This window comes from Pogona vitticeps, chromosome 1 (genome assembly GCF_051106095.1).
Source record: "Pogona vitticeps strain Pit_001003342236 chromosome 1, PviZW2.1, whole genome shotgun sequence".
Taxonomy (NCBI): domain Eukaryota; kingdom Metazoa; phylum Chordata; class Lepidosauria; order Squamata; family Agamidae; genus Pogona; species Pogona vitticeps.
Genome location: NC_135783.1, coordinates 91451124 through 91523212, shown reverse-complemented (window position 1 = coordinate 91523212; position 72089 = coordinate 91451124). Strand labels below are relative to the sequence as shown.

The 72089-nt window shown below is 42.3% G+C and overlaps 1 protein-coding gene across 1 annotated transcript; it reads left to right on the top strand.

Moving 5' to 3' along the window:
* The first annotated feature begins 26305 nt into the window (after positions 1-26305).
* On the top strand, positions 26306-61644 carry DCBLD1 (discoidin, CUB and LCCL domain containing 1). Its single transcript, XM_020802186.3, has 15 exons — positions 26306-26672; positions 39154-39366; positions 44290-44424; positions 45783-45834; positions 46528-46600; positions 47508-47641; positions 49082-49122; positions 50764-50979; positions 52454-52578; positions 55253-55400; positions 55530-55646; positions 56839-56929; positions 58271-58320; positions 58435-58554; positions 60106-61644. Exons 1-15 carry the CDS (start codon positions 26588-26590, stop codon positions 60609-60611), a joined length of 2106 nt encoding a protein of 701 aa, XP_020657845.3. The 5' UTR covers positions 26306-26587; the 3' UTR covers positions 60612-61644.
* Positions 61645-72089: the final 10445 nt, after the last annotated feature.

Genomic DNA, 72089 nt, shown 5'->3' with positions numbered 1-72089 from the left:
GCTAGTCCCAGTTAGTGAAGGCTCTTTGAACTGAAGAGATTTTAAATAGCCATTGACTCAACATTCAGCAATTGATTCAATGGGTCTACTCTGTTTGGCCCTAAAAATTGCATTTGGCCATTTTATTTATTTATTTATTTATTTATTTATTTATTTATTTATTTATTTATTTATTTATTTATTTATTTATTTATTTATTTATTTATTTATTTATTTATTTAATATCCCACCTATCTAGACAACTCAGGACCACTCTAGGCAGCTAACATCAGGTAATAAAAGAATACATACATACAACAGCGTAAATAATAAAAACTTTACAAAAATAGAAACCAAGTGCAGCGGAAAAGAAAAGAAACATCAGGAATTGTCTGGAGGAAAGGCCTGCCGAAACATCCATGTCTTCAATTGCTTCTTAAAGATACCCAGTGAGGGAGCCCCGCGAATCCCAGGAGGTAGATTGTTCCAGAGGCGAGGAGCCACCACCGAGAAGGCCCGATTTCTTGTCTTCTCCTTCCAGGCCTCCCTCGGCGTTAGGCTCCTCAGCCTCACCTCCTGGCTCGCTCGAGTGACATGGGTAGAACTTGGTGGGAGTAGGCATTCTGCCAGATATCGAGGCCCTAAACCGTTTAGGGCTTTATACGTAAGCATCAACACTTTGAAGTTGATGCAGAATCGGATGGGCAGCCAATGCAATGCGGCCAGAGTGGGTGAAATATGTTGGAATTTTCTCACTCCACTGAGTAATCTGGCCGCCGCATTCTGCACCACCTGTAGTTTCCGCAGCAGCCTCAAAGGAAGCCCCACGTAGAGCGCATTACAGTGGTCTAATCTTGAGATTACGAGCGCATGCACCAAGGTGGTGAGCACCCCCACATCTAGATAGGGCCACAGCTGGGCTATCCGCCTGAGATGAAGAAAGGCGGTTCGGACCACGGACGCCACCTGGGATTCCATAGTGAGCGCCGGGTCCAGATGGATCCCCAAACTGCGAACCCCTTCCTTGGCAGGGAGGGTCACCCCCCCAAAAGAGAGGGAGTTTCCCAAACCCCCCACTGTGGGGACTCCCACCCTCAGTACCTCCATCTTGTCCAGGTTCAGCCTCAGCCCATTCTCCTGCATCCATTGCAGTACGGCCTCCAGGCAGCGCTGAAGGCACAGAACGGCATCTCCTGCGGTTGGCAAAAAGGAGATGTAGAGATGAGTGTCATTTCCTCTAGTAACTCCCATAATGTTAGATCAAGGACAAACTAGACCTAACAGTATGTTTAAATAAAAGCTTTAGACTGCTGTCATTCTGGGAAGGTGAACAATATCAGGACAATATTGCATGGACAGGATCTTTCAAAAACACCACTCTCTTCACATGCATTCTGGAAGAACACGGCCTCTTTGAAGTAAGGATTTGAACCCTACACCGTCTACTACCCTACACTGGCTCTACCTACATTACTCTAATGTTAGTAAAGAATGTAGATAAAATGTACTACTGTTAGTCTGACTCTTCTCTCATTGTATTCTGTACTTGATCATTCCAACACCTTTTCACCACTGAATTTGCACCATACATCTGATCTCCACAGCCATATATGTCCCTAGGTTTAGTTTGCAATCATCCCCTTTACCCAAACTGTCAGGAGTGCGATCAGGGAGTACTGTACACAGGAGACAGCTTTCTTAGTTACATCATCTGAATGGTGGAAGGTTTCTTCCTCATCCGGCTCATTTGGCCTGCTTGTGACATTTAGTCCCAGCAATGTCATTTTGCTAGTTTGTGGAGTAACATATTAGGTGATGTTATTCTCCTTTGTTATCTTGAAATCTGATCCCATATACTATTTTTAAGCCACTGTTGCTTTAAGTTGTTGCTTGCTTCTTTGTTTCAATTTTAGCATTATTAAGTTGTGCCTTTTTAAAATCAAGACACTGTAAAATTCTAAGCCTAAAATCAACTAGTTTTCTACTTATTTCAAAGTGATTTGCAGTTCCTCACCAATTTATCTTTTGTTTTTCAGTTCCTCCCCACTGCTGTCAAGTCTCTCACACATGCAAACAAATATACACACAAAGCTGTGTTTTTGGTTTAATGACAAAAAATGATATCCACAGAACGGAGCACTTCTATATCCTACAGAATTACACAGAACACAGTTGTGTCCACAAACTTGAGCACATCTGTTAGAACAAAGGTAGACAGCTTGTGGCCCTATAGAAGTTACAGATGTGTAGCTGCCATCATTCCTTAATACCGACTATGCTGCCTACGGTTGGTGGAAGCTGAAGTCCAGCAACATTTGAAGAACCCATGTTGCCCATGCTTTCATTAAAGAGTGTTTGCCACAGAATTCAGTAGGATTTCCTTTTAAACATGCCTTGCACCACACTGGATATTTTGAGTTTTAAAATCAATGGCCTAGGATTGTTCCTGCAATTTTCTAACCACCTCAGTCTCATACATATTTAAAGAATATCACTTTGGTCTGCTAAGCAATCTTCACCAGTGTCCTCTTGTGATGAACTGAAGCAATATCTGTTGAAGAACTAAAGGGAAAAAAATCTTCCAGAATTCTGACCTGAATTTGTGGGTTATGGAAGATATCATAGGTTGGATGTGATGGAATTTCTTACCCTTCAGTTCTAAAGAACCCTTGCCAAAAATTGTTCTAACTTTGATTCTGAGATGGTTTTGCCTTTCCTTTTGAAGCTGAAGTCACTGATTTCTCTGTGCATATAAAAATATGTCCTTTGTTTATGTGCCAAAGTGAAAGCTGAACTCTTGAAAACCTAGGCTGGCATGTAAGCAAACGATGAGTCATATTTTCCACACATCAGACCCAAGTCTATACAACACTGGACACTCTTACCTTTTATTAATTTCAAATGATATTATAAGTAATCAGCATCTTAATAGAAAAATCATCTTGATGAATGACCATGTATATACAAAATACATATGGATGTCATAAACTAAACAGCACCAAAAGTGATCCAAATAGTAAGCTATTCTGCAGTGCAGACATGCTCTTACATGTTGCACATCATAAAGAGCTGTCAGCTAGTCCAACTCGACATGAAATAGCACCTATACAAGTGCTAACTACTTGCCTTGAATGAAAAAAGTGTTCAACCTACCATGGGTAGAGATGCATGATTTCCCCTTGCCCTTGCTCTGGAAAGTGCTTTGACTGGATCTTGCCCTTAGTAAAATAAAGACATGACAATAAATCATGAAACCACAACCCACGATTCCCTGTAACTGGTTTGAGTTACAGGCTCTATGCACACACCATGTAGAGATATACCGCCTAGTGAAGTGTGTGTTATTTACAGCCTCTCTCATACATCATGTCAGTTCCATGCTCTACCCTCGAAATCTCCAGTTGCACAGACAGCCTTATTCACATCTGTAAGAATGACTGGCTGCAGAACATGGTGATCATTCTGGCAAGGAAGGGGATTATGCATCTTTAGGCAGTCATAGAAATTAAAATGCCAGCATATTCTAAATCCAGAGGAATAGAGAATCTTTCTGTTCTTTGAATTTTGCCTTTCAGTGCCAGTTTTTAACGGCCTGATGTTTTCATTAGAGCAAAGCAAAGCATTGTGATGATTTAATCTGAGTGGAAATAAGTTGGGTTTCCAAGTTCCATCTGGATGTGACCAGTTCTTCTTTTGACCATGGTTTAAGCTAAAGGAAGAAAGCATGACATGGCCTTGGCTGGAAAATACATTTTGCAAGTTTCTCATACTTCTCAGTTGGCTGACCAGTATATTGCTCTTCCTTGTCTACATTGGTCTCATTTTGAACTCACAATAAATTCTGAGCAATGATGCAGTCTTCAAGTTAAAAAAGAAGATGAAGATGGCAATTGGAGAAAAGCAAGACCTAAAAAGCCATAACGGGTCCATTAATCTAGGATAACTGCTGCAGCCTTATTTTGTTGTCAGGATTGTCAGGAGGGTTAAGATTTCCCAGAGAAACATGCCAAAAAAACATAATCAGGTTAGTTCAATTACACCAAGTGGGAGCTGACTCACGCTGAGCAATTTGACCCACTCGTGGCAACAAGACAAGGAGCAGAGTCTTTTGGGGTATGGCCTCTCCCCCTGCTTGAAGCATGAGCCACCTTGGCAATGATCACCCTAGGAAAGCATGAATTGTTTGGCAAAGAGAGATGAAGAGATATTTCTATCCGACCTCAAATATGATTCCGAGTTGTTCTGAGTCCAACATATGACTCAGCAAGCTCAAAACAGATCACCAGCCATGTATTGCAATGGCTGCATCTCTTCCCCCCTTTATGCTAGCCTTGCTGTTGATATGTGTGCCATCAAGTCAGCACTAACCCTAATAGGGTTTTCAAGGTAATAAAGGTATTTATGAAAAAGTTGTACCAATTCCATTCCGCAGTGAGTTTCCACGGCAGAGTGGGATTCAAACCCAGGTCTCCTGAGTCCTAGTCCATTACTCTGTCCACTACACCACATTGGGTACCCTATGCTAGCCTAGCAAAAATAGGGCACCAAGGGAGGGGGCTGGTAAGTGAAGAAGAGCTAAATCAGAGGTGCACAGCCATGGTCTACAAGGTGTGTTCTTTATCAGTGGATTGTGGGGGCTCTCCTTCCCTGCAGCCTAAGTTAAAGGAAGCCAGATTTCTGTTGAATATCAGGAAAAATGTCCTAACTGTTAAAGCAGTACAACGGTGGAACCAGTTACGTTGGGAGTTGGTGAGTGCTCCGACACTGGAGGCATTCAAGAAAAACTTAGATAATCACCTGGCAGATATGCTTTGATTGTATTCCTGCACTGAGCAGGGGGTTGGACTTGATGGCCTCGTGGGCCCCTTCCAACTTCACTTTTCTATGATTCTATGATAATCAGGTGGAAAGGCTGCTTCTGCAGAGAAACCCGTACTTGCTCAGAATTAGAGACAAGAATGATTTAAAAGCATTTAAACTACAAATACTGTGCTCTTTAAATATTAAAAGTACTTAATATGGGGTCAGCAGATTCCAGACTTGCAGGATCTACTTAGCTTTCAACTAAAATCCTGATATTCACCAATTGAGGCAGCCATGAAAGCATGACTTAGACAGGCAGCTGTGTATTTAAAATTAAGAAGCAGGGTGTGGCAACCCCAGACCTACTGGAGTATCCCACCCTGTAGTTATGCTGCCACCAACCATTCCCTATAAGGAGTCACACAGACCAGGAATGGATTTTAATAAACAAAAGAACAAGGTTTATTGAAACAACAAACAGGGTAAATAAAAGGATCAGGTAAATAGGAAACTGGAACTTAGTATAGTCCCAAACATACACATACAACAGATTGGTTCCCACTGAACACTTTAAGGTAACGCACAGACCCTGAACCTATCAGTTCTGGCTACCTAGATAGAAACCTGAACCTATCAGGTATGTACTATCTGACTAACAGTTGTACCCAGTCTGACACACAGACTCCAACTCCTACTTCTCCACACCAGCTCCAAATATATATACAGTACAGCTCCTCCCCCCTGATGTCCCGCCTTCCACTCCCCATAGGATGGAACTTTCCCTCCAAACCCATGACAGACAGGTACCATCAGTGCTGTATGTGACACCTCCCCTCTTTATAAGTTGTTTTGCGGGGGAAAAGCTAAAGTGCTTTTCTCCAAAAAAACAACCAGGATCAAAACACATAAACAGTTATACATTATAACACAATACCATACTTACTCACTCTAGGTCAAACATATCACTTATGCATTTAAACATTAATATTTGCAATACATTAAGTTACCTTTATTAATACAAACCAAGCCTGTTCAATAAACAGGTACATTTAACTTTTGGTCACCAAAATATACACAGTCCATGGTTTCTTCGCCGTCTTCACTCGTCGGGTCTTCTTGACAAGGCGTCAGCAACACAGTTCATTGACCCTCTGACCACCTTCACTTCAAAGTCAAAATCTTGCAGGTTTAAAGCCCACCTCATAAGTTTACTATTATGGGTTTTCATTGTCTTTAACCACTGCAGTGGTGAGTGGTCAGTGCACAGAACAAAATGTCTTCCCCAGATGTAAGGTTTGGCCTTCTGAATCGCGTATACTATGGCCAGGCACTCCTTTTCCACGGTTGCCAAATGTCTCTCACCTTTCTGGAGTTTCCTACTCAGGTAGGACACTGGATGCTGGTCACCATTTTCATCCTCCTGGCAAAGAACTGCTCCTACCCCGCTGTTAGACGCATCGGTGTAGATGATGAACTCCTGGTCGAAGTTGGGAGCACGCAGCACTGGATAATGGATGAGCGCCTCCTTCAACCTCTGGAACGCCTCCTCACAGTCGCTGGTCCACGGGATGCGGTCATCAGTCTTCTTCCGCGTCAAATCGGTCAGCGGAGTCGCCATCTCGCTAAACCTCGGGATGAACTTTCTGTAGTAGCCCACCAACCCAAGAAATGATTTGACTTTTTTCTTGGTGTTGGGTCTGGGCCAATCACGAACGGCTTCTATCTTGGCCTCTAGGGGTTTGATCACTCCTCCCCCTACTATGTGACCCAAGTATTTTATTTCTGGGCTACCCAGCTGACACTTGCTTGCCTTTACCGTTAGCCCTGCTGCACTTAACCTCTGCAGCACTATCTCCAGGTGTTTCAGGTGATCTTCCCAGGTATTGCTGAAGATCCCTATATCGTCAATGTAGGCCACAGTAAAGTCACTGAGCCCTGCTAAGGTCTGGTCCATCAGCCTTTGGAATGTGGCTGGTGCATTTCTGAGACCAAAACTAAGGACTCTATACTCATATAGACCGAAAGGGCTGCAAAATGCGGTCTTTTCCTGATCCCTGGGATCAATCCTTAATTGCCAGTAACCCTTTACTAGGTCCAACGATGAAATGACCCGACAACCCCCTATGGTCTCAATCAGGTTGTCTAGCCTGGGCATTGGGTAGGCATCAGGAGTGGTTACGCGGTTTAATTTCTGGTAATCTACACAAAATCTAATGCTCCCATCAGGCTTGTCCACCAGGACTATCGGAGAGGACCAAGGACTAGAAGAGGGGACGATTATGTTCTCCCTAAGCATCTCGTCCAGCTCCTTCCGCACCTTGTCCCTATAGGGTCCCGTCACTCGGTATGGGGATACTGCTTGCGGGGTTGCATCCCCTGTGTGGATCCGATGCATCACTCCCTTCACTATCCCCGGCTTATTTGAAAAAACCTTATAATATTTAGTGAGCAGCACTTTTAGTTCTTGCTGCTGGTCTTGGGTGAGTGCAGGACTGATCTTCACCGCATCTGGGTTGTATTTCACTTCCCCTCTACCCTCCCAGAAGGGTAATTCAGCTTCCTCACTCTCAGCTGCTTTTATGGCAAATAAAACCCTCTGTTCCCCTCTGTAGTAGGGTTTCAGGGCATTCACATGTACCACCCTCCGTGCTTGGTGTTCCTCCTGTTCTATAAGGTAGTTCAGATCCGACATCTTTGAAATGACCCTGTATGGTCCTGCCCATTTGAGCTGCAGTTTGTTCTCTTTGCAGGGCCTAAGCCAAAGCACTTCCTCCCCTGGGTTAAAGTGCCTCTCCCTGGCTTTCTGGTCATACCAGGTTTTCTGTCTGACCTTCTGAGCTTGCAGGTTTTCTGCTGCTAGCTCTAGGTTTCTCTTCAGGTCATTCATTAAAGTGTCTATATACATCACAACATCTTGTGGGTCATCCTGGGTGATCCGCTCCCAATTTTGTTTGATTAAATCAAGTGGACCTTTTACTTTTCTCCCAAACAAAAGTTCAAACGGACTGAACCCGGTACTGGCTTGGGGCACTGATCGATAAGCAAACAAAAGGGATTGCAGCTTCTGGTCCCAATTGTTTGGATTTTCTGCCAAGTAAGCCCTAATCATGCGCATCAGAGTCCCATTGAACTTCTCCGTTAACCCATTACTTTCGGGGTGATAGGCAGTGGTTTCCTTGTGTTTAATTCCACAGATTTGCCACAACCGTTTCATGAGCTTCGATGTAAACGATGTGCCCAAATCTGTGATTATTTCTGAGGCAAATCCCATCCTGGACATATACCCCACCAAGGCATCTGCCACTGTGTTAGTTTCGATGTTAGTCAAGGGTATGGCTTCGGGGTACCTCGTGGCATGGTCCACAATGGTGAGAATGAACCGGTTCCCCCTCTTTGTGGCCTTGGGCAAAGGTCCCACAATATCCACTCCTATACATTTGAACGGGGTGTCAATCACAGGCAAAGGGCACAACTTCGCTTGGGTCCTGTCACGGTTATTCCCCTGCCTCTGACACACATCACATTGTTTACAGAACTCCTTGATCTGCTTCCCTATTTCAGGCCAGTAAAAATTTTGTGTGATTCTCTGCTGTGTTTTGTTCACCCCTAAGTGTGCAGCAAACATGTCAGAGTGCCCCCTCTGTAAGATCATGGGGCGATACTTTTCAGGTACCACTAGCTGACTTCTGATCCCATCTCCCCCTTTTGAGATATTCATCAGGGTCTCTCTATATAAAATTCCCTTTTTCTCGCAAAATCTCGCTGGGGTTTCAGGTGTTAGCTGGGTGTCTGTCACCTTTTCAAAACACTTTCGGAGAGTGGCGTCTGCCTTTTGCTCTTGGCCAAATTTGCTGTCTGTGGTTAAGGTTTCTGCCATAGCTTCGGGACTACCCTCATCTGCTTCAGCCTCGGGCTCTTCAGTACCCCCCTGAACTGTCCCCGTGGTAGCTTGTGAGCGTGTAATCACTAGCACCCGTTTCACATGTTCAGCCAGGTCATTTCCCACGAGCACGGCTGCTGGCAGAGTCGATGAAATCGCTAGCCGCCAAACTCCCCTCCAGCCTTGAAAGCTCACAGGTACCTCAGCTACTGGCAGTGAGATCACCTGCCCCTCAATCCCTGCCACCTTCAGGCTCTCATTTGGGATTATATACTTCCTAGGAATAATGTCTGGATGGCACAGGGTCACCTGGGAACAAGTATCCCTTAGCCCCCTATACTGATGGTCAAGTATTCCTACGTCCACACCTGCGGTCTCAAACAATTGCAAATCTGTCCTAACTAGTAAGCAGCGCTTGACCTCCACAAGAGGACCATTTTCCCCAGCCTGATCAGCAGATGTAACTGGTCCAGAGTGAGTAGCCATGGCAACAGGCTCCCTCAGTGGCAAGGAGCTTTGCTCTGTCTGGACACAGAACACAGCTTTTGGCTTGGTTCCACTCAAATCATGAGGCAAATTTCCCTTTAGCTGCTTTAATTTCTCACACTCTGAGATTAGATGGCCCTTTCCTTGACAGAAATAACATTTTCTGCTGTACTTGGAGTCTTTCTCATCTGGTTTTGGTTTTCCCTCCAAAATCTGAGGTCTTGGTGGTTTCATGTCTGAGGGCTTCCCTTCAACATGGGCCCCTCCCCCTTGCTGGTTTTTCCCTGGTCCCTGAGAGTACCTGCTGTAGGTTTCTTTGGGCTTACCCACAGATTTCCCCTCAGCACCTAAGGGCTTCCTTATTTGGGAAATAAAATCTGCGATCTCTGCTGCTTCTGTCACCGATTTAGGTTTCCTCTCCCTCACATGGAACTTTAGTTCCCCATGCAGGACTGAATAAATTTGTTCCAGCGCTATCAGGTCTTTGAGCTGCTGGAAGGTCTCTGTCCCCTCCTGAGACAGCCATTTCTCTAGCAACCTCACCAGTTGGGCCCCCACTTGGGTAAAAGTCTGCTCTGGTTTTTTTGTGAGTGACCTGAATTTTTGCCTCAGCTGTTCAGCATTTATCCCATGCCGGGCAAACACCAGTTTTTTAAACTCAGCGAAGTCCTTCAGCAGTTCCACTGGCATCTCTGCATAGACTTCTGCCAGGCTGCCACTGATTAAAGATCGCATAATGGTCATCTTCTCAGTTTCCCTTACTGAGAAGTCCACAAACGCTCTTTCCACTAGGGAAAAGAACACCTCAGGGCAATCTCCCTTGTGGTACACAGGGAATTTCTTCAGGTCAGTTTTAGACAGGCTGCCTTCCCCATTCCCTGGGTTCCCCTCATTATTATTGTTATTTCTATTTCTACTCATTATCTCCAGCTTCTTCAGCTCAAACGCCATTTTTTCTAACTCCAACTGTCTCTGTTTCTCTTCCCTTTCCATTTCAAATTGTCTTTGTTTCTCCCTTTCCCTTTCCTGTTTCTCTTCCCTTTCCATTTCTAATTGTTTCATCCTAAATTCATGCTGTTGGGCTAGGAGCATTTTTCTGAGTTCTGAGGTCAGTTCTCCCGCGCTCTCATCCTGCACTGAGCCAAATTCCTCCTCAGACCCTTGTTCTCCCTGTGGTTCTCTCACTTCCCCCACTTCTGCCATTTGGCTTCGAGTTAAGGGCATAATCCCCCCAGAACAGGCTGCCTTCAAAAGTCACGCCTCAAAATAAAACAACGACTTTTTTCCTTTTGCCTCAGAAACAGCCTTCTATAGACTGCTGCTGTTCCTTCAGCACCAACTTGCAACTGTTGCCAGGTAGAATCCACCCCCTCTGCTAGGCCTCTCAGCAGACAGGCTAGATCACTGTTACTTCACGCAGCTTTGCCTCAGCCCTTTCCCGCCAAAACGGGTTGCCTCAGAGCTCCCTAATCTAGTCCCCCAATCTGAGTTTGCACGTTCTTCCACTAGCCTACCTCCCCGTGAGGTAAGCCTAGAAGATTACCTACGCGCCCTCAGATTTTCCCTGACTAGACCCCCCTTGCTCTGGGCACACTTGCCAAGGCTTTGCTGGACCACTGGACAACTGGACCAGTCGTATCCCACACGCTGGACACCAATCAATGTGACAACCCCAGACCTACTGGAGTATCCCACCCTGTAGTTATGCTGCCACCAACCATTCCCTATAAGGAGTCACACAGACCAGGAATGGATTTTAATAAACAAAAGAACAAGGTTTATTGAAACAACAAACAGGGTAAATAAAAGGATCAGGTAAATAGGAAACTGGAACTTAGTATAGTCCCAAACATACACATACAACAGATTGGTTCCCACTGAACACTTTAAGGTAACGCACAGACCCTGAACCTATCAGTTCTGGCTACCTAGATAGAAACCTGAACCTATCAGGTATGTACTATCTGACTAACAGTTGTACCCAGTCTGACACACAGACTCCAACTTCTACTTCTCCACACCAGCTCCAAATATATATACAGTACAGCTCCTCCCCCCTGATGTCCCGCCTTCCACTCCCCATAGGATGGAACTTTCCCTCCAAACCCATGACAGACAGGTACCATCAGTGCTGTATGTGACACAGGGTGACCTTGCCTACGCACTTGTGATCATAACAGAACTCCCCACTCTCAGGTTCTTAACACAAAAAATTATTCCTGGTTTTCCTCACACTTTTTTTGGTAACTAACCTGGAAGAGGGTGTGCTAATTCTTGCTGTTGGCAGAGGTAAATCATTGTGGATCTATTGCAAAGTATCTAATAGAACATGAGTGACCTTCTCTCCTCCAACCCCCTGGATATGAAAAACAGGAGAATGTAAAATTTAAATGCAAATCACTGACTTGTGTTTTGCATGTCTGAAACCTGTTGCACCATGTTTTACTTCTCAATAGAAATGCAGAGAATTGAGCTCCACTCTGCAATCCTGAAACCTATTATGCTGGGACTTGCTGCCGGACACGGTCTGCGCAGAACTTTACAGAACCGAATTGAGCTTTGTACGGTTGGCATGAAAATGTCCAAAGAAGTCAGAACTGCATTTGTGTGTAGTTGTGGTGATAGCCCAAAATGTGATGTATTCTTGAGCTCGACAGCTGATATCATGCAACAGTAATGTGAAATCCACCAAGCCAGCCCAAAAGAAAGTGTTACATGTTTCAAGAGCTTTTGAGTGCCTGTCCACACTACCCTAATCTGCCAAGTGTGGCAGTTTCTGATACCTCAGATTAAAGGGGTGGAGGAGAGATCACTTTATGGAGATATGTTTATCTAAGGCATATAGTATGTGAGAAAAGAGAGGCTTTGTACATCCTCACATTGCCAACAGAATAATCTTGAGCTTCTCAACTTTATTGTAGGCAGGTCAATACTTCCATATATTCACAGGACTCTTTGCTGGTAGCTTACAGCACCAGGAAAGTATGCCTGAGTGAAAGCTTATACAGCGTCAAGTATGCCTAACCATGCTGCTGCTGTCAGCCCTTCACATTTTACAAGCATGATATTGCTGGGGTAGCAAGGGACTGGGAGGGACGGAGAGAACTCATTGATGTTTCATTGCTGTTTCAGTCCAAACTTTGGTAGAGCAGAAAAGCTTTCACAGACAGTGCTGCACTTCCCTGAAATGAGAACGCACTGCTATAAATGAAAATGCCCAGGGAATGAGGAGGAAAAAGAAAACAACGAAGACTGAATTCCCTAATTATCCGGATATAGTCATTCCTATGGCTGTGCTGTATTGTAGCTGTGTGCACACAATTAGAATCCTTTACATCAATATTAATTAAATATTTTTTCAATAATACCCTTCCAGAGATTCAGTGTCAAAAGATGATAATAAGGCATCTAGAAGCATTGGCTATTGGTCTAGAAACTATAACACCCTAATTTATCACTGACATGGAGCTAGTTGTTTGAACAATATTAATGCTATCATTAGCATCACAATTAACCTTGGAGTGTGATCAAATTATTTCAAGATGAATTTTTTCACATAATTTTATCTGACTCGTTTTCATAGGAAAATACTTTTTTCATTCTTTTCTGGGTGAGTGTATGACAATCACCTGCTTATATGGAATGAGGGTGACACTCGGTGGTCAGAATAAGGCATGACTTCCCTTAATCCCATGTTGCTGGATCTCACTCGCATTCTATCTCTGGGAAGGGCTGCTGCCATCGAGAGCAGTAAATCTGTGGGAGTCTTTGAACTGGCTTCAGTGTTATGTCGTTTGGCACCATCCATCAGGAAACCCTTCTATGCAAGCCACACTAAAATATTTGGAAGGGGCAAGAATAAATAGTCTTGAGGTGTGGGAGCTGATGTAATGGCTGGGCCCCAAATGCATAAATGGAAAGTCACAATTTACCCTAATGCAATTCCTAGAGAAAGTTGTCATCTTTAGAATTATCTCATTTATGATGGTTTCACCTTTCATGGACCATATCCTGTTTCTAGGCAGAAGAAGGTCTGATGTGCATATATTGCGGTAAAGGGAGGGGTGTCCCTCAGCTGAAAGATTGCACTTCCCAAAACACAAATTATTACTTTCTTCCATCTTTCAACAATTATTTCTCCCACACATGTGAACAAAATGGTTACAGGAGGCAAAGATGGGCAGGCAGGCGTTTGGCTAGATTTGCAGGAATAGGAAACATTTGTTTCAGAAAGCTACTTGTTTGTAACTTTTTCCAAGTTGTTTTGTGTGCAACGACATCTCCGACTGCCACTTTCGCCTGGCATTGTGCCCCTTTTATTCTCTCCTTGTCCTCTACTCAACTAATGTTCCTTGGCCCTTTTTGACACTGCTCCCCACCCCAACAATGCCACCGCTCACTCTCCTGTGTCTGCAGGCTGTTCCTCTCTTCTTCTCAGCAATCCCTTAGTGACACATTAAGGCACAGAAAAAATGTGTAGTATTCGTATTCAGAGGTCACTGAGTAATTTAACACCCTTCCTTCCACAGGTCACAAAAATAGACAGACAGATTTTTTCCATGATATGACAACATATTAATCTTTGAGGGTGATATACAGCCGGTAATCTGCAATGCAACCCTACATCATAAGATGTAACATAAATTTAGCTCTTGAAATGCTCTTTGGCTTATTATGGCATCTCACTAGGCAGCACTCGGTGGGGATTGTAACCATGTCTGCCACCCTGTAATCAACTGCTGAACTCAAAATAACTGAGGCAGGTAAATTAGTGAAGCACATGGGGGTTACAAAAATGTTGAAAATATTTTCCCACAGCAGAAACACATTCTGGGCATCAGCCATGTAAACCCTCTATACCAGTCTGAGCCAATGTTGCATTATATTCACTTAAATTTTATGAAATTATTAAGAGTCCCAAGCCATATTTTGCTAATTAAGCTTTGGCATAGTCTGGGCTCATCTCAAGAAAATGGTTTGAATGCAAAATGCATCCATTAAAGCAGTGGTCTCCAACCTTGGGCCTCCAGATGTTCTTGGACTTCAACTCCCAGAAATCCTGGCCAGCAGAGGTGCTGGTGAAGGCTTCTGGGAATTGTAGTCCAAGAACATCTGGAGGCCCAAGGTTGGGGACCACTGCATTAAAGAACTTGCCTTCCCCTCCCTCCCCTCCCCATTCTTTGCCCCTTATGTGCCGTTCCTTAAATGTGATTGGTGAGGACTATTATGCTATTTAGTTTCATTGAATTGCTCTGGAGTTGTTGTTTTTTTAAGCTAAATGACAAGACATAAAATATGCATGAATTCTGCATTCCCACTTAAAGAAAAACCAACACCCAAAGCTACTGGCAAGTAAAAGGAAATCAAACAAGTATGATCATCACAATGATTGATAATCAATTAACTGACCAACCAATCAGATGTGAAAAAATAAAGAAGAAATATTGTAGCACAGAGGGCCCTTTCAGTGGTGGTGCCTCAGCTATGCAATGTTGTGCTCAAAGAAGTTCACCTACTGTGAGATTCATTTCCCCTGCAAGTATTTCTGTGTCATGGGGTTTGAAGCTTTGGGCAAAGAGCCCGAAGGTGAGGAAGAGCACAGTACTGCTCATAATGTATATCTAATGGTTTAAGATCTGTCAGTAAATGCTTACTATGGGTAAACATTTGTTGAGTGAAATAAGAGACTTCGTCATCTTTATGAGAACACCTGGGCATCTTGTTTAGCTGAAACACTTCCAACAGACAGAAAAAAATACACAGTAAATCTGAAACAGATTTGTCCCGTCAGGTAGATTGTTAGAACAGCTTCCTCACTATCAATTGCTCTTATCTATGCAACAGGTAGAGGACAATCTAGCAAACCTGAGAATAATCTTTAGTCTTCCCCATGCATCAATATGCATCTCTTGCTCACTTGTATCCAGTCACTTCCAACAACTATATGTGTTTCATGCTATACATCAGAAAAGTAATACCACTATTTTAGAGTAAAGACCTTCCTGTATTCAAGAATGGGACAAATCAGGTTCAACCCCACAGTTCTTCTATATGACATAAATAGGGATGGCTCTTAGTATTATAATTAATGAATTTATCTGGAGATCATTAATCATAAGAAATAAATCCAACACTGAAAAATTCTGATAATATATTTTGAATGTATTTTCTTCAAATTGCATTATATTAATTGGGTATTGTTAATTGGGTATTGTTGAGTCTTCTAAAAAAATTCCATCCATTTTTGTTTATTATTGAATCTTGGACATTCAGTTTCTCATTGTGACTCAAGGGAGAGCAGCCTGCCTGTATAGCCTTGAGCAATCTGCCCAGTTCCAAAGTGCCCCCAAGATAAAGAGAATGGTACTCTCTGAGTACTGCCTACCTAGACAACCCTGGGACAGGTCATCATGGAATCAACTTGATTCCACGATACATTGTTAGACACTGTAGCCACAAGAGGGCTCACTTCCAACTGAGAATTGAAATGCAAGATTAGAACAATGTATTTAAATAGACTTTCAGCATTCTTAGTTCTACAACCTCCCTCAGAAATGCTTTGCCTCAAACATTTTTTTCATTTATTAGAGATTCTTCATAAGATTGAGTTCACAGAATGTGATGCATTTTCAGAAATATGTTCAACCAAATATGATGTTACAAAATTTAATGAATATTTGTATTTACAGAACGAAAGGGTGAAATGTCAGACTTCTTGAGGCTAACCAAAAGTCCAGCTGCCTAATATGGCCTTCAGGGTCCCCCTGCTATAGCATATGTGACAATTCATGATTTTGCTCTGACATATATAAGGTGTCCTTGAGCCAGACCTATGACTCATAGTCTGACCTTCATGACTGATGCTTGACCGTTGCTTTTACATCACTTTTTTTGTCCTCTGCACCTAGCATTCAGAAGAATACTTTCTTTGAAGTATTTATTTGCTTTCCTGTCCAGTGGTCAGCAGCACAGCTTCACAGGAAGCTGCCTTATATCAAATGAAAGCACTAGATCATCAAGTTGCTTATTGTGACTGAATGTTGAGCCATTTATCTTCCATATGGGTAACAAAGCAACAGGATTTGAGCCACTGTCTGTAATGGCATTCTCCATGGTTTGTGAAACCTTTCCCTTCCTACTGGAGATGCCAAAGACTGCATCTGGGACTTCTGCATAGGTTCTAACTCTGGCAAAAGCCCTTCCCAGTAAAAGTAGCAATGTCTTATTTTATGACTATTATGCCTGTTCCTCAAACATATACACCTCTGGCTTCATCAGAAATATACTTTGCCCAATTCATTAAAGATGAACCAAACTGGAGTGTGAATATGTGAATTCCTGTAATCTATAAAATTCCAATACAAACCTCTGTGGTAATGGAAGCTGCTCTTAGGGCACAATAACTTGTAATGTTGCTCTATAGAATGTGAGCTTGAGGAGAGTCCCTGCATATTAAAAACCTGCCCTAAGTAAACCAGCCAACCAGTCCTTGACAGCCAGGGAAACTCAATGGGGATCTCCTGTCTGCCACAGATGGGAAAAAAGCCAAAACTCACTAAGGACCACATACTCAAATGATATATCCAGGAAAAGTGTATAGCAATGTGTGAGTGGCTCCAGCCACTGTGTCCATGATGAGGCAGCAGGTACTGGTGATTAGTTAAGCTTTATTGGACTCAGCATACAAAGAAAAGAAAAGCACTGTCTCTGTAGTCCTTTGCAGGGTGGGTCCTCTAGCCCCCAAGCAGCAGGGATAGAATTGGTAGCTTTCTATCCTTCCAGTCCTTCTAGGGCTGATAGAATATTCTGTCCCAGCCCCCAGCTCCAAGGGAGCTACTTCACTCCCATGTCAGCTCATCTCAGCTGAAAGGTCCAGGCTGTTAAACAATCTTTGCCAGCCGAGTCCCCCAGCACGGCATCCAGCAAGCAGAGGAGGCTGTGCAGCACCGGCTGTCCCTGGGAGCTTCTGTCGTTCAGCTTTCAACTTGTCTTCAGATAAGCCAGCCCTCTTCTGAAGATGCAGGCCTCTTAGAAGCTCCTTTCAGCGTCTCCCCGGCCAACTATTTTCTTTCTTCTCCACAGGTGACAGAAACTCCTATGTGTCCTCCAAAATGTCCACTTCCTCCTCCCCCACTCCTTGCTCACTTGCCTCTATATCTACCTCAGCTACAGCTACAACTGTTTCTCCGGGGGGAGGGTTTAGGGCCTCCACCCTCATCTGCCTCAGGTGTTTCCTTCAGGGCCAGCAACCCTTCTGCCCTTGCTGAGGGAGTCTGCCCACCCTGTCACTTAGCTCCTTCCCCACAGCCAGCTGTAGCTGGCTCACACAACGTCAAAAATTTTATGGTAATGGAATAAAATACTGGTGACCAAATAATTCTATAATTAATTAATAATTAATCAGTAATATTACTATTATAAAAAGTGTGACATATGTTATCAATAATGGCAACAGGAAGCAGAGCTTGGAAATAATATGTTAATATTAAAACAGTTGCATTAACATTTGTATTATACAGAAGGGCAAACAAACTCATGCATTTAATCCAAAAATAATATTTTATAAATTTTAATGTTGCTTTCAAAATATTATTTTTAGAAGATTTTGTACATCAGTCTGCTTGTCCTCCTGTTTAACACAAAAGTAAAAATTTACTGCTGATGTGTTAACATAAATGTGTTATTTCCATTATTTCCATTTCATATTGTGTGAAACTATATTCTCTTATGGGTCCTGCTGAGTTATTGATTTACTTTTTGTCTTCTCTTACAAGACCACCCAGATCCTAGAGGGTAATATAAAAACACCAGCTGTCTTCTGCAACAAGGAACAGTTACAGTGTTTCCCCAAAAATAAGACAGGGTCTTATATTAATTTTTGCTCCAAAAAATGCATTAGGGCTTATTTTCAGAGGATGTTTTATTTTTTTCATGTGCAACAATCAACATTTATTCAGATACAGTCATGTCATCTTCTGGTTGCTGCACAATGGTGGAGGATGGGGTTTCACTTAACTGGGGCTTATTTTTGGAGTAGGGCTGATATTACAAGCATCCTGAAAAATCATACTAGGGCTTATTTCCAGGTTAGGCCTTATTTTCGGGGAAACAGGGTATATAATTATTAACCTTTGACTGTCAGATCCAATGTTATCTCAGGCACAATTATTGTTCTTGGTTGTTTAACAGGACAGATTCCAAACATGATAACTGCAGTTTCCTTGCTACCACACACACTTCATTGTACTTCACAGAAACTGCTAAGACCAAATTGTGTCAGGTTACTTAAACAGGAAAAAGCAGGGTAGGGGAGACAAAAGGATATCTAATGAGTTATAAAGCAATGTGTTACAAACTTTCTTTCACAGAATACACAGCATATTTAGTAAAATTGGATTGCGTGAACAAAAACAAATTGTTCATAAAATTTAGGGGGGGAAATAAACAGGCACATGAAGCTTTATGTAAAACCTCATTTCTTGGTTGGACAAAAGGAAATGGTTTATGATGCTGGCTTTCATTGTGAGGGTTCGAGTTGGATCTTGAGTTGTCTCCCCTCCTCTCATATTCCCACATTTCCAAACACGGAAACCAATCATGGTTGCACTGGTTGAACATTTATTTTAGAACTATCAAATAAACCATTTAGTTCAACTAGCACATAGTCTTTCTCTTTTCCTTCCAACTGGGCTGGAAAGGGTTTCTACTCTTCTTGAACGAAAGGGTTCCCAAAACTCAGATTCCAGGGGCCTGGTTGCTCAGCCAGTATCCAGTCCTTGATTGTCATCCCCATCGATACAGGTAACAAGAGGCAAGGACGATTCTCCCAAAAATCCCTCCCACTTTGTCCTCTCTCTGGGTTCCATGATTTCCCAGGTTCTCCTGCTCCTGGCCTCCTCCTCATCTCCCATGCTTGCCATTTGATCCTCTCGGTCTTTCCTGTTCTACTTTCTCTCTCTCTTCTCTTAACCTCCTTCTCCACTCCCTCGCCTCGGTTTCTCCCCAGTACGAAGGTTTTGGGGGAATCACCACTCTCCTCCTATGGTCTGTGTCTTCCCGAGGTACTTTTAATCTCTTCCACCTGTGAGTCCAGGGATCTTCTAACCAGATTCATTCCCACCTTGGTGGTAGTATCTCTTCCTCTTTTACCTCTACTCCTTCTCCTGCTTCCAGTACTACTGTTGTTTCTCCTCCCCCCCCCTCTTCTTATTGCCTTCATCTCTTTTTCCTGCCTTTTTAAACTGTTCTCTTAGCATTCCCATTCGCCCCTTAGCCCCCCCCCCCCGACATTTCTTCTCTCTTGGCCCTCTTCAGGGAATCCTCCAAAGTATTCTTTGAGGAAGCTGACAGTCCATAATCCCCTTCTCTCTCTCTCTTTCCTTTGTGGGAATGGACGCTGCTCTGGCAAGAGGTGCCTCCCCATCACCTCCTGGCTCACAGTCATAAATAGTTTTGTCCTTGGCAAAAGGGGACACAGAGTAGATCTCTTCCAAGCTGTCATGTGGGGACTTACTTGATGTCTTAACCACTTGTAGTCAAGAGACTCTAGCCTGGGAGATAGAACATGCCTTGATACACACAAGCTTCCTGCCTTTTTTATACAGAGAAAGCAAAATGAATTGTTAACATAAGATTCACTTTCATAATTCTTTTTCCACATTCCACGAATGTAGCATGCCTTCTCTCCGTTACTGTTAATACAGGTTGATATGTCTTTCATTACTGCTTCTTGTTTAGGTAATTAGTGAGGCTCTTTCTTATTCAGGGCCAGGAGTGATGCAGATGTAGTATTGTCTGTCTCTCCTATCCCACTGAAGAAACTATGGGACAGCATTGGGAATACAGTTTGTTCCCATCCACCTCTACCCTTTGAAAATAAAGTATTCTATCCCATTTTAATCACTGTTAAAATAATGTCAGTGTTACATGTAAGTAACACTAATACTAAGGAGGGGCCCAGTTCATTCAAGATCTGATGCTGATATGAAATGATAGATGGTAGCAGAAAAGTGTTCCGAAATGGGGACAAAGAAACATGCATTTCTTTGGCAGATGGTCATAGCTGACTTTTTCAAGCCTCATTAAGAAAGACTGAACCATGTTACACCTGCAGCAGTTCCCAACAAAACAGGTTTTTGTGCAGTCAATGGCAACAATTTTGCTTCCTCTGTACACACAGGCAGAACTTAATACTTTCATGCCCAGGAAGCAAAAAATTACACCAGCACCGTAGCAATACCAAAATAATTCCCAATGCAGCAAGTTCAGCACATTGTCACAAAGGAGCTGCTCGTGGCATAATCTCTGTTAAATTGCCCTGTTCTTTTCAAACAAAAACACAAGTCCAACTTTCTGGATAAACACGCAGGGAAAACACTGATCACCGTTTACCAATGTGACTGCTGCACATGGGACAGTATTCTACCTTTTCCTTTCTTTTCCTTTAAGGACACCACGAAGAGTTGTAGATAGGACTGGCCCTAACACAAGACAGAGTGGGTCAGCTGCTTCAAGCAGTCAGTTTTCTGATGGGCAGGCGAGGCAACCCAGTCTGATATACAGTGTTTTCCACTAGATGGCACTCTGACATACCATAAATTAAAGTTAAAGAATCCTGGTTAATTTTTAATCTTTTGGGGTTTTTTTTAAAATCTAATATAGAATACACAAATTCACTGCCCCCAGAACCCTATCTGGACAGACCACCAAAAATGTAAAATACAGAAACAGGAAGTGGCTTGACATTCATTTCCAGGTTTGAAAAATGGGTATGGGAAGGTCCAGATGGCGCCTCTGACCTATCTAAAAGATGAATTGCCACTCCTTATTAGCGTTCACCTTTTCTTGCTGGGGAAAAAAGTTGTGAAAAGGCTGGGAGGCATTTTAAAAAGCCTTGGGTGCCACATGCAGCTCCAGAGCTGTATTTTGCTTGTCCCGATCTAGAGCTACACATCCATGATGAAAAATGTTCCCTTGAATCAGCGAAGTGGAAAGGAGAATTATAACTCAACAGTGCCAGGGGGAAGGGGGAAAAGAAACACAGATGATTAGCAGGCTATTTCATATCATGTGGCACAGATGATTAAAGCACATTGGCTTAATCTGTATAATTTAGGGTTATGTCTGCATTCATCTCGCTATACCCCTGCATTTTTACCTGAGGCACAAAAACTGATATATACTACTGCATTTCTAGTAAAATAGGAACTATTTTCCCCATTACTCTATGGAAAACTATTTCTGAAAGTGCAAATACGACGCTATGCTCTCACTATAAAGACCCTCATTCAATAGGTGTGAGGAGAGTGTGCACAAGGGTACATATTATGCAGGACACGTTAGGAAAGCTCTGGCTCTGCAGACATAACCCTATGTGGTAGTTACTGTTGTTTTAAAGTATTATTGGAAAGGACATGAAATAGTTGTTGTTTGCAAACCTCTTCAACAGTCACTTGCAATTAAAAAGGTAAAGGTTCCCCTTTACAATTTTTGTCCAGTCGTGTTTGACTCTAGGGGGCAGTGCTCATCCCCGTTTCCAAGCCATAGAGCCAGCGTTTTGTCCGAAGACAATCTTCCGTGGTCACATGGCCAGCGCGTCTAGACACGGAACACCGTTACCTTCCCACCGAGGTGGTCCCTATTGATCTACTTGCATTTGCATGCTTTTGAACCGCTAGGTTGGCGGGAGCTGGGACAAGCGACAGGAGCTCACTCCGTCGCGTGGATTCGATCTTACGACTGCTGGTCTTCTGACCCTGCAGCACAGGCTTCTGCGGTTTAGCCCACAGCGCCACCACGTCCCTCTTCAACAGTCACTTAGTAATTAGGTTAAAACAAATACTGCCTGGGTAAGTGACTTTTACTTTTAAAAAATAATATAGAACTGCACCTTAATGAGATGGAGTTAGATACGTAACATAGCTATCTACATTATGTATCTAACTTCATCTCATTAAGGTGCAGTTCTACACCCTGGACTTCAATAACCCAGTGCCTTCCTGATGTTTTAACTACAACTCATCTAAACCTTGATTATTGGCCATATCAGTCACCCCAATGGAAATATATGTTCAAAACACTTGAATTCAATATAGCTTTTTTCTGAGTAGACCAGTATAGAATTGCATTGTAGATGTAAAAACATTGTAGATGTCCATATTAATGTTGTAAAGCAGAATTGGGAAGTAAATGCCTATCCAGGAATGGTTGGGCTGCACATCCCATTATCTCTCCTCATTGATTATGCTAGTTCAAATTGATAAGAGTTATGCTTCAACAACACATCGTATACCTTTACTTTACTGGTTTTGGGTGACTACAGACATTGAGTTTGGGTTTGTATTGTTTAAAAAGTCCCACCAGGCCACCACACTATTAATATTCAAAACCAGAAAACCTTTAGTTTTCCCAGGCTTTCTTTTTTCCTATTTCAATTAATGTGCTTGTAAATTTTGACGCCAACTCCACTTTTGTTTTAACATCTAGGGTTTCTTTGAAGCTGTGATTAACCGCACATCACCTTGGAAACCTTTTAGGAGTAGATGGCTGATTCATAAATTTCATAAATAAATAAATATTTGCTGAAAGCAGGCCTGGCTGGGCTAGGACCCTGTTAGGCTAGTTTGACAGAGCTATGCTGGCCCAGCAGGACTTGGCAGCAAACCGATGTAAGGTTGTGGGAACTGGTCAGGCTCTGTGTGGCACTTGTTCGCGGCTGAAAAACTTTGGAAAGTTATGGCTTTCATTCTCCGAGTGCCTGTTACTGAATGTGGAGGGTACATCTACTATGCCTGCCTGAAGCTTGCACCGGTAGAAGTTCGCTGTCCTAGGGGGGAATCACCTTTGCCTGGTCAAGGTTCCTATATAGCGAGAAACATTTTAATAGATCCAATTAAGGACAAAGTTGGGTAACGGGCTGCGGAACCACAGGTTGAGAGTTGATTCCCTACTGTGTCTCTGGAGAGAAGAATCAGCCTGTGTAGTCTTGGGCAAGCTGCACAGTGCCAGAGTGCCAGGGAAGAAGGTAATGGTAAACAACTTCAGCGTACTCCACACCTAGAAAACCCGGGAAAGGTTCTCCATTAGTCAGAACCAACTGGTTGGCATATAATTATAAATGTACTGTATCAGGACTATCATCGAAGCCTACAAACTGCAGCCTGGCCAATCCAATCAGAAAGTCCCTGTCTAAGTAATGTTTCTACTCCCCCCCCCCACCTCCAGTTGCCCTGGAAATGCACAAAAAGTAAGGCTAAAAGCCAAAAGCCTTGCCAGTGTTTTCTGAAGACGATATAACCCTCCCCCCCCCCCCGCAGCTGGGCTTCAGTGTTTGCTTACAAAAGCTAGAGCTGCAATAAATTAGTTGCAAAAGTGCCACAGACGTTTGTCTTTTTTTGCTGAAAAAGACTGAGATGCAGTTCCTTCTCTGGAGCCATTTGCATATTTTGTCTCTTTTCTTCACACATGACAACCAATCCTAGTTCCCCTCTGTATGTAATGGGGAGACACCAGAGTGTGAATCAGTGACTGGAGTGTACACAGGCTTTGCTGCCATAACTGCTACTGCCAGGGATGGTGAACTACTGCAGTGGAAACTGCAACGGCTATAGGCTCTCCTCCTGTTTCTCATGAAGGTTTGCCATGTGATCTTGTGCATATGCTGCTGGGAAGGGGGAGGAAGAGTAGTTGTCTTGCATGAGTAGGCTGAACTTTGGAATTCCTGCAGAGAAAGGAAGCAAAATTCTTACAGTTTGTTGTTTGTTTGGGGATTTTTGTTTGTTTGTTTGTATTTGGGTTTTTCTCTTTCACATTAAAGGTCTCACATCCAAGCTGTAACTGGCTTCGCTTTGGTCTCCTCTGCTTGTTTACAGTAAGTGACTGCTGATTTTTCAATATATTATGCAAACACTATGCAGAAAAAGTGACCAAAAAAGAAGCACAAGTCTGGCTCACGATCAGCATGCATGTCTGCAGATCAAGAAAACAAGGCTGTTATAAACTGGAACAAACTGGAAAGAAAGTCATGCATGAGATACTTCACTAAACCGGTCAGGAGACAGGGATTTGTTTGCAGTGATGTGGAATAATGACCGGAAGAAATGGTATGTTAAGTTGTCGGCCAAGCATTTATTTAAGTCCAGGAAGCTCAAACTGAAGAAAATTGAGAATTATATTAACACTGGAGATTAGTCAAGAAAATGAAGGAATGATTTACAAATAATGCCGTTCATGCAATAGTCTTGTGCACTGCTGCTCTCTCCCTCAAAGCTTCTTTTATCATTACAAAAGCCCACCAGATTAAAAATAGATTTTAAAAATAGATTTGGCTGTTTGATATTTACGTAATCTCTTTTCAAAAACTCACTCATTCCCGAACACCGCTTAAAGCATATGGGATACCAATTACTGGGTTTGCTTGTACATAATACTAAAGACTTATAGTATTTTTAGTAATATCCATGTATTCACAAAACTGCAAATTGAACAGGCAAGCACTTGGGCATTCACTGCTATTTATTTAGGAAAGGGGGAAAAAACAAACCAGAGTCTTGAAGTGCACACCTGGAGACCTTCAGCACCTGCCAAGACTCATGTCCGTGTTATGCTGATAGCAAATGTGGGGTTGCCACGGTGTCAGGATACTGACTGAAGTCTGCAAATCATGAATCAGGCACAATTTCAGGTTCTGGCCCAGAACCTCAGGGAGAGGATTGTTAGTAATCTTGCAACCCTAAACAGATGGAATTACCCTTTGGGTGTATGTCTAACATTAATCTATCATCAAATATTGTCAGTTGCATAGAAAAACATACTACATTTGAAAAAGGGGGAAAATAGAAGTATTCTTGCCTAGCAATCTCTCTCACATACATGCAGTGAGCTTTATGTATTTATTTCCTTATTAATTTTTTAAAGTTTTGTGTCCTGGAGTCTGTAAGAAGAGAGGAATGTGCTGCTTTCCTTCGACTTGGAGGCAACAAGGCCAGGCTGTCCTCATCAGAATGAAGACGGTCTAGTGCATCAGGAACAAGCTTACAAATTGTTTTTAGCATTAAATATTGCTCTTAGTGATATAAGCTGTGTTGGGTCCTTCTTGAGGAGGAAGATGGGGTAGGAATGTTTTAAATAAAATAAAATACATATCACATTCTGAAGAAGGGATACATATCCTATACCTTCTAAAGAATAGTGGCACAAGCCCATCACATTTAGCATCTAAAATCCCAATGATCCTCTTCTACAGCCGAGTGAGACAGCAGGCTCAGGTGATCCTAAAAAGTGCAAAAATAATGCCACAATATGATGGCCCAGGGCCCCTTAAACTGCCTCACTATTTGCAGATGTATTGGAAGGCACTGTTCGGCCACCACCAGAACTGAAGAGCTAGTTTGGTCAATGTTTTCAAATAGGCCAGGTGGGCAGGGGAGGCGCCATTTTGCCCTTTGCCTCAGGCAGTAAATTGCACCATGTAGATTTAGGCATCCTTCAGTCTCGAGAGACTACGGTAACGTGCTCTGCATGGAGGACTTAGAACAACATCTAGTGTGGCTGAGAAGGCCAATTCGAGAGTGACAATCCCTTCCACACTGAGGACAAATGCAATCTGTCCCCTGTCCAGCTCCCTGATTTGGCCGGCTTCGGGACTGCCTCTTTGCCTCAGCCTGTTGGACAAGGGTCTCTTCAAAATGGGAGAAGCCCTGAGGCATCGCCTGCTTCCAGGCTGAACAGTCAGATGTCAAGGTTTCCCATCTGTTGAGGTCCATTCCTAAGGCCTTCAGATCTCGATTGCAGATATCCTTGTATCGCAGCTGGGGTCTCCCTCTGGGGCGATGCCCCTGCACTAATTCTCCATACAGGAGATCTTTTGGAATACGCTTCATGTAAGGGGTCAGCGTTTGGCCACTGAGGAGCTGTGCCGACCTCGTCACCCAAACGGTGCGCGAAGTCAAGCCCTTGCCTGCCGGGCTCGCTCGCTCGCTCGCTCGGAGTGCAAAGGCCACCTCTGTGGAGCTCAGGAAGGAAACCATCCGAGCGCGAGAAGCCGGCGGCGGGGGAGAACTGCCAGGAGCCAGGTTGCGACTGCGCCGGGCAAGGCAGGGCAAGTTGGGGGCCGCCCCTCCGCAAGGTCCAATGGGAAGAGCGCCCTTCGCGTTCCTCGCCCCTTTTCCTCCCAGGGAGGCGAGGCCAAGAGCAGGAGCCGGCGGATACTGTACCGAGAAGCGGAGCGGCTGGGCTTGCGGGGACGCGAGCGAGCGAGGGAGGAAACAACGCCTGCAGGCGCGGTCGCGTCCCTAGAAGGCGGGCGAACGCCGGGCAAGGAGAGAGGGGGCGGCGGTCCCTCCCGCTGCAAAGCGTGGCGGCCCTTTAAAAAGGAGCCGGGCGGGAACAGCGAAGCCCGGAGGCGCGGGAAAAGGCGGCGGCATCATCATCATCATCATCATGGGCTGTAGCCCGCGGCTGAGGGCGACCCCGGCCCTCCTGCTGCTCCCGGCGTTGCTGCTCAGGAGCTCTTCGGAAAAGCTGGGTGAGTCGCCCTGGCCGGCCGGCGGGCCCTTTCCTTGGGGCCAGGAGAGTTTAGTCACGCGGGACTGGGGAGGATCGCTTGGGTGTGCTTGACTTGTGAGACGGAGGGAGGAGAAGGGCGTGTGCGAGGGAGCATGGGCGCGCCCCTCGCGGACACCTTCCCCTCTCCTTGGCCTTCCAGGGTAGTGAGTGAACAAATGAATGAGAAATCCACTTATACGGACGAGGAGGAAGTTTGTAGCTAACTCAGTACAGTACAAGATACCAGACGTCCCTTGCCTTCCAGGGAAGACCGCTTGTCCTAAGAATCTTAAAAGCTGTTGCTGCTGTCGTCTTAAATCTCCTGCTACAACAGCGTATTCTATTTGCATTTTGTGGCTCATACTCAAGAGTGGTCGAAAAGGGACTGCAGCCTGGATTGTGTTTTCTTACTTTTCAGTGAATACAGTAGTTTGGTTAAAATATGTTTCCTTTAAAAAGACTGTAGAGCAAATCAAAGGAAGAAAGTTGGAGTTATGTGTCATATAAATGATGAGAGTATGAGAGTAAATAACATCCTTGCCAGGGGGCACATTGAGCAGTGTAGCTCCCACACACACACACACACACACACACACACCTCTTAAAATGATTTGTAGCAGCTGTAATGGCTGTATTCCTAGCATTTGTTGATGATGTAAACTCAGGTAGAGCTACATTCTGCTGTTTTCTATGTAGAATAAAAGAAACCAGGCTCCAAATATGTGGTATTGTTACTTTATATAGTTAGTGCCAGAACTAGATCTGTAGATCACTGGGGTTGGGAGTTTAAAGACGCTTGCTTTGCAACCCAGCTCATTTCAGACAGGACACTCAAAAACTCAGCTTGGCGCCTCTTCAGCTCAGTGCCCGGGATGAATACATCACTCATTCTTCCCTAAGGCCGGCTTTGTCCCTAACTTTACTGTATTCAACAGAAGAGTCAGGAAGGAAAATTGTAATTGTGTCTGCTGAAGGGAGTTACAGGTCTGCTCCTTGTTCTGATCTGCACTGGTGCAGAGTTCCCAGTCACAGAAAAACTATAAATGCATTCAGTTAAGCATAGTTAAATTATTGAGATATTTCCACTCAGCATGGGAAATCACAGGTGGAAGGTACAGACCCAGCGCCATACAGAGTTGTAAATTTCTCCATACAGTTAACTGCAGTGCTTGGAAAAGTCTAAAGCAGTGGTTCTTAACGTGGGCGATAATGCCCCCCTGGGGGCGATTTCATTTTTCAGGGGGGCGATAGAACGAAAAGGGGCGGTGTGGGGGCACTGGACCAGAAGGGGGGCGGTAGGGGGCGCTGGTGCAAGCCAAACCTGTGAAGATGGCTGCAGCCTTTTTACAGTGTGCATGAATATATATTTTCCTCCGATTTTAATTTAGTTTCAGACTTTTTGTCTTGGAATTTTTAGTTCCTGCATTTGTTTTTATGCCCTTTTTATATTTCTTTTTGCGTCTTAAAAGTCAGTTGCCACTAAATCATTAAATGTTACTTTTTTGGGGGCATTTCATTTTCTTGGAATTTAATTTTGTTTTCAGGGGTCATTGGATTTAAATAAATAAATAAATAAATAAATAAATAAATAAATAAATAAATAAATAAATAAATCATCTCCACGGGAAGGGGGGGCGATGATACCTTCCTCAATGGCTCAAGGGGGCATTTCTTTCAAAAAGGTTAAGAACCACTGGTCTAAAGGTTGAGTCTAGCTCTTTTAGGCTTTATTTCAGCTTCACAGGTTTAAGGCCAGAAAACAGGGGGTGCATGCTTATTCAAAGCTTGATTGCATTGCCTTTCTGGACTACAACTTCCAGAAAGCCCCTGTTGGCCCAGCAAGACTATTTCCCAACTTCTGCACATATTAAAATGAAACTGACCCACATTACAGCTTATAGTATTAAAGCAAACAATGTACAAATGGGGTGTGTGTGTTGAAAAACCCTTTCATCTTGCAGAAGTTCAGTTGAGCTTCATATTATCTTGCGTTCAAACTCAGAAATCATTGCAGCCCTTTAAATAGTGTGTATTGTGAACAGTGAAATCTAATTTTTTTGGAATTTGAATTTTATTTTGGTTTTAATTTTCTGCATTTCAGTTTTAGATGGTAAAGTTTTCTCTAAAACTGGTTGGTTTGGCAACAAACTCCTAAAGGAACTGACAGCTAGTAAATAATACAGAAGATCTTGGCTTTCTTGCTCTCTCCCCTTTGGTGCTGTTTGCAATTTCAAAACTTGTTTTTTTTTCTCTCCAGTACAGCATGAATATATTCCACTGTGTTCGATGGGGTTCACTCTCATGCTGTGTTTTTAATTTGCTTTGCCTCTAATCTTGGTATTCCATGTCACTTTCTGTCATCAGTTACCTGTATACTGCTTAAGCAAACTTTGTTCTCTGTAACTTTTGATAAAGTTTGGTTGTCTGCTACCCAAATGCCTCTACTGTAACATAAGAGTTTGAGAGCAGATAGATACAGATGGCTAGAATACAGGTGTCTTTCAACTAAGGGGTACTGTGGAGTTGACGTGATTGTTCTGAAGCTGCTAAGTCTTGAAATAACAGACACCTGTTTTGTGAGCTGTGACATCTGGCAGTTCTACAAGGAGGAAACTCTAAATATTTTATTAAAAATGAAATGTTGAATTATACACTGGGAATTGGCATGGTTAAGGAATAGTTTCCTATATTAGTTTAGAGGGAGATGGTTTCCTTATTGTGGCTAGCCATTCCGTTCTGACACCCCAGTGCCTTTTTTCTTTGTCTGTGGCAGCTGGGAAACGCAGCCCTGCTAATAAAACTGTGTATTATGTTGTCTTAGCAGATTGTAGTGCTTAATATAGTTTGACCTAGTTAATCCATGTCTAGTTTATCCATGAGTCTGAGTAGTTACGAGATTATAACAGTAACCCATTTTTATACATGGATTGTTTTGTTGTTTTTAAGACCACACTGTATTTTGTTAATTGGGTTTCTTAAATCAGTAATGGGGAGAAATGTCAATTGTGGTGCAAAGTATATTTCAGAGTTAGAAGTAGTGATGGGATATTTGTACTTGTCTCCCTGAATATTGCCACCACAGATGGCCGGGCCCTTTGAACCCACCCCCCAGAACTGGCTGGTTCACTTTACCACTCACAGAACTCACGGCAGTTGTCATTTGCACTGTGCCAATCGTGAAAGTAGCCCAGTTGGCACTCCCCCACCTTCCTGCACTGCTGACTAGGGAGCAACTGACCAGAGAGACTCCTCATCCCATCTCCTCGCTGGAGTGGTCAGCAGCGCAGAGAGGTGGGGAGTGCCGGCTGGGCTCCTTCCATGATTGGCACAGCATGAGTAACAGTGGCCCTGCATGCTGCACCTCTAGCGATAAGTGAACCGGCTGGTTCTGGGACGTGCGTTCAAAGGGTCTATCCACCTGTGGTGGCGATATTCATATGAATATCCCTTCTCTAGTTAGGAGATATGAGGCTTACAGGATCTGTCTATATACACATAGAACTAAGTAATGTAATAATTTGTTCTGAGTCCTTCCTTCCGTACTCAAATATCTGCTTTTTTTTTTTTTACCTCCTTCCACTACACTGTCACTGTTTCAGCAATTTAGGATGGGGGTATTGTTGCTACTGCTAAACAGCTGAGAGTCGGGAACCTTTGATCTTCTGAGAATCTCCCAGATATATAGTAGGAGATACTGCATTACCTTCAGCTACCTGTGAGAGCTGGAATTTCATGCTTCAGTTTTAAGAACGCCAAGAGCTTACAAGCCGCCTTAGGAAATCTCTGTTCCTTTCTCAACCCTTCCAGGCTCCACCAGCATTATTGTAAACAATAATATTAACTTGCCTGACAGCCCTGTTGTGAGGATTATAGAGATAACATGAAGATCTCTGATAATTCCTGCATTACGTTACAGGTACTATGACAACAGAGCACTATGAAAGCTTTTCTAATGCCTGATTGGCTCTTTGGACACAGAAGGACAGGGATGACAGGGAAAGTCTCAGTGTTAACCTTTGTGCATATTTGTATGTCCCATTGCAATATGAATTATACAACTAAAAAGTATTTAAGTTATTCATCAGCTTGTTAAATGAGCCAGCATACAATAGACTTGATTCTAGGATTTGAATCCTTGCTATGAGTCTTAATTTAACTCACTGCTGAATTGTATTATACCAGATTCTCAACAGAGTAGTGTGGTGGATAGAGTGCTAGACTGGGATCCAGGAGACCTGGATTCAAATCCTCACTTGGCCATGGAAACTCACTTGGGGGGCACTGGTAAAACCATTGCGTACATATCTCATGTGCCCTTGAAACCCTACTAGGGATAGAATTGACTTGATGGTAACAAACCGTTTCTCAGTGTTTTTTATCTAACGTGTATATTTTCTGTGCAGCTAGAAAAGTAGCCATGGCTCTTTTTATTCACAGTCCTTGTGACTAGTAGAAAGTGATGAGAATAGCTTGCCAACTAATATAGGAGGTATCCAGAGTTGAAATTATTAACTTTCTAAGGAATCTTAACTAATACCTATCACTGCTTTATTTATTTTTCCCTGGTTTGTTTCCTAAGAGCAAAGTAACAAAACTCTGGTTTTTTTGCTTCCTTTGTAACAATTCTCCATCTTGGTGTGTACATGCATGTTTGAAAATAGATTAGAGCAATATTGTAAAACTGCCTGAATAAGAACAAATCTGTTCCTCCCCCCCCCCCCCCCCAATGATGTGTATTATTTAGGCTTGTTCAAATGCTTTGGATGTACGCTTCTGGACTTCTGTACCAAATTTAGCAGCTTATACTTGGTTAAAAATCTTAGTAAATGTTTAACCTAACTAAGAGTGACATGCTAAGAAGAGGGTGCGTATCCACTGCTTTTTCACAGCTTGCGTAATGATGATTTATCAAGCTGGGGATGTACATCCAGGCTAGTTCAGTATCCCACTGGGATTTTTTTTACACTTTAATTTTAAGCCACCATTTTCTTTTTGAGAACTCAATGATATGAATGGCACCTACACAAGCTCTTCTTTGAATCTCATTCATTTCCATAGGATTGCTGCAGCAAATTGTTCCCCTCATTTCTGTGACTGATGTCTGCTCATCTTTTTTTGCTATTTCATGTGTAATACACTTTATATAACTTTGTACAGTCGAACCTCCAGTGTCCTGCCCTCCCTGTACATAGCTAATCACTGAGGCATGGAGAATATGTTGCAATGCAGGAAGCACTAAAATAAGCTGTTTTTGTGATGCATCCTGTTTTTAATGACTTTAAAGACATCATATGTCATTGTGTATACATTAAATATGTAGTTGAACAAAATGCAGTAGTGCATGGATGAGCAAAAATTGCCTCCTGGCATCTAGTGCTAACCCCCTACTACTATGCAACAGTTCTTTGTGTAGCTGCAGCACTCACAATTCTCTTGTTGCACTGTGAACAGTACGGAATGGATTTACTTCTCTGTCCATGCAGAAAGAGACAGACTGTATTACCCAAGCAGAGGAGTAACACTCCGCATTTCCAATGGTTGTGAGGCAAAAGGGAGGAGAAAGTCACCAATTCAAGGAGTAAAAAAGAAGAAATAGCTAGATGTTGCATGGTAGACAATGGAGTCTACTGAGCCATGCTCAGTAGAAGACTCCATCTCGGGGGCAAAAAACTAGAGATCCTTGAAAACAACTGCTTAAGGCCATTGCACACTGGTCTGCTGAAATAACTTGTAGGGCAGCTCGAGGAGAATCTTACGCCTCTGTTGGAAAACTGTTACATATTTTGGTCCTGGGAAACTACATTGCTTTCTGTAGTTTTGAAGTTCTTGCATTTTTCCTTTTCGAGGAAAGCAAAACAGGATAGTATGGCTACTGCATGAGACCTCTTTGTAGGTAAAGACATGTTTTAGACAATAATGTGGGAGTGTTACAATATTTTAACTTGTAACTGAAATGATTTAAGTTTCTAAGCTATAAAGTAACAGGCTTCAACACTAGTTGGTATAGTGCATACACATAGAAGGGTGATCAATGGGAAAGTACCAACCTACAGAGTGCTGTAATGTGTTTCAAAGTAAGCTAGTCTGTAAAGACATCTACATTAATCTGCAAGAGTTAGTTTGGAAAAAAAAATACATGAAGTAAAGTTGACCAGTATTTCCAGATAGAGATGATTCAGTGTAAACAAGGAAACATCCTAGCTGTAAGTACATTAGAGTGTGTTGGTGCGCCATTGCTGCATTAACCCCCAGCTCTCCATGTGGTGAATCTGTAGATCTGCATACAGGTTAGATTTATTATCCAGGGACATTTTTAAACTCCAAAGTGCTATCATTGCACAACTGAAAATTTCTGTATATTAACAGAACCTGTGTAGAAAGCAGTGGATAGAAGGAAAATAAATGTCTTAACATGCTTGTTTTGTGATTTCCATGTAAATAGAGCTATAAATTACTAGAAATAAAAAGCAGATTGAAACTGAAGACTTTTGGTAAAATATCAATCCCATGGATGCTTCATATGCATCAAAAAGATTTTTGGGGAACCTGGACTCTTCCGAATTGATGTCTAATCAACTGTAATGCTGAGTAAGGGTGTTTCTAAATTCTCATCGAGAAACCTGTTTTACAGCCCTGACAACAATTGCATTTCACCTCTGACTTAACAAAATCCACAGTGGAATTCTTTTTTTGCCAAAGATATTCTGTGTGTTTTGGGGTGTTTGGATAAGTAGTAAGCAATTCAGAAAATCTTATAATCAGCTCTTGACAACCCTCCCCTCTCTTGTTTGTACATATGACATTTTAGCAACCATATCTATGAGTCCATAATGAGCTAATTATGCTAGTGTGTACCAGAAGGAGTTGGGGCTCCTTAGATGGGCAAGTTTTTTGTTGTGTGAACTGGCTGTAGAACAGAGTTAGCATGACATTAATTGTTACTGTGTAAAAGAGAAGAAGGATGCTCACTGTAATCTGGAGTTGTCCAATGAAAACTAAAATTGGTGTAAAATGCACATTACACCTATGCTGTTGCTAAGCTGTGTTTAAGGGGGGTGGCTTTAAAGTTCTGTGTAGTATGGAACTTGGTACCTTAAGAAGTGCCGCCTTCTGTATGTTCCTTCCTGCATAGTCTGTTCATCCTTTGAGATCTTGCTTAGGATCTTTGAAAGCACTGGCCAGCAATGACAACAAGCAGGGTCCTCTCTTTGGTAGTCTGTTTTTTGTGGTTGAGATTTGATGAGCCCATAACTTTGGTTTGCAGACTGGATCTGATCCATCCCTACACGTACTTTTTAGAGATCATCCGCTACAGCTGTACCCTTGATCCTCTGTATATTTTGATTGATTGATTGATTGATGGAATTTATATACAGCTCATTTATTGACTACTACTTAAGGTGGTGTACAGAATAAACCATGAACCACTACAACAACACCCTTTCTTGTAACAACAAAATTAGTACGGTAATGCAACTAACTCAAGCACAGTTAATATATAAAGGAAAGCCTTGAAATTAATAATTAGCAGCATTTGGGGGATATATTTTTCAGGGCTGCTTTCTATAATTATGCCTTGAGTAATTTCCTGACTATCAGAAGGGAAGTAGCTTGGTGTGCTTCAACTGGCAATTTGTTCCACAGAGTGGGGGGCACCACTAAAAAAGCCTGGTTCTTTATTGTCATCTTATTAGCTTCCCTTGGTGAGGCCATCCTCCACACTGTTTATTGGGAGGATTGTGCAGTACTTGGAGTAGCATTTTATTCCCGTGAAGGCCACTTTCACCACCAACACAGTGTGTAGACCCATGCCTAAATCTGGATATAGCGTATTTTTCTATGTATAAGATGATACTTTTGTCTAAAATCTGTAGACTAAAAATTGAGGGTCATCTTATACACAGAAGGAAACTGAGTAGAGAACAAAAACAAGTGGATGGGAAAGCAGAGATCAAAGCAATCCTGCAGCACTTTGATCCCTGCTTTCTCCCTTTGTGCTAAGTCCCACGGGGCTTAGCAAAAGGAGGGGGAAAGGATCAAAACAATCCCGTGGCTGCACAAGGGGAAAAGGGATCAAAATGATTCATGCAGCCATGGGATTGCTTTGATCCTTTCCCCCCTCCTTTTGTAAGCCCCGTGGGACTTAGCACAAAGGGAGAAAGCAGGGATCAAAGTGATCCTGCAGCACTTTGATCCCTTTCACCCTCCACTTGCTATGCCCTGGTTAGATTTCTTAATTTTGGGTTAGAAAAGTGGGGAGCGTCTTATATATGGGGCATAATATACATGGAAAAATATGGTAACTCTATGTATCTTTGGGCACCAGCTGAAAACTTGGTAATTTAAGCCCATAAGCTGAGAAAATATATTTTTGGTGAGTACTTCAGCGTTCTTGCTTCTCATCTTGTTTATTTTGTTTGTTTGTTGCTGAAAATTTTAACCCCCCTTTTTAGCTGTTTTTTATTATGCTTCTGGCTATCTAGGGTCCATATGTGGGTGTGGGTGTGGGTGTGCATCTGTGTCTGTCTGTCTACAGTTTCAGGTATCCATATATATATGAAACATGCAAGGAGGCTGAACAGCCACTAGCATAATAAAACACAGCTAACAAAAGGAGCTAAGAAATTCAGCAAGCAGTAGTCTGTAATACCGTAATATATAGAGGGTTCTTATATCTACAGTTTCAGGTATCCATGGTAGATCATGGAAACAATCCCCTGCAGCAGTGGCCCCCAACCTTTTCCCAACCATGGAAGGATTGGGGGTTGAGGTCTGTGCAGGGGGGATGGGGAACCCCTGTGCTTGAGGGTGGGCAGGACACGCACTTGCGGGGGCGCACTCACGTGCATGTGTGGAGGGGCGGGATGTGCTCATGGGTAGGCAGGGTGCACTCGCGGGAGCTGGGGCATGTGCATGGGCGGGGGTGCTCACGCGCATGAGCTGGGGTGGGGAGTGCATTCAGTGGCAGTAGATCTGTCTCTGTGGCCTGGTCCTGCCAGGGCCATGGCACTCTACCGGGCTACAGACCGGGGGTTGGGGACCCCTGCCCTGCGTGGTTGTGCTGTACTTTCAAGTTAGTATGTATTAGACGTCACTTTGGATACTTAATTCTCATCCTTTTCCATGCCTCTCTCTGTCTCTTGTGTTTGTCACTGGACAGCGAAACTTGAATGAAAGTCATAGATAGATGAATTGCAGAACCTTTATTTAAAAACCAAACATTCTCAGATTTTGCCACTTACCAATGACTAGTTTCTAAATAATATCTTGCTAAATAGAGACTTATATATATCATTTGCGAAGCTTCTTAAGATATTAAGACTTTCAAGAGGCTCTGGGACCAGTAGCGGTCTCAATGACTAAGTGGCAGCTAATTTATTCCAGGGTTTCAACAGACCAGTGGTTTTTCATCTTTTCAGATTTCCAGGAACAGATTCCAGTAGTTTGCCAAGGACTCTTCTAGATGTTGTCTTCAACTGGATTTTGTACTTTTGTTTTCGTTGACAGTCTTCCTACCTAGCTGCATGTAGTGCTTTTTCAGTGACTTTTTATTCCTCCTTCTTTTCTCCTGAAGGCGTGTGATTTGTTTTTTAGTACTGGGAATGGAGTTTAGCACTTTCTGTTTGTGGTTTATGTCTGTGGCAAAAGCCTGCAGTCAGAAGCTTTCAATTAGCCTTCAGTTAGTACTTTTTAGGGGACGTGGTGGCACTGCGGGTTAAACCACAGAAGCATCCATGCTGCAAGGTCAGAAGACTAGCCGTAGTAAGATCAAATCCACATGGACGGAGTGAGCTCCCGTTGCTTGTTCCACCTCCTGCCAACTTAGCAGTTCGAAAGCATGTAAAAATGTGAGCAGATAAATAGGTACCATCATGGTGGGAAGGTAACGGCGTTCCGTGTCTAGTTGCGCTGGCCACGTGACCACGGAAACTGTCTACAGACAAACGCTGGCTCTATGTCTTGGAAACAGGGATGAGCACTGCGCCCTAGAGTCGGACACGACTGGACTAAATGTCAAGCGGAACCTTTACCTTTACCTAGTACAGTGGTGCCTCGCATAGCGAGGTTAATCCGTTCCGGATTAACCTTCGCTATGCTGAAGCATCGCTGAACGGGGCAGCGATTTCCATTGGAACGCATTAAACATCGTTTAATGCGTTCCAAATAGGGCAAATACTCACCGTTCAGCGAAGCTTCTTCATGGCCGGCAGCCATTTTCGCGCCCTCGCCTCGCTTAACGAGGGCGCAAAAACGCTGCGCGCGGCCATTTTAGGCCATTTCCCGGCTTCCGGCGGCCATTTTGGCCGCCGAACAGCTGATCGGCGGGGGGCGTTTTGCGAAGATCGGTAAGCGAAACGCTTACCGGTCTTCGCAAAGCGAATTTTTCCCTATAGGAAAAACGTGCGATCGCATTAGCGATCCGAAAAAACGGATCGCTATGTGATTTAATCGTTATACGGTGCGCTCGTTAAGCGAGGCACCGCTGTACTTTTAAAAAAATCTGCAGCAGAGAAACTGTAGCAGGGAAGTAGATTTCTTAAACATTTTTTTAAAAGAGAAGCAGATTTCTTAAAAAGAAACAAAGTGGGCTTTTAAGGTGACACTTGGATACAAATCTTGGTTAACTGTGACCTGAGGTCTTTTGGCAGCAGTTGACAAAAGGTGGGGTGGAAGAAATGCTCTGACGGGAAAAGCTTCTTGATCATGTGCATTGTAGATTCTGAAGTATGTTTTAGGGTGCATTATCTTTTCAGGCCAAACACTAAATAAGACTCTGTATATAAATAACTAACATGTGCAGTGACAGGGCAATCTCAGGATCCACCCAGACCAGAACAAAGGTACTTGAAAGAGTAAACAGACATATACTCATATATTTATGAGACATAAAATCCAGAGCCTGTTGCCATCTGATAATAATAAACCATGCTGATAATCTTAGCTGATACCTCTAATCTCATGTCTTTGAACCCACTCCCTGTCTCTAATCTCTTTACTAAAGTGAATTGCCTGGACAACATCAGCCCCACCTATTATTCCATTATTTGCTTCTACTGCCAATTATTTCTCCATTCATTTTGTATTACAGTATATTTAGAGTGTACTTTCTCATTTTCTGTTGCAATATATTTATAATATACTTTCTTAAGGAAGCCACTGTTACTATAATCAAACTAGCTGATTTAGTTTGGAGTGAAGCTATAATTATATTCTTACACAGCATCTTCAGAGAAAAGTTTCTACATGCTGCAGGAACAGTCAAATGCCTTCTGGTTAAAAAATGTGCTCATGCTCAGGTAGAACTGATTCTGTTATCTGTTTCAGAATGGTATTGTGAAGATAAGAAACGGCATGAGACATTGACAGGTCCTGATGTTCTCTTCCTGCTTGCCTCACACAAAAACTACGTGTGAGACATGTAAATATGGTGACATCGTTCAAAATACCTTGTGTCTTGTCCTTTTATGGAATGGAGTTCCTTTTGGATTCTCAGGAATGATTGACAGGGAATTGAAGGCAATCTGTGAAACAGTTTTTGTGTATTTATTTGGAACTAATGACAGAAATGGAATTTATTCCCAAGTATACTTAGGTTTGCAATCTAAATTATATAACTTCTTCAAGGAAAATACCGCTCCTAGATGTATGAGATTGTTGCAGTATTGATTCATTGTTAACTGTGTGCAAAAGAAGGCAGGAAACTCTCAATAAATACTTCCCTGTTGTGCAGTTGTAACATTTTTGCTTCTGTATCGAGTTGCCTTTTCAGGTGTGCTTAGCAGAAATGTCAGGGGACTGTGCGTACAGTACAGACGGAAATTCACTATCTCTCTGTTTCTGATTTCTGAATACAAAAGGGAACATCTGTCATTAAAGAATTCCCTGGTTACATGTAGCTGGAGAAAAGAGGCTCCCTGTTTAAGCCATTCATTGTTAGAATAATTTCTTCCCAAGTTATTTTTACGTTTACAGAAGCCCATGGATCCAATGCCGGATCATGTAATTCTGCAAGACAGCCAAATGGTTAGAGTGTTTAATATGATGTTTAATTATAAAGTTTTAGGTAATTCCATTTTTAATCTATTTTTCTATTTCTCCCTCTAATAAATCATAACTTCTGTATGGAGGTAAAAAGTTAAGGTTTGTTTACTTTTTTCCACAAGAACAATCATGCTTTATAAATTCAGTTATGTGAAGAGAAACCCATTCGATCCTGGATATTGTCAGGATGAGCAGAAAAGGAGTGCAGTGTTTTGTGAGTAAGTGATGGATTTTTGTGAATAGAAAAGAAGGATGACTTGTGCTTCTTTGGTTGTCTCTGAATTGAGGGCTGAAGTATCTCCCAGTGTTCCCAATTTGTTCCATTATTAGAATAGGAAGTGGAGTAAAGATATGTGACATCTCAGATGAAGGCTTTTAATCATCCACTCTTTTCTCTTAATCTTTCCCACTCGAAACAGGAGATGGATGTGGACCTATGGCTATCTATGAAGACAGTGGAACTCTGGCATCCAAGAACTATCCCGGGACTTACCCCAACTACACCATCTGTGAAAAAAAGATTAAAGTGCCTCAGGGAAAACGGCTGATCTTAAAAATTGGAGACTTGGATATTGAATCCCAGCGATGTGAATCTAATTATCTTAGCATTCATAGTTCTGCAACTGTCCATGGTATGTAATTACGGTAAGACTGTGTTAGACAATATGAACTGTTAAGGACAGAGGAGCGTTTTCATATTAATATAAAATACTTGCATTTTTATCTTAATATAAATTGATCTACCACTTGCTCAACTGGAACTTGAGCTAGAATGCAATTATCCTTTAATGTTCATTCTTCTCAAAACTTGTCAGAAATAGAGTGAGGTTTTTGAATGGATTGTTGTGCCTTATTGCCTTGAATGAGTTTTTGGTGTTGCTTTTGTTTGTTTGTTTTTTAGTGTGGTATTTGATTCTTTTAGTATGTGTATAATCACTGCTTTTAGCTTTAAATATTGTCTTTTAATTGATATAAGTGCCTTTTTAAGAAAAAGGTGGCATAATTTTTTAAAAATAAAAATTATAAAAATTGCCCAGTAAAATGCATTAAAAATAATAATGCATGAAAGACAATTATGCACAAAATGCATATTTTTTGTGAAAGAATGTAAAAAGGCACATATTACAGGAACAACTTACGGAATAGGCATATATTGGGGACAATTGCATATAGGTTCACGTAGAACTTTTAAAGGAATGCATTTCCAAACTGGATTGGGGAAAAATTATGCTAAAAAAGGTGAACATTCAAGAAAATGTCCAAATTTTTAGGTTTGATGGGAGCAAAGAAAAAAAAAGAGTACCCTCACCCTGTTTTTTTAATGACTTCTTTCAGCTTTTCTTGTTTCGGGTCCTGTATTTACTACTCTGATTGTTGGATGTTCTCTATGTTCTTGAACAGAACCTTTTCCCCAAAAGGGGATTCCTGAGATCTTTGCAAATAGAATTCAGGATATGGGCCCGAGGCATTTGGCAGCAAACCTTGTGTGCTTTAGCATGGTCCCTCACTCCCTGAAGCGGCTGTAGGAGGGCTTCAGATTCTTTAAGCTAGGAAGGGATGGAACGGTCTTCGAGGTTTTCTGGTCTCACTGTATAAAAATGGAGAAATGGTCTCTGCTTTAGCAATAGAAATTGCTACTATTTGTATTTTTTGCAATGCATTGTTTATGAGCTGTTTGCCCCTCCATTTTGTGTGCATTTGATGGAATAACATTTTCTCTGTTCCTTTTGTTAGTTTCCCATGGGTCTTGCAATGAAAAAATGATTTTTTTTCTTTTTATGCTGATGCATGTGTACTCTGTCTAGGTTGTTTTGTGTGAGTTTTCATAGTCCTCTGGATTATTCTTACCTGTGCTGCTTTGAAAGACTGAGAGTCTCAAACCAGTCAGTCTTAGATTGAGTCAGCAGTCTTAATTATACCTGAGTAATAGAGAAGTCACTGAGAAATTTAAGAGACAGCAGAAATGTGTCCATGGGAAAATATGTGGTTACATGTTTTGTGTGAAAATGAGAGGGGGGAAGGTGAACTGACTTGTGACCTTCAATATGCAAAACACTGACTCAAGAAGATGAAGTCTGTGTCTGACAGCATGCGTCTTGATTTTTCTGAGCATCGTCTAAGAATCATTCAGAGAACCAGTATGGTCTAGGGAATAGGGTGTCAGAACAGAATTCAGGAGGCATGGATTCAGATCCCTGTTTGCCCATGGAAACTCAATGGGATGGCAATAGTAAACAGCTTCTTGAATATCTCATGCATTTCAAGAACAACCCTATCAGTATCAACGTAAATCGGAAGCAACTTGACAGCATGCAACAACATTAAAGAATCACAGCATACTCCAGTATTAGACTGGGATTTAGGAAATCTAGGCTCCATTCCTCACTCACCAGCCCATAGTCATCCATTGAGTTTCGTGGTTCATTCTCTCTCAGTGTTAGGCCTATCTCATAAGTTTACTGTAAAGATAAAACATGAGACAGAGGAGAGTAATATATACCACTTTGAGCTTAGTAGAGCAAATCTGAGATGTAAATGTAATGAGCAGAAACATTTTTACTAGGAATGTACATTTGGAATCAGAAATACAGTCGTGCCTCGTATAACGAGTGCCCCGTTTAACAATGAATTTGCATAGCGATGGCATTTTTGCCATTGCTTTTGCGATCGCATTACGAAGTGCCTATGGGGAAAAATCACTTTGCGATGTTTTCCCCAAAGGCACCATCTCCCCCCAGCTGAGCAGCGGGAGCCTCCGAAGGTCCAAGCCTGGGATGCCTGAAAGGCATCCGGACCCCCCACCCTGCCCTCACAGCTTGGATCCGAGCCACGGCGGCAACCCCAGCAATGGCCAGTCCGGCCATGGCTGGAGTAGCCGCCATGGCTCGGATCCAATCGGGGACTGAGGTGGGGGAAAGAAGGGAGGGAGAGCGAGCCCCCTCCACTCTCCCTTCCCGGGATCGAGGACTGGGGTGGGGGGAAGAAGGGAGGGAGAGCGAGCCCCCTCCGCGCTCCCTTCCCGGGATCGGGGACTGGGGTGGGGAGAAGAAGGGAGGGAGAGCGAGCCCCCTCCGCGCTCCCTTCCCGGGATCGAGGACTGGGGTGGGGGGAAGAAGGGAAGGAGAGTGAGCTCCCGCCACGCTCCCTTCCCGGGATCGGGGACTGGGGTGGGTGGGAGTCCGGAGGAGAGGCAAGCCCCAGGAGGCAGGAGCCGATCCGTTCTCTTTCCCCCACCATCGGGCGCAGCTGTCAGAGAAGCATCCCGGTGGTGGTGGTGGGAAGATCGGATCGGCTCCTGCCTTCTCCCCCACCACCCGGCTGCTCCCAAAGGGCTGTCCCGATGGTGCTTGCAGCAGCGGAGGAGGTGCCCGGTGGGGGAGAAGGCAGGAGCCGATCTGACCTTTTTCCCCCACCGGGCACCTCCTCCGCTGCTGCAAGCACCATTGGAACAGCCCTTTGGGAGAAGCCGGGTGGTGGGGAACGAAGGCAGGAGCCGATCCGATCTTTCCCCCCCACCGGGAGGCTTCTCCCAAAGCGCTGCGCCCGATGGTGGGGGAGAAAACCGGATAATCCGTTCCTATTGGAACAGATTATCCGGTTTTCAATGCATCTCTATGGGAAAACGCGTTTCACTTAGCGATGTTTTCCCATAGCGATGTTTTTTGTGGAACCAATTAAAATCGGTAAGCGAGGAACCACTGTATTTGGAAGTCATTGAGTAATACCATATTCAGGTAGTTCCAAATATATCTGAATTTGATAGTTCCATATAATTTCTAATATATTGAGTCACATTACCAGTCCTTCCTTTGCTACCAAAACTTATTGCAGCCCTCTTAAAACTGTTGGGATGGATATAATGTTCTTAAATCAAATCCTTTATATACTTTAACTGCCACATAGTGTACTGTAATAACGTTTTCCCATTCAGGAGTTTAGTCCAACTATGGTCTTCTTGATGGTAATTCTCCCAGTTAACTAGTGAACACTCCTCAATCTAATTCTCTTCATCTCTTCAGGAAACTTTTCATATTTCTGCTGTTGAAGAGGGATTTTGGTTGTTTTAAGTAGTTCTAGCATGAATTGCATCTTCAGATCTGTGTACTGGTTCTCCTGGTTTTAAAAATCTGTCTTTTAATAATTTTTAAAAGTTTTCCTTTACAGAGGGATGTCTCTCTATAGAACCCCATAAGGGAAAATCTGTGTAGCCCATATATCTTTGGCAGTACATGATAGAGATATTTAAAAAGTCAGTGGGAGTCAAGCTCTGTGAGTTTGTCAGTGGTGTGACTGTCAGTGTTGCTGCAGGGCTGCCATCACCAAGCCTCTTGTTTGATAGCTGAGAAAAAGCCTAGAGCCAGCCTTTGGTATCCATATGTTGTTGGACTTCAACTTTCAGAAGCCCCATCTGGTCAAAGCTAGAAACCAGTACTGGACTGAGTATGTGCGGCTAGACTCAGCAGCACCTAACCATTTAATTCTTGGTGAAATCTCTGTCCATTTACAATAGAATGCCTGCTGTGTATTATGGAAACGGGGATGAGCACCACGCCCTAGAGTCTGACATGACTGGACTAAATGTCAAGGGGAACCTTTACCTTTACCTGTGTACTGTATTATGAATGGCAGTCAATAACTATCGTAAACAAGTGAACATCACTACTCGTAATATTTTGCTTCTTTATACATATAAAAATAGACAATTTTATAAATTTATCATTTTAAAACAACAATAGTATATAGAACAGTTAGTATATGACCTAACTCAAAGGAAACATTTACAATAATTACAAGATGGGGAAGATGACCTTCTGGTTTTTTCTTAAATGAAATTGGTTTAAATGTAATGCCAGGAGTTTGATTGGTTCTGAAACTGTTTAGTCTTTAATCATTCATATGAAGAAATAAACTTAATTCTAGGTAGACTTTCTCAGTTTTGTGTTCCAAAAACTGGGAGGAGAACAAAAGACAAGGGGCAATTTCTTTCAAAATAAGAATTAACAGCTAAGTAATTATAGAGGCCTAAATCCAGCTGCTAATTCCAATCGAATCAATGAAATGTTCATAAGTGTTTAGCAATTGGATTAAAGCCATATTTTATACATTGCTATAAATAATATTACATATTTCTGTGTTTATTGCTCATAGTGTATTGTCTCATTCAAGGAGAGTGTACCTTTTTTTAAATATATCCTTTATTTAGTACTTACATTTTGTATCTTCTAGTGACCAGTGAACATTCAGCTGACTCTGAATGTTGGACTATTTCTGTGATGGGTAACTGTCTTTTTTAAAAATCTTGTACTTCAAAGGCTAGTGGGCAGGAAGTCTGCTTGAAGCTAAAACAGTCTGAAGTGTTAATACCATTTTTTTAACTGAACACAGAATGGCAGGAAATTAGTTGGCTAAGTAACTTCAAAAATTACATGTCAAAATTCCAGTAGATACGCTGTGGCAAAGAAAAACTGAGTACATGATAAAGATGTTTATGTTTCCTAGTATCTAGATGACCACTTCACCCATTACCAAATATTGTTTGTTTTCTCTGTGTGTAGGGCCATATTGTGGCAATGTGCCTGTCCCAGAAGAAATCATCTTAGATTCTAATGAAGCAACTATTCACTTTGAGAGCAGGTCACACGTGTCTGGAAGGGGTTTTCTACTATCCTTTGCCAGTAGTGATCATCCAGGTAAAGTTAAATTCCAGAAATCTTTATTTCTGTGTTTCATTTGAGATGGAGTTTAAAAAGTAGATAGAGTATTCCCACTTCCTGGCTCACACAACAGGCATTCTGAAAACAAGTCGAAAGCCAAACAAACCAAACTGGGTAAACAAAGAGGAATCTGCATTTGAATAAGGGGCTGATGACCAAAGCCAACCTTTAAAAAAAAACACATATATTTGCATGTGCATTTTAAGCGTATCTACCATGATCTCCTTGCCCCCATTTCTATATAAAGATCCATTTCCTATTTCTAGCTTTGCAAGGCAGAACATCACGACCCCTGATTCTAACAGGAATCCTCTTTTATTACCCACTCCTACCCGCCTGTCCACTCAGTTGGGAGGGGTTTCTCTGTTACCTTGGCCTGCCTCTCCCTCAAGGGGGAGTTAGCTCTTTGAGACACTCTTCCCTTTTTACCTCATCCTGCTCTTTCCCTTCCCCTCATTTTATCTCTTCTTCCTTCTTAGACTCCTCCTCCTCCTCTAATGGTTGTTCTTTTCCCAGACATTTCTTCCTCCCCGAGTAGTCATGTGTGAGGCATGATCCACTTCCTGGGCTTTTAACTGCCTCTGGACTTCCAGCTGTGAGCGGGGATACTATTTCCAGATCTCCCGTGTTGACCTCTATAGGGGCGCCAGTGGTCATGTATTCTTCAAGCTCATTTAGAAGAGAGGACGTGCCAGCAGGAAGCCTAGTCTCCTTGTCACCCTTCTCACAAAGTGTCCTAGCTGAATATGAATGATAATGTCTTGACCCTGGATTTTATTAACTAAGACAGAGAGGCACCCGATCTACATGTGTGGATATAATTTATATAAACCAAAGACATATCTTCAAACAGAGTTTTTGTTCCCCTCCAAAGATAAGACCTTATCCTGACGATTAAGACATAACATGCTGACTGAATCTTTTTGTTTCATGCCGAAGCTTAACCGAAACCTCTGCTCTGCAAATGTTTTTCAAAAATGACTACAGTATCAGACTTCTTTCTGTTATACTTGGTTGATATTTGTTTGGAATGTAGATGTGAGTGACCATTGAACACCCTCCCTTCCTCCTAATAATTATTCTGAGGTCAGATTCTGGCATCATTGTTCCTATCAAGAAGAAAATATGGATCCTCCACAGTGAATCTGGTGTGCAGTTAGAAAGGTGGGAAACTATTATGGAAAGAAAAAATTGAGGGAATACTCTGATTCTTGGGTTGATTGTTCTTAAGAGACGTTTGAGAGAACAGCATTTTAGCTTTAACTGACAGGCCACATCTTTTTTCTCCGTGTGCTGGATGTTCTGGATTTACACTTGTTTTTACTTTCAAACAGATTTAATCACATGTCTGGAGAGAGCAAACCACTATGTGGAGAAAGAATACAGGTAAATATAGGTTTATGAGGTAGACATTGTGCCTGTCATGTTGCATCTTGCACTTGAAAATACTTAACTGCTGTAACCGGATGAGGTACATGACTGCTTGTGATATGCTTGAAACCCTGCTGCCAACCACAGGAATGTGTTTTCCTGGAGATATTTGGAGATATTTCGTTCTGTGATGATCTACTGGAGAGACTTGGATGTCTTCCTCTGAGAGACTTTGCATTCCAGGGTGATTAAGGAACGCTGCAGCAGACCTCTGTGCTGCCTTGATGGATAGCATAGTAGACTGGAATGCCAGTGTGAGCAGGTAGAGCACTTGGTCCTTGCCCCTGCCCTGCCCCTCTGTGCCTCACCACAGAAGCAGGAGTTAAAGCCACTAAACACCTTGAAGGATCAGTCTGAACAACTGGAAGCTGAAGAGTCTCTTGTCGTAGATGTGAATAATTGCTTTCTTTAAGGTGGTAATTGATAACATGTGAAATTACCAAATGAGACTGGAATGAAATGCGTTTCTCCTCTGTTTGTGTATGCATCTGTGCCATTATCTACAGAGCACATGAATAAATTAGAACTTGGAAATAATTTGCTTTTTAGATTACCCTTCAAGACATTCTTGATGCGTGTGAGTGTGTAGATATTGCAATTCATATTAGTTCCTACCTGAAATGGGATTTGTTCTTTTCTCCATGACAGCAGGTACTGTCCAGCTGGCTGCAGAAACATAGCAGGTGATATTTCTGGGAATATAGTGGAAGGCTACAGAGACGTAAGTGTCTGAGATAGAGAACCATGAAGGGATAGCAGTATTGTTTTCTCATTATGTTTTGTTGCCAGATATGCATAAAATAAAAGTTTAACTCTGTGTTCCATTGTGAGGCCAGTAAGGCAATGTGCTTATATGAAGTAGAGGACAGTCCACTAAATGACCAAATAGATAGTTACTCTGTATGGAAGAAGAAAAGAATTGTGCATATTTTACTTTGGCCATAGGAAGTAATGGATGAGATTCTGTTGCTAGTTGCACTTGAGTATGAATCAGTGGGGATTTAACAAGTTGCAACTGGAGTAAACCCATTTGAATCTAGAATTTGCAAAGGAGTTGATTCACCAAATCCCAGTTGATTCAGTAGTTCTGTTCTAGAGCAGCTTACTATGCTAAGCAACAGAATATCAGCCATACTGGCTTGCTGTTCCTTTCACTAGTAAAGTTTTAGAGTGTGCGTTTTTTTGTATGGTTGAACTGTGTGTTTTGAATGCCTGTTAGAAGGGATTATAATCCTTGCTCTGGAGTTCTGTGCAAATACAGTCTAACTGGCATAGTTCTTTTCAGTCACCTTTTGTTATATAGTGTCCAAAATGGATGAGAGATCTGTTTGAGGTCAATATTTCCTTAGACTCACCATGCAATTCATAACTGAAGTATCTGCAGTATCCCTGCAAAAGCATGTTGAGTTTTTTTCTCCACCTCTATAATGGAGAAATAACACTGTGTTAATGATTGTCTGAGTAAACCTCAGGTAGGGAAGGATTACTGGACTGTAAAATATTAACCATAGCACTTATTTGACCAAGTAAATCTCTTCACATTTGGATTGTAAAAGGGGGCATGGTGATTATAATGTTTATTAACACTGAAATCCCATCTGATCTTTTAATTGATTTTCAAACATCAGACCTCCTTATTGTGCAAATCTGCCATACATGCTGGAATAATTGCAGATGAGCTGGGTGGACGGATTAATGTGGTTCAACTGAAAGGAATCAGACGTTATCAAGGAATCCTTGCCAATGGCATTTTATCTCAAGAGTAAGTGTTGTCCATGTTTTAGACCAACGGTCCCCAACCTTTTTAAGCCCGTGGACCAGTTGGGGAAGGGGGGGCACCCCTGCGCATGCACAAAGGAGTAGGTGGGTGCTTGCTCATGCACATGCATGAAGGAGCTGAAGGGCGCTTGTGCGGGTGCGTGGGTGTTCATGCGCATGGACAAAGCGTGCTCAGTGGCACTTGTGCGCATGTGCTAAGGGGTGAAGGAGCATGGGTGAGGGAGTGTTCGCGTAGGCGCAAAGGGGATGTGCAGAGGGGTGCGGGGGGGAGGTCTGTCTCCACAGCCCGATCCAGCTCAGGCCATGGATCGGCACCAGGCCACGGACCAGGGTTTGGGGACCTCTGTTTTAGACAATCATATTTCAGCTTTTTCTTTTATGAATGGTATATGTCTTTTGCCTGTGGTTGGAGTTCATTTCTTCTTCCTTCATGTGAGTTATGACTAAACCAGGATAGCCTCTGTGCTGCAAGGTCAGAAGACGTGCAGTCGTAAGATCGAATCCATGTTACTGAGTGAGCCCCCGTCACTTGTCCCAGCTCCCACCAACCTAGCAGTTCAAAAGCACGCAAAAATGCGAGTAGATAAATAGGTACCACCTCAGTGGGAAGGTAAACGGCATTCCGTGTCTAGTCACACTGGCCACATGACCATGGAGGATTGTCTGCAGACAAACGCTAGCTCTAAGGGTTGGAAACTGAGATGAGCACCGCTGCCTAGAGTCGGACACAACTGGACAAAATTGTCAAGGGGAATCTACCTTTACCAAGGATATCTTCTGTTAACCATAGTTTCATATGAATCAGGAAGCTGTGATTGCATGTGGTCAATATTTCAGCTTAATAAACCAAGGTAAGAATGAGCCTTCCTACATGCAACAGCATATTTGCTCTTACTTTTACATAAACAAATAAACCAGGAAATCTGGAGTTCACCACAACATCCCATTTCATTCAGACCAAGCAACAGTGATTTAAATTTTTAAACAAGCCAGGCTTTTAGTGGTGTAGCAACTTTCAAGATTAGAGATGAGGGCATTTGTATACAAATACGAATACCACCCCCCCACACACAGGTGGAGATAACCATCATTCACCTTTCCACTGCTGCTGCAGGCTCCATGCTCCCTTTCTATCATTCCAGAGCTCACAGTGGATTAGCCACTCCTGGCAGGAGGCAGGATGATGAGCCTCCCTGCCAGGTCGAAGAGTGGCAAAATGGTGAGTGGACGTTATCTCCTTCGTTATCTCCATCTATGGGGGGGTATACAAATACCCCCATCTCTATTCAAGATCAAAGTTGGATCAAAAGGCAGGGTGGGAATGAAATACACAGAATTATTTAATCTTAAAATTGGTTTTTTTAATATGAAAATTAATAATCAAAATAATTCTAATGCCACCATTTTCTTCCTTTCTTTACAGTGGTTCTCTGTCAGATAAGCGGTTTATTTTTAATTCAAATGGTAAGAAATGTATTTCTTTATAAATAAATGCATTATTAAACTAAGGCTGAAATTGTATTTCTGAATTTAATGCCTGTGGAAGGTTGGTTATGACATGGAAATGGAAGATTATTCAGTAATGTAAAAACTGTGTACCTCTGTTACAGCTCTTCCAGCTTCCAAGTACATCCTCTTATGTGGAAGCTGTGGGAGCCGTAGGACAGGAGGAGGAAATCTTTAATTTCTGGAAATTATTACTATTGGATGACATTCTTAATCCCATCCTACAGCTTCTATGCAATCCTTGGGATTGCTCAGAAGTTGGAAAGACTATGGGATAGAAGGTGGAAATTTTTAAATCAGCCAAAACTGCCCCAGCCCAAGATGTCATTGCTCCTCTACAGGTATAAGTTATGGACCAGGATTTATAGACCAGGATAGAACTTGGGAGGCTAGTATCATTCTTATTTAGAAGAAAGTGCCACTGAAACTTACAAAACTGGCTGCCAAGTTGAGGTGAATGCATTTTTGTACCTTTTTATTATTATTATTTCAGTGAGATGTAGCCCATGTAACCTCATAACTGCTGAAGAATCCCTATAGCAGACTGCAGCATGTCTGGACATTGCAGAGATGCTCATGTATATTTCAGGACATGCTTTCGTATTGTGAATGATACACCCATGTCAACAGTACTTCTGTGAATTACAGTTGAAGAAATGGTACACAAACTGTGTTTCTAGCCTGTCTTATTGAGAAATTTTTAATCAGTTTTGGAGTATCATCATAAAAGAAGAGGAAGAACAAGCAAGCAAACTCTGCATCTGCCTTTGCCATTCTTGTTGCCCTCATGTTCAGGACACACACCTGATGATGCATGGAGCCTCCTCTATCAGTGGAGGCTTTTGGTGCAGAGTGCAGTCTAATAAGATTGTTGACAGCATGCTCTTCTCCACTTCTCTTCCTTGCATTTGGAGTCTACATGTTTTAATAATGCCTGCAAGGGCTGTTGAGAGCCATGCATTTAGCTCATTACTGGGAGCTTGGTCTACTGTCAACTCTCCCAGGTATATTGCAGTATTTGCCATGTTTTTAGTAACACCAGCTTAGATGTTGTATTATCAGAGAGCTGTTTGCTGGATGCTAACCAGAGGTTTCTTTACATGAAACCTGATGCAACAAAGGTTCAGGTATATATAGCTAGTTAAATGTCATACCATTTGGGTTATAAAATTTGCACTCATTTGTTTTCTTGTCTTCTCACTCTGCCCATTCAAATTCTTTTGCTAATTGTCATGCAGGATTCTTCCAGAATTGCATTTATCACAGGCAAAAAGTATGCTCTGCATTTGAAGTGCTTACAACTAAAGTTATGGGGAAAGTACATTGTTGCAGGAACTCTCCATGATATGTGTGGTCCAATAATACTGATGTATGAAAAATATGTGATCCACTCAGCCAGGCTGGTGACTGAACTCATCATTCCATAGTAGGGATGAGCAATTTGTGGCCCTCCAGATGTTGGTGGACACTGGTGTCTGCAGTGCAAAATTATTGGAGGTCCGATTTCCCTGTCCTGTTAAACAGTATTAGCTAATGCAGTAGGTATATGGGCAGTGGTTGCAAATAGAAATGCTCCCTTATTTAATTTTGAATTTTAAGGTTGCAATAAATCGCTGAACCTGGAAGGAGGAGATGCTTCTAATTCTCAGATCACTGCATCTTCATTCTGGGATGAAACCAATGAAATTGGGGAGACGGTGCAGTGGTCGCCTGATAAGGCTTGGCTCAAAGTTCAAGGGCCGTCCTGGGCAGCAAATCAGAGTAACCATCGGCAATGGCTGGAAATTGACTTGGGAGAAAGAACAAAAATAACAGGTCAGTTGATTACCATAGGAGATTATGTCTTCTTACCTATTTGAATTCATTGTATTATGAGGCATCATACAAATGTGAATCATTACTAAGTGTGAACTGTTTACAGCTTTTTTTAAGCTAAATGGATGTTGTGAAGTTAAAATGCTACTCTGGGTGCCCTGAGGGAAGGGAGGCATAAAGTGTAATAGCTGATTAAAAGCTTAATGTTTAATTGGAGAACTCTGGCAAGCCTCATTGGTATTACTGCAGTTATTACCCATAAACATCTGAGTTATTAGAACTGCACCTTGCCCTCTCTATCAAAAGTAACATGAAATTCTTAATGAGGCCTTCAGATCAAATTCTTCTGCACTCACAACACCAGCCCAGGAGCAGAGAATTTTCCCAGGAATACAATTGTGGGCAACTTATGGTTTGCTAAATAGAAGGCTTAGCTGGCCGAATAGCTCAATGATTTGGTTATCTGGCTGCGGAGCCAGAGGTTGGGAGTTCGATTCCCCATTGTGCCTTCTGGGAGAAGAGCCAGCCTATATGGCCTTGGGCAAACCACAAGGGAAGCTTATATATAGATAACTACATGTGAACTTACATGCTGTCTCTTGCTTTTGCACATGCACACGCACACATAGGGAACTCCTAGACAATTGGTAAAATTTTCACTGAGTCTCTACACTGCATCTTTCATACAGCTGATTCACCTCATATATATATGGTAGTTATGTAGCACTCAGAGTGAACAGAACTGCCACTCCACTTCTCATGTGCACATAACTAAGTCTAACTGAGCCATCCATCTTCCTTTTCTCTATCACTTGAAAAATGGTACTTTCTCTCTTTTCTCGTTCTCCCCCCCCCCCCCACTCAGAGCATTGTAGTTAGGCTTGCTGTCTGTAGGCAAACATGATGAAAGAATGCATCTCCACAAACGTGAGTGTAAATAAGAGAAAACTGCCACAGGGTTTGGCTTCCTAGGACATGCTCATTGTGTATTTGGAAGATTACATCTCCCCATTGTGCTTAACAGCCACAATCCAAAAGCATGTTATGCATCTGTAAACCTAATAGAATAAACTCTGTTGGGTTGTGCCAGTCTAGTCCAGATGGTGAAACACAATGATTATGTACAAGGAAAGGATCCCTTGCTGATATCACTAACCTCATCCTTGTTGCTGGGGTGATGCTATTATATTGGTATCGGTAACACAAAGGTTACAGCTAGTATTCAGGCTTAGAATATAAGTCTACTTTAAAAAGATGTTTAAATACCTGTTTTAAATAACTTGCATCTACAAAACACTGGTTCTTTTCGAAGCATAAAGCACATGCTTTTCCAATAATTATGTCTCTTAATTTTGCTTCAGGAGTAAAATAGTTATCATTGTTTGAAAGGAATGTCTTGTTTTTCTTTACATTTCTTTTTGTTAACGAATAAACAAAAACCTATCATTCCCCCTCTCGCTTTTTTTTTTACAAGGAATTAGAACTACAGGGTCCACTATGCTCAATTTTAACTATTATGTTAAGACATTTATTGTGAACTACAAAAACAATAACTCAAAATGGAGGACCTACAAAGGAATCCTAAGCAATGAAGAAAAGGTAACCAGGGAAAGGGCAAGGATGTTGAACTGAAGATGTTTTTCTCCCTCCAATAAGCATTTCAGTGTCACTATATATCTTCTGTTTTCATACAGTTCAGGCTGCAATCCTCTGAAGAATTATGTTTAAATCCAGTTGACTCAAGTGGGCTTTAAGTAGCCTAGGTATGCAGAGTATACATTCAGAAGTACTTTAATCTGCCCCCCCCAGTAATGCAGGGATCCCATAGGAGGAAGCTGGAGATTTTTTTTTCACAAGAGGAAGCAGGAAGGCAAGAGATTGTTTAGACTAGAAGAAAATGTGAGAAGAGTGATTGTAAAATCAAGGACAATAGGGGTCAAAGCACAGTACCCTCTGTACCATATTCTCCAAAGGCCCAGAAAGTAGCTTGCATTCACGCACGTGCACACACATTGCAGTCGGAGATGAATAAGCACTAACTTTGCTTTGAATGAAGCTGAGAGTAGGAGAATCAAAATGGATGAGGATCAGAAAGATTGTATGAGTGGGGAAGACTAAACAGAGCACTGTATAGTTAGGCCGTGTACATAAGAATTGTGTGGTGAGCAAATTGGAACTTAATTATCTCTATTTTAAATAAATTTTAAGAAGTGCCTACCTTAGCATTGTTTGCTAACAGTTCAGGATGAATTTGCTGGCCCTTATCAGAAGATCTCTAAGAATATATGTACAGTCAACCCTCAACTTACGAATGTCCCTACATATGAACTTTTCGATTTACGAATGGCTCCAGTCACAAAAATTGGCATCGACTTGCGAACGGAGCCTCTACCTACAAATGAGGTCGAGGCTCCATTCGCAAGTCAATGCCATTTTTTGCGAACTGAGCCGTTTGTCGCCTTCAGAGGTCTCAAAGGGCTTTCCCCTCTGACATTGGAGGAAGCCCTTTGAGTGCTCTGAAGGCAAAAAGGGAGAAAGGGCGGGGAATTCGAATTTCCAGCTCTTTCTCCCTGCCTTTTTGCCTTCAGAGGTCTCAAAGGGCTTCCTCCAATGTCCGAGGGGGGGGAGCCCTTTGAGACCGACGAAGGTAATTTTTTGAAATGCTGGAATGGATTAATTCCGTTCCCATGTATTTCAATGGAAAATGGTACTTCGACTTACGAACTTTTCAACATATGAATGCCGTTCCAAAACAGATTAAGTTCGTAAGTCAAGGTACCACTGTATATATGCTTGTTCATTTATTCTACTACACTTTCCTTTGTGTAGAGAGAACTTTCAAGTTTTCCAGTGTTTGTAAAATTTAACCATTTCTCATGCCCACTCCTTCCTCCTGGTTTTGAATGAAAGGGTGTTGATAAGTAGGAAGATGGGTTAATCTATAATAATCCTTCTCCTTTGTAGGGGCAAACTCTGATTAACTCTTTCAGCCCCAAACTCTTTCAGCCCCAACAGTCACAGTATATAAGGCCTAGAAACACTTTCCCCACACCTTACTAGCCTGTGGTAGGAATTGGAGGAACTTGGCCATTACCAATAGAAAGAGGATTTGCTTACAGTTCTGTGTGAGAAACTTCTTTGGCTTCTTGACATCAAGGGTGCTGTGCTAAGTAGGAGCTTCAGCCTGGAAGAGGAATTTTCACTATCTCACGGCATTATGTAGTATCAGTTGAACGTTAAAGGATTCACTTTGGGATAGTTCTGTTATCTTTTACTGTGTCGGTTGTGAAATCTATCTCCCTGTCCAGTAAAACATTGCCTTCTGTACAGTTTTATAAAAACTGGCAACATAAAATTAACACTAGGCCATCTGTGAAAACAGTATAATGTGAATAAATTGTTGTTATTTTTTAAATATGGCATGGACTTTGGGGTTGATGGGTTGGTTTGTTGGTTTGTTATCATGGTCTTCTGTTCCATTAGTATAAATAAATGCTGCCTAGCTTGCGAATAAAAGACAATCATTTCAGTGATTTAAAGAACATAGGCATGTGAGGAGGTGGGTGGGGAATATCTCTCTGGATTTTGAAATGTAAATTAGTGCTGCTTTGCAAGAAGGCTGATTTCTCCAGTTTAGCTCCCTCTGTTGCCACATTTGGTAGGATTGTGGCAGTCAGTCAATAGGGCAGTAAAACCAGGGTCCCTTGATGGCAGAGTAATAGTTTCTTTGTACTTAAGAGAAGACTCAAGGTTTGCAGAAGAAAACTATATTGCATTGCATGTGTCTTGGGGTTTATGAGGGAGGGAGTTGCTTCCCTCATTGTTCTGCAGCTCTAAGGATTTGGGTGCTGACTGTCCAGCCAGCCACACATGCAGTCTGTAGGGAGGTGGGGATCATGTTCCCCTTCCTGTTCTGTATTTCTGAGACTTCGGTTCAGCTGAGCAACTTAACTACTCATCCAGTCTCCAGAGTCGTCCTTCTCTGGTGTTAAAAGTATTTTGAAGCCCAAAACTCATATATAGTTGGAGGCATTAGGAGAAAGGATTTTAAAAATGCTCGTCAGGGGCTGCCCCTGTATTCTACACTGCTTTCCTCCAGAAGCTGTTTTGCAAAAGAAGAGGGGTAAATTTGCCTCCCAACTTGTTTAAATACTGTCTTATAGTATTATCCATTGTTTCTGGTAGGGCAAGGTACATGTTTGCTTATATATATAATATTTGTCTTCAATGTGTGTACTCCAAAATCATGACTCATGTTTATTTCAAACTGCAGATATTCAGAGCCAATTCCAACCATGGAGACATAGTGCGGAATAATTTCATTCCCCCTATAGTTGCCCGGTATGTGAAGATTATTCCACAGAGTTGGCACAAAAGAATAGCTCTAAAGGTGGAACTTCTTGGTTGTCATATTGTACAAAGTAAGCAACGCCCAGGGTAAAATAAAACTAATAAATAAAACTAATAATAAAATATATCTAATAGGCAGTAGAATCTAAATGTTGCACAAACCTGTCCAACCTCACTGTATTTTTTTTCTGGTTTTGCAGTTAACAAATCCCTTTTTCATCCACTCTGGCAAAGACCAAGTCAGAGCACGGGTGTTTCAATTGGAAAAGACGACAGAACAATTACTGAATCCATACCTTCAAGAGAAAACAACTTAGGTACTGAGCACATTATAGAGAAGGGGTGGCTACATGTCCCCGACAGATTCACCCAAGGGAATGCAGACCAAGGGAGAGTGCAAACTGTCTGCTGTATTTGATATGAGTTTATTTACTTAACTAGTTCCAAATAGGAGCAAGACTATTTAGCATTTTTGGAAATGATCGACCTGAGTATTCGGGGACTGTAAGCCTTAAAATGTTTTCTAGGAAATAAACCACATTGAATAAGATGTGTGGGATTTTTAATTACTGTATTCTGAAACATGCACAGAATTTCATTGTTCAAAAATAAAGAATGGTGTTCTTCTATTGCTATTATCTTTTGGCACAAATTAGAATTGCTGTGAATTGTTAATATGCGGTTAAGAAGAAATAGCAGGCATTTTAAAATGTATGACACCTGAATTCGTTTCTTCTAAAAAATATATCAAAGCCAAAAACAGACACAGATCAAACTTAAAATATTAAAATAATTCTTGCTAATGTGAACCAAAATGCAGTCCTCTCATATGAATACAGTGGTGCCCCGCATAGCGATGATAATCCGTTCCGGATAAATCATTGCTATCCGGAAACGTTGCTATACGGGGCAAAAAAACCCCATAGGAACACATTGAAACCCCTTCAATGCGTTCCTATGGGGGATAAACTCACCGCTAAGTGGAAATCCTCCATAGGGCTGCCATTTTTGCCGCCTCGGTAAGGGAGGAAACCGTGCGAAAACGCTGCGAGTGGCCATTTTTTCTTCCGGCGGCCATTTTGGAACCGCCGATCAGCTGTTTTAAAACATTGCAATGTGAAGATTGGTAAGCAAAACACTTACTGATCATCGGAATGCAATGTTATCTCTATTTAAAACATCACAATGCGATCACTTTTGTGATCGCAAAATCCGCATTGCTATGTGGATTCATTGTTAAACAGGGTACTGGTTATGCGAGGCACCACTGTATTTAAAAGGGAGTAAGCAATGTTTGGTTCAGTTGAACGACTGTCTTGGGTAGGGTTGCAGATGGATCTCTGCTGTGATTTCTTTTCTAGAATGGAAAAAATCAGTTTATGTACGAAGATATTTGTTTTAGAACATGCTCCATTCTATTTATCAATCTGATTATTAATATGTAGCTCAACTCTCATGTTTTTCCCCCATGTGGTTTTCAATCAGTTTTTGCCTTCTGTTTTGTTTAAGGATTGAAACTTACTGCCATAATTGTTCCAGTAATGGTGGTGCTTTTGCTGTTCCTGATATCTGGAATTTGTATCTTTGCTGCCCTGCGAAAGTATGTTATTTACTTTTTTCCCTGTCCTGAGTGGAAAAATATTTTCTTTTTCATGATTCGGGTCATATAAAAGCCTCTTTGGTAGGAGGGAATTCCATAATAAACTTGATGTATAGCAGAATAGAAAAAAATGTCAAGACCAACACACAATATTGTATTTGTTTCTGAGGTACTGCTCATATGGCTTCCAGAAGATGTTTCAAGTGAACAATTAATTCCTAGTGGTTCTAATAGTTTTGTCCATTCTTCCCCCAATTCACTCTGTGCATTCGCTAATGGAGAGTGTTCCTCTTTTTTGGTGAGCTCCCTCTAAGTGCTCAGTAAACTGCAGAGTGTATGAACAGGAGAATGGAGAAGTGTCTGTCTCCCTTCACATCATGCACCTGTTCAAAAGCACCATCTCAGCATTTTATAGGCAAGGATGCCAGAGCAGCACGACCTGAAAAAATAGTGATATTATGTGCCAATTTGCTTCTTGTCTGAGGGTTTGGGCAGTGGAGAGAATGCGGTTTTCAGGTCTCAGCTGATTATCTGTAACTCAGAGACTCCAAGACAGAGAGGAGGCATGCCAAAAGCAATAAGGTGCCCTACTGATTTGTTAACTCTTACTTGACTAGTATTCTCTCAAAAAGTGTTATTATAACTTTGTGTTTAAGAGGAAACTATCTGGAAAGAGAGACTGTTTTTCAAAAATATGTTCAGTTCTTGGAGGCATAATTTCCTTCTAATAGTCAGGCATTGTTATTTTGAGCAGATTTTTTAAAGCAGTGTTTTTGTTGTTTATTGAGTAATTAAATACATGTAGCACTTTTCTTCATGATTTATTTATTGTGTACTACTACTGTATTTATATACTGCCTCTTCCACAGAACTGAAACTCAAGGCAGCTTACAAAACGTAATACAGTATGTAAAACTTATAAAGCACAGAGGCTAGAATCCTTTGTTTAGTTACACTTGCAGAAGGCAGATGATGTGACTTGCAGTAGCTTTTCACTAGTAATTATCAGGTCACCACATGGATATTTAGGTACCTGACAAGCCAGCTATCATTCCCATGCCTGAAAATCTAAGTGAGGATGTGTTAATTGCTAGCAGGAATCTGCAGCAGGTTAACACTTTGTGCTTTCCTCAGGCATAAGTAAGCAACAAAATTTTAGCAAGAGAAACTGAACTGGCAGGCAGATGGCTGCTAGAAAAATCATTGTTGATTAATGTTAGGCCATACTTCATGGTGCCTGATAGTGCCCATGATAACAAAGCTGTGGAAGACCCAGTCCTGAAAAGCCAGCAGAATTTAATTTACTTTGAAAAGTGTCATTGACCTTTTTTTTCATTGTAGGAGAGGAAAGAATGGAGTTGCATACGGGTCTTGCGGCACTGAAAAACCAGGTAAGTGGTAAACATTTTGCATCTGTTTATCACATTACAAGAATGAGCAAGGCAAAAAAAAAGTTTCCTTCTGATAGAAGACTGCAAGTTTTGATTTTTATGTGTTTGTTCTAGGTCTCTGGAAACAAATCAAGCAACCCTTTGTCAGACATCAGTCTACTGAATTCACCATCAGTTATAACAATGAAAAGGATACACCGCAGAAATTAGACCTGGTCACTAGAGAGATGGCAGGTAATTGCAAACTCGTGAGGAAAAAGTTTCAACTCTCCATCCATGAGTGGATCCATGTAATTCACTGTTTTTAAGGAACAGAAATACTTATGAATTGGATGCATTAGGGATATTTGTGTGTCCTTGACTGGGCAGAATTTTTCATATTTCTAATGCATTCATATTTTACCAATTTGCTGTATTCAGGTCAAAGCTCTCCCAGTAGTGCACTCATTAAAGAGCTGCTGGAATTCTGTTTTCTTCTCAACCCACCTGCAAAAAATAACAAAACCCTCAAAACAGTGGTTGTAATGTACACTGTTGCTACAAGAAAAAAATTAATGCACCCAGATAGAGTTCAGGTTTGTTTGTTTGTTTGTTTATATCCCGCCTATCTGGTCAATTACGACCACTCTAGGTGGGGTCTCAAACTCAATTTACCTGGGGGCCACTGGATTCAGAGGCTGGGTGAAGCTGGGCCGCATCAGATTTTCCACCAAGTGGAGCAAGAGCCCGAGGAAGCCGCCCAAGCTGGGTCTCCGAGGAGGAGGAGGAGGGGCGTGCAAGCCCTCATTGCCGGCCACGACCCCCTCCGGCTCCTTCTTCACTACTACCACCACCACCAGCAGCAGGACGAAGAAGCAGAGAAGGGAGGGAGCGCCGGCGACCGCCTAGCGGAGGGGGGAGGAGGTCACTACATAAAATTTTTAAAAAACCCTCACAGAATCGCCAAGTCCCCATCAGTACCCAAGAAATTAAACAGAACGGGAGCCCCCCCCCCCCCCGCACACAAACCACACACAGACACACACAGAGAGACACACACGGAGGTCCGGCAACCTTCCTCTGAGGGCCCCCCCTCAAAAAAAGGCGCACTCAGCAGCAGCAGCTACCCCCACCATGATAGAGGAGCAAACTTTGCGAGGCGAGCTCAGGCAGCCTCCAGAGCCAAGGCGGCTGAAGCAGGATGAAGAGGAGGAGGACGAGGAGGAAGCATCGCCGGGTGCTGAGGCAGCCACTGGCCGGGCTGGTGCTGCCGAGAAAGAGAGCCAGAGAGCCGCTTCCCTGGAAGAGGTGGCAGCGGAAGCAGCTGCTGTTGGAGACACTCTTTCAGGATGGGCTGGAAGCAAGCTCTGCTCTCAGGCATCGCTCGGTGGCAGATCGAGTGCTCAGGGAAAAGGGCCAGCAGTGCGCCTTGCTTGCCGGCTCTCCCCCAAGACAGCGCCTCTTGCACCCTCCATCCGAAATGGCAGCCTGCCCGCCAGTAAACAGGCAGGCTGGCTGGGAGGCTGCAGTTCCGGATGGAGGGTGCAAGAGGCGCTGTCTTGGGAGACAGCCGGCGATCAAGGCAAGGCTTTTTTTGACTCTTGACAGCAGAGGATGCATGGACGCTTCAGGGGGGGCAGGCAAGGCGGGGGCCACAAACTGTCATCCAGCGGGCTGCAAATGGCCACCGGGCCGCATGTTTGAGACCCCTGATTATCGTGCTACACACTGATTAGTCTCAACTAAGCTAGTGGTTGGCATGCACTGTGCACCGAATTTCAAAAGGACTTTTTGTTTTCCTTCCAGATTATCAGCAGCCTCTCATGATAGGAACGGGGACAGTAACCCGGAAGGGATCCACATTCAGACCAGTGGACACAGAGGATGAAAAGAAAGATAGCTCAGAGATGGGGAATCATTACCATTGTCCTCAGAGGGTAAATTATGCACTGCCTTTGACCAATCAAGAGCCTGAATATGCCACTCCCATTGTGGAGCGACATACAGGAAGAGAAAATGCTTTTTCTTCTGAGAACTGCTACAACATTCCCACCGTTTCTTCTGTTCATAAATATTCCGTTTCACTTGGCAATTTCACTGCCTTGTGCAAGACGGATGCTGAGAGTGGAAACTATCAAACACCCCAAAGTCAGAAGGAATACGATAAGCCAAAGAATAATATCCTGCCTATGGTGGACTGTAGCACTGGCTATCAGAAGCCCCAGGCCAGTTCACTGACAAGTGAAGGATACTCAACTCCAAGATACTGCCTGAAACCCATTAATCAGACGGCTGTGACAGCTCTCCTATAACTGAGAAACCAAGTTTAAAATGTGGTGCTGCCTCCTCTTGTACTCACTTTTTGGTAAAGTGCACATGACTCTTTGCCATTCTTGGTGGAGTGGACCTGAGTGAATGCTGTCCATGTCTCTCTCTCTGCACCGTGACAGGCCTTTGCAGTGAGAGGTCTGCAAGCAGTTCGTTCTCTGCAGCTACAATACTGGTGCTCTATTCTAATGTGCAATGTGTACATATTTTTTTATATTTAAGAAAAATAACTTAAAATGTTCCTTTAATTTGTTTTTGTGTCTTTGTGTTGGGGCAGGGCAAGGTGTGGTTAATGAGATGATTTAATTGTTTCATTGATTTCTGATTGAAGGTGATGCCCTGAATTTCAGCCAGTGCGTTTTGCACTCATTACTATTATGTTTCTCATACTGCAATCTGAGCTACACATTTCTTGGAAGTGCTTTCAGACTTAGTGTGCAAAGTTGCATGTCACCAGAGCTATAAATTCTGTTCCCACACATTGCAAATCTGAGACTAACAAAAGCTGAATTGTGACCTATCTAAATTATGCAAAATGAGTGATAGTATTTATTCTTCACATATTTTATTCTGAATTTGCTAGTCAGAAGAGAGGTAAGGCACTGAAACCCCATCTACTAAAACTCTTGTTCATTTATCACTGACGTCTGAAATTGTAGCAGGCTGATATCATTTCAAGCACGTTTTCAGTGTTGCAAGTACTATAAACTTATTTTCAGACAAAAGCTGAGTTTTCCCAGAAGGTAACTCCACACCCAATACGATAACTGCTTTTGTAAACTTTCAGACCATTTGTGTGCATGTCATCATGTCAGTACAATTGACTGTAAGGTAAATGTTTATTTGCTCACTAACCTGATGAATAATTCATTTCCTGTAGTAACTGAAAGCAAAATATTTCTGTATTTCTTTTTAAGGAAATACAGAAGAAAGACCATGCACATCAAGGTGCTAAAGAAACTAAATCAATTTCTGCATCCATTTTTTAATTAAAAGGATTTATTCTCTTGCCTCATACCTGGAAATGCAGATGATTTCAAAAGTGGGAAGATGTAACTGAAGGAAAAGCCTGAGAATGCAAATTTACATTTCCAGATCTGTGTTTTGAAAAATGGCACACAGCCTAAGGTTACAGCCCCTTATTAAAGAATAAGCTCAATTGACTATGAAGCATACTTCTAAGTAAAATGTTCTTTATATTTATAAATTGTAATATCAGAGTGTCTTTGAAAATTGTGGTTCAGTGATGCTAAACATGCTTTGCATGTAAGACGTTCCAGTTGCAAAATGTAGCATCTGCAGCTTAAAAACATATTCAGGTTATGAAAAGTCAGGTTATGGAAAGAAGCTCTGTCTGAAATCCTTGAGAATCATTGTCATGCAAAGCAGACAAATACTAGGTTGGACAGGTAAGCAGTTTGACCTGGTATGAAGCATTGTCCTGTATTCAGATCAAGCTGCTACAAAATATAATACACTGTATGTTTTTATTTCACTTTATGGATACACACGATTCTTACCAATTACTGTTTATTTTCTTGCAGTACTCTAGTACTTCATACTTTTTGTTTGCGCTTATTAAGCAGGTGCTCATGCCCCATTAAGGCACAGTTCATGTTTGTCTTTCTCCATAAATAGTCTTCTTCATATTTTGAGAAAACCACTGATTTTAGAGGTTTTGTTTTTCCAAGGGGAAATCAGAAGTCCTTTGAAGCAGAAAAAAAATTCCACAGCAGATTGAAATGTGGTGGTATAGGTAGCACCATGTTACAATTGGGGTTTCTTAAGTGCTGAAAGACATGTATTTGTCATAGGTCTTTCACTTAGCTACATATCTGGTATTCCAGAAAGCCTTGTTTTGTCATTGCTGATTGGAAGGTGAACACTTACTTGCTTAATTTGCAAGTTCAATTGTCCAGGATTCTGTTACTGAGGGAATTGTATTGTTGGAGAAAAAACCAGCCTATTGGTTTCTAAATGTTGGGTTTGACCTGCAGAGCATATGTTTGGTAGATTTAAAAATTTGCATAACCCATTTAATAGGCTTTCAAGAATAATAGTTGGAAAAGACCATAGACAGCAAGTTGCCATCAGACTAGATAGTACCAAGTAAGCTTATTTTTTTAATCTATTGTAAAAACAAGCATTGTATAACCAACAACAGAATAGCCCCCCAACCGCCAAAATACACATCTTTAATTAGCCAGATTAGCTAAATATGTTTTTTTTTAATTACTCAAACAGGGAATGTACACTCATACCTACAGGGGAAGAATAGCAAATTAAAACACAGCCTCTTCTCCCAAAACTGAATGCAAGCAAGCAAATAAAGGCTATATAGCCTCTTCTTTGAATCCAGCATAGCAGCATGTAGGGAGCAAAAATGATCCCCAAATAAATCACCCAGAATCAAGAGAAAAAGGAAAAGACCCAGAGGCACAGGCTGCTGGGCAAAAGAGTGGAAGAAGATAGAAGGGGGTTTGCACAAGGAAGGAGTGGAGTGAATCAGAGAAAGCACTCCTATTGAGTTCCAACTAATCCAGGTGCTATTAGAACTTCAGAATTCCTACCACTTCCCCCAGATGTTCTCCTTGACTACTAAAAGGGACCTCCTGAGGCTATTTGATGGAAAACTCCCTAGGTGATTTGCCAGACACCTGATTTTAAAAAGGTCAAATGAAATAGGGGAATGGGGGGGAGTTCACATACCCCTCTGTCATGGAAATGATTCATTCACTTGTAACAAGCTCTTTTTCATAGATCAACAAGAGCCCAGAAATGGGGGCGGGGAGGGAAGAGTCTCTTCTGTTTATTTTTCCTTTCATTTGCAAACCAAAGTCCCAACCCCACTGGCATTAGGTACCATAAGGGCAAGTTCAGGCCCAGCAGATTAAACAGGCCAAGACATGCATATACTGATACTAACAAAACAGGACAGAAACCAATCATTGGTAGCTAGTAGACCGAATAAGAAACATTGTCTGGTAGGTCTGGACGCATACCTTGTTGCCTGTTTGTCAAACAGGAAGCTCACCTAATCTTTGAAATACTGTTAAGTGCTGTATTTGAAGCAGAAAGATTGCCCCCCACCCAATCAAGGGAACTACCAGTCCCAAACAATGCAAAGTAATTCGTTCTATTCAGCACAGTTAGAATGCTCTTGTAGTTGATCTCATGATGGTAGTAGGCAGGCGAGCTGCTCTTAAATGAAACAGGCACTATTTCATTGACAAGTTGATCTTAGCGCTGAGAAAATAAATGAAAGCACTTCACTGACATATGAAGTCTGGGTAAATTGATTCAAATTTTATGAATGGCAATGTAGGTGCTCTTCCCTGATATGCTTCTTCAAATGATGAATAAAAATATTAAGAGTGCAACAGGACGTGATCAAAGGCACAGATTTAGGGGTCAAAGAAAATGACCACCACGGTAATATTAGTCAATGCACAGCAGTGTGTGTATGGTTTTCCAATTGTAATTGGGTGGCTAACTGAGTCTGACATCTCATACTGTATAATCATTGGGAGCTAATTAGGTTAAAGACCTAATGTCCCCCGGTCAAATCCTATGCAGCAGAACTCTTTGCTTTAGCTGTGTGGGTAATTCTGCACTTTGTTCTGCATCAAAGTGCTCTCCTGCTCTCTGTTCCTACAAATGGGGATTAGCACATAGTTTTGAGACAAGGAGTGATGTTAGTTAGTTTGCCTGGGGAAATAGTGTGTCTAGTCTAGATTTCCATTGTACAGTATTGTGAATTAAAACTGGGACTATATTTATACATGTTACATAATCCAGTGTGAAGACAGGGAAGGAACGAGACTTACAACTGAATATTGAACCTGGATCTCAGCAAAAGTACTAAACATGCATCTGCCATAGCCAGACACTGCTAAGAAGCAGGAACCCAGTTAATATTAATGACTGGTTTTGTTTTGTTTTGTTTTTTGAACTCAACAACTTTTGAAAAAGTTCCCACTTTGGTCTGCTAGTTAGTTAGTCATCTTGTTAAAAGTGATATCCTTTATAAAGATTATTATCTTTATTAATGTTCATTGGCATTGCTCACAGTCTCTAGAGGTGGGGAATTTATAGAGGTCTTTTGAACTGGGATACCATGAGGCGTATGTTCATAAGGAAGTTTGAGAAGCCGCACAGAATTTCACAATGTGAAATTGTGAAATTTCTTCTTTTGCTGTAATCTGGATATTAAGGGAAAGTAGCAGAGACTAATGAAGAAAGAAATATACAAGAATTTAGGTTTAAGTGCGCTGAGTTGTACCAATGGCCCATTTAACTCCATCCTATCTGGACTGACAGTGATTTGCCGTGGTGCTCTGCATGATCTTCCCAGCTCTGCTGAGATAGTTTCAAGAATCATGTCATGTACATTTTATCTGGAAAGCTATAGTCAAAGTAAAGGTAAAGTTTCAGCTACTGTACTGGTATATCTACCCTACAGGATCTTTCTTTTCCCCTCCATTAGAGCATATCCCACCAAAGTAACATCATGCATGAAGCAGCCCTTTAATTGGTCCAGGATTGACCTTGAAACTGCATGCACAACAATTCATAGCTGTCACAGCAGTTATGACCATGGACTTCCTTGATAATTATGCCTAGAAAATCTATGTTTACAGGGGTCTAGGGATTTATAAAGCATTCCATGAAATAGTACAAAGATGGTTGTTGTGGGTTTTTCGGGCTGTTTGGCCGTGTTCTGAAGGTTGTTCTTCCTAATGTTTCACCAGTCTCTGTGGCCGGCATCTTCAGAGGACAGGAGTCAGAATTCTTGTCTGTGCTCTGGTGTAGTTTTGTGGGATAGTTGAGTATTTATAGCCATGGGATCAGCTTTTGTCCTTTTCAGGAGATTGGGTGATGTACAAAGATGTTTGCTCCCAAGAAATTTTGATGATGTAATTGTGGTGCCAAGCTAAGACAACGGTCAAAGTGCTTTTACCAATAGCCAGTAAGAGAGATTTTAGTGATCTACAGCTATGTAGAATGTGATGTATTCAATGTTCCCAAAGCACAAATAACTAAAGGGTTTTAAAATTATATCTCAATAGATTTTTAGTAGAGTGGTGTGTGTACTTTGACCAAATCCTAAATTCCAAAAGAATTCCGAAAGAAATTCTCCCCAGAGAGGGAGCCAGGCAGATCTCTATGAGCAAGTTGTTCCAGAGGCAAGGGGCCACTGCCAAGAAGGCCCAGTTCCTCGTTCTTTCCTTCCGGACCTCCCTCGGCATTAGCCCCCCTCAATCGCCCAGCCTAGCTAGAACGAGTGTCTCTGGCAGAACTGGGTGGGAGAAGGCACTCTGCCAGATATTGAGGTCCTAAACCATTTAGGGCTTTATAAGTAATCGTAAGAACTTTGAAATCAATGCAGGAACGAATGGGCAACCAATGCAAGGCGGCCAGCGTGGGGGAAATACATTGGTGCCTCTTCACCCCAGTTAGAAGTCTGGCCACAGCATTTTGTACCATCTGAAGTTTCCGCGTCAATCTCAAAGGCAGCCCCACATAGAGCGCATTCCAGGTGCCCAGCTTTAGGGCAGAAGTTTTCTTAACGATTGTTGCATGGTGCAGGGTTATCGATCTGCTTGTCGGCTTTCATCCTAAACCCCCCACACCCCGTGAGGTTAACAGACCGTGGCAAGGTAGCACCTTACTGGCTGGGGGCTGCCCAGCTTAAGGTGGGTGGTACCTACCTAGTGAGGTGCAATGACCTTTCCCACCATCAGAAGTAGACCATGGCGTCATGCTCTACGTCAATCGAGCAAAGACTTATAATCTGCTACTTCCTGTGTTGCTTCGACACTGTATGCAAAGCTGGAGTGTCCTCTCCAGAGCACAAAGCCTAGTTCAAAGTAATATGGAGGATAGGCTGTTACCCAAGCAGCAAATCCCCCCTCTCCATGTCGCTGAAATAGTCCAATGGAAAGGCAAGAGCCAATACAACTGGCTCCAGCGACGTCACAGGAGTTGCCAGAATGACATGAACTGCCTCCAGGAATCCGGCTACAGATTTTGCCTTGAACTCCTGAAGCCTTTTCCATCACTGGATATAACCACAAGGCAGTGGAGGTTTGAAATTGGAGTTTTCCTTCTCCTAGATGGGCTGCCTTCCAATGCTGATGAGCCCCAGTCTAATCTTGAGACTAGCGCATGGACCCATATTAAGATAGGGACGCAGCTGGGCAATCCTCCACAGATGGAAATAGGCAGAGCAGACCACTGACACCACCTGGATTTCCATGGTGGGCGCCTAATCCAGATGGACACCTAAGCTGCGAACCTCACTCTTCGCAGTGAGAGTCACTCCCCAAAAGAGAGGGAGTTTCCCAAACCACCAATGGAGGGGCCACCCACCCTCAGGACCTCCGTCTTGCCCGGATTCAGCCTCAGTCCATTATCCTGCATCCATTGCTGAACAGCCCCCAGGCAGTGCTCAAGGGACAAGTCAGCATCCACTGTTGTTGGAAAAAAGGAGATGTAGAGCTAAGCATCATCAGTGTACTGATGACATGAAGCCCCACATCCCCTGATGACCCCTCCCAGCGGCCTCATATAGATGTTAAACAGCATTGGAGAGATAATTGAGCCCTGCAGGACCACACAATTGAGGCTCCACAGGGCCGGCAAACTCTCTCCAATCCGCACTCTCTGGGGATGGTTCTCCAAGAAGGAATGGAGCCAGGCCAAAGCCAGGCCACCGATTCCCAAATCAGAGAGCCTCCCCACGAAGATACTGTGGTTGACGGTATCAAATGCAGCTGAGATATCGAGAAGGACCAGCAGAGACTGTTTGCCTGATGTCCTCCCTCAACAGGTCATCAAACAGGGCGACCAATGCTGTTTCTGTGCTGTGGCGCGGCCTGAAGCCCGACTGGAATAGATCCAGGGCATTGGTTTCATCCAGAAGAGTCTGTAGCTGATCGGCCGCCACCCTCTCAACTACTTTGCTAAGGAAAGAAACATTGGCGATGGGCCTATAATTACCAATATCATCCACTGCCAAGCTTGGTCTTAGTTATTTTTAGGTGTCTGATTTGCTTTCTCCCTACAGTTCATTTCCAACATTCTTCCTCACATACACTGCAATTATGTATTCATCGGAATGCTGCTATGAGGCATATTTATTTCATTCACAAAGCATGTATCAGGATTACATTGGCCATTTCCCATTGTCTCGATGAGTAAAGACCTACATATAATATCCAATCCATACATTTCATTATTGCAATTCAGTATTTACAGTTTCAATTAACAATTATATTACCATTAAATCTGATTAGTTCAATGGAATCACTCATGAAACACCTCTTAATTGCAGTAACATGGATGTAGAAGGCAGAGGACAGCAGAATACTCCTTTAAAGTGTTTTGATAATTTATTTGCTCCTCCTCTTTGAATATGCTACAGTATATGTTAAAACTAGCCATTAGTAAGCTGAAGTTAAATGCATACACAGCCTTTTGCTTCACACTTCGGGTTGAATCTGACCCAGAACAGTGGTGACCAAGCATAATTAACTGTAGATAGCTGTTTATTGATCTGAATACAGTGCCCTAATGTAGGAACAGGTCTCATTGAATGCAGTTGTGTTAGAGAGAGAACCTACAAAAAAGGGCAGCCATAGAGAATCCCACGACTGCAGGAAAAGACTAAAATGCAGGCATTTTGCTGCATCTGGAAACCCTGTTTCATCACTTCTAAGCTCATGGGTAGCTGTATTATAACAGAAGTGAGCAAGACATCGTCCATTGGCTGCATATGGTTTCCCATTCCCTTGTGTGCCCCCTGGAGTATCCATCACCACTGCCAGAATTCTCTCACTGTTATGATTTTTCTTACACAAAACAAAATCTGACCTACAATATGTACAGAAGTTGTACTTTATCTTGTGGACACTGGCTTTTTTTGCAAATATATATGACTTGCATAATTCCACTCAAAGAAAGGAAAAAGGTGTCTGGTCCTTGTCCATAATCCAGAGACAAAGGTGAGCGATACCTTTAATAGACTACAAAAATCGAACACACACACACACATGCAGGCTATCTTTTGATTTGATGTGAGTATTCGTCAGGCTCTGAATTCGAGAACTTAGTGTGTGTGGGTGATGCAGCAAAAACAAAAAAAGTTCCAAAATTCATGGCCAGATGTGCACCCACTACCACCCCTGCTTTGGAGTGCCCAGTCTGATCCAAAAGCAAAATGTGCTTATATACAAGGCCATAGTGCTTAAAGCACTCTCTGGGCAGCTTACAATTTAATTATACAAACTATACATTGCCCTGCGCCCGGGTACTCAGTTTACCAAGCTCAGAAGGCTGGAAGGCTGAGTCTGCTCTGAGCCAACAGTATCTGAGCTGGTTGAGACTGAACTCAGGTTATGAGCTGTCTTGACTGCAGTAGTGCAGTTTAACCACTGCGCCGTGATGCTCCTTGTGCAGAGTCAAAATGTAGTGGCTCGTTTTTGTGTGTGGCTTTAGTGGTCTAATAAAGCTATTGTGTACAAGGATGTGGAGCCTGAGACACTGGCCAAGAAGTTCTAGCGGGAGTGCCGTCTCTCCCCAAGGCATCTAAGGGAATGCAGACCCCTCCACCTCCCACTCCACCTAGAATGGTGCACCGAGGAGTAGATACCCGGGACTTAGAGTGGCGGCGACGTCTCAGAGGAGAGAAAGAGGCGGCTGAAAGAGAAAAGGAGGCTCGCCGAGCATGGTATATGGAGGAGCTGAGGAAGATGGGCTGTTACCTGGACCGTGGGCTGCCCCAATGGGAGAGATCCCCGTTTTGGGGATGGTCAGGGGATGAGGAAACCCTCCCATTATTGAGGACTGAGGGAAATGAAGAGACAACCCAAGAACCTGAACGGGTCTCGGTGGGACATAAATCTTTGAATCCCTTTGAAACTGACACTTGGGTGCCCTTGTGAGAGCAGTTGCTCCCACAAGAGAAGTTTATGACTAATCTTCATGAAGTTACTGTTCCGTTACCTGAGTTAATAAATAGAGACGATTCGTTTGATTCAAAAATGGCTCCTGGTTTATTTGAGGACAGGGAGGTCCCACGTTCCAAACCCTCACAAAGGACCACATGGCTTTGTGAACTGAAGACATCTTCCTCCAGCCAGTAGGCAATACTTTTAACTTGGCTGCAATTGACTCACCTAGTGTGTTTTATGTGCGTCACTGAGGGGATGAGGTGCTCAGTGACTGGCAGCTCTCTGTGTAACAAGTTTGGGGCTTTCTAATCCCAATCTGATGGTGCTGTCCCCATTTTGGAAGTTACTTAAACAAGGACCATGGATGTTGGGGCTTTTGTGAGTTTTCTGCACCACTCCTAGCTTTGGAATGCCCAGCCTGACAAAAATTCACATGGAGTTGAAAGCTAGCCTCTGTATGTGAGGTTTTCATGATGCATCACCCACCCTTGTTTTTAGATAATTTCACTTGTTCACTAACTGCAGAACACACTAATTTGCAGTTTATATTGCTTGGATCATCATAAAGCCCATTTTCTCTCATGTCAGTAATGACCTCTCGAGGACACTGGTGATCAGTGCTTAACACCATGGAGATAAGATTTATTTTGTGACAATGTTGCTTTTACATTTTATGTCTGGGGCTCAGTGACCTGATTTCAGTTCATTGACATTGCACTCTCTGCCAAACTGGTGAAGAATTAATTTGGAAACCTGGTACTCCCAAGAACCAAAACCTATTACTCTAAGTCTGCAGCAGTTGCTCCATAAGAACATAGCATTACTCAAAACAAGTACAAACCACTCAAACTCCCTATGATTTTAAATAGTAAAAAAGGGCGAATAACATGTTAAATTCGGGAATCAAAGCCACATAACACTAGACAACCATGTCAGTGATTAAGGAATTTCTTAAAACTGTAAAACTTCATGAAAGGAGCATAGTTATACACTACCTACTTGCAGAATGTGGGCAAAGAACATGCTATTTAGAAAAAAGGAAAACAAGTATTGGATCCTGGCAGCGAAGCCTTCGAGAAAACAAATATTCCCTGAAAGAGGAAGGAATGCATCCGTGACAAAGCCACAAAAACATAGATACCTATATCCAATATATCTGGGAGTAAGGGCAGTACAACTGTTTATAAACCACTAAATTCAAGCAATTTCTATCCCTTTCAATAGGCTTACAAGTCCAATCCAATAACACTTTAAGAAACTCACAGGATGTGTGTGTGTTTCTGTGTGTGTACAGTTTAACAATCTAATTTTTAAAATAACCATACATGTGTATGTATGTGCATGAAACAAAATATATGCATGTGCATTGGCACACACAGACATACGCTCTTATGAAAGTCATGAAATGTAAGGAACAAGCATCAACTTTCATTTGTCATGAAAACAGCAACCAGGAAAAGACAACACTAGTAAATCCAAGAAGCAAATCTGTAAAACAGCTTTCCTTACTTATGGCTAAGCTGTTTATCTTTAAGTGACACCATCTGTTTTCATAGATAATGTTTTGTGAAGTGTGAACTGGTCAACAACATGAACTAACACTGGAACTCAGTTTTATGTACATATTAAAACCATGATGACCTGGGAATAATAGAAAGTGTGCACATTTATTTGATAGCATTTCTTATACGAGCAATTCCTTTTACTGAGAATCAGAAGCTGGTCAGTGGAAAATACACTGAAATAATACATATGGAAGTAAATAACATATCATATCACATACAACACTTGTTTAAAATATTGTTAAGTTTGGTACTACTACATTCTTGGTTATCTGACCAAAATATATTTCTACTTAAATGTAATACAGGTAATATAAATAATTGTTTCAATCAAGGATAGACAGAAGAGGTTTGACATGTACCAATTTACATTGCATTGTTTGTGTAAGTCATGAAGCTGTTATATTAATTATACTGAACACCTCTCCTCTGAGCCACATCACAGCAGGCAATATGGTTGCTGATCAGCATTACAGTAGGTTATTCAACCACTTATTTCCATGGGGCTAATTTCAAAGATAAAATGAGGTCACAGAAATATGATTTCCATTTTGTTCTGTCCCAGAATCTGGATCAGTTACTCCAAAGAGACCACATTGGGTCCAATACATCTGAAGAACATAGCATCGGGAAACATTGTTTCTGTTTAATATACAGTATTGGTGCATAAGTACTTAAAGCAAAGGTGAACAAAAGTGATCTTTCACCATTGTCTGTGCTGACTAAGACTGAGAGGTGCTGCCTAACACCCATACCACTTCTGCTGTTGTTGTTTAGTTGTTGTAGGTCGATTCTCCGGCTGCAAGTCAAATCTAAATTTTGCGGCCAGAAAAGTCTGTAACTCGAAAAGTCTGTAAGTCGAGCCGTCTGTAAGTCGAGGGTCCACTGTATTGTCGAACCATCTCGTCCTCTATCGTCCCCTTCTCCTCCTGCCTTCACACTTTCC

Coding starts and splice junctions, on each gene's coding strand:
- DCBLD1 (XM_020802186.3), top strand. CDS start 26,588: ATGGGCTGTAGCCCGCGGCTGAGGGCGACCCCGGCCCTCCTGCTGCTC. Junction 49,123..50,763: donor GTTTATTTTTAATTCAAATG/GTAAGAAATGTA, acceptor TTGAATTTTAAG/GTTGCAATAAATCGCTGAAC. Junction 56,930..58,270: donor ATCTTTGCTGCCCTGCGAAA/GTATGTTATTTA, acceptor TTTTCATTGTAG/GAGAGGAAAGAATGGAGTTG.